The sequence below is a fragment of the Nyctereutes procyonoides genome, unplaced genomic scaffold, assembly GCF_905146905.1.
Source record: "Nyctereutes procyonoides isolate TBG_1078 unplaced genomic scaffold, NYPRO_anot_genome, whole genome shotgun sequence".
Classification (NCBI taxonomy): Eukaryota; Metazoa; Chordata; class Mammalia; order Carnivora; family Canidae; genus Nyctereutes; species Nyctereutes procyonoides.
This window is the reverse complement of record NW_026575035.1, coordinates 27597399-27669487: the sequence shown is the minus strand read 5'-3', so window position 1 is coordinate 27669487 and position 72089 is coordinate 27597399.

Here is a 72089-nt window from a genome sequence, read left to right as displayed (position 1 = left end):
CTTTATAACTGCCAAGGAAGATAGTTTGCTTGAAGAAAGAAGCAAACAAGCAAACTTCCCTAACACTCTTTACTAGAGTTGAGGACACCTCACCATAAAACTGGATCTTGTCAGGTATCACTGAGTGAGGAGAAATTGTAAACTCAAATTACTTAGGCTTGACCAGCTGAAGGTAAATATTCTCTTCAGCGGGTTTCTCATTTCTGCTAACAAGGGCTCTGTAAATCGTAAAATGTTGATTCTTTGATATTTCCCCAACTCATAATGAAAACTTATTCTGGGGTTGAATGGTCTCTTGATGATCTCTTTTGGATAACTCCTCCACACAAGGACAGATGTACATCCCCTCCCCTGGGATGCCTGAGGCCTAGTTGTGGCAGACTGTTGCATGTCGGACTGTTGCTGTCAAGTAACAACTGCTGTAGGAGATCCATCTTCCCACTTTGAAATAATGTGGCCAGATACTGAAATGTTTTAGGGGCATTTGCCAAAATAGATGCTTAGGGACAAAAGTGATAGGAACTCATAAAGCCCACTTAATTATCAAATTTAAATAGTCTTGAAGGTCTAGATTTAGACCTTTGCTTTTAATGTTCTGCTTTGTACATTTTTTTATCCATTCCAATATAATATACACCAAAGAGTAGAGTATTTTTTTATTTCTCTCTAAATATACTATGATAAGTCTTAGTTACTGTCTCTTACAACTATTTATTAACTGTTTTTTGGAAAGATTTAGGGAAGGATTGTAGCTGTTCAGAGGATGCTGACAAATTTTTTCCTCAAACCCACACACATAGAAATGAATTGGCGCAGACTAGGTTTAGGAGAGCGTGAGCAATGCTTTGTACTAGGAAATCCATGGAAAATTGGTTCAGCAGCTGGGTTCTCATCAGCTTTTGCCTTCACTTTCTTAGAGCTATTTCTTCATCTACAGAAGAGGGTGATAATAATGAAACTAACCTCATGTGGCTGTTGTTATTTATAAATGAAAACAGTCCTGAGAAAATACTCTATCTAGCATATATAATAAACTCTTAATAGACATGAACTATCATGATTGAGACTCTGAGGATGTTTCTTCATGTGTAACTTAAAATAACTACATCACAATATTATAATACTAAATGGAAGGAGTTTATGAATATCCAATGAAGTATATACTTCACCATATCTTTATCTCAATGTTAAGTGCATGTGCATCTGCGTGTTTATTTAATGCATAATGCTTGGCATGCAACAGTTGCTGCATGAAAAATCTTAGCCCCTTAACCCCCACACAAACATTTATCACAAAAAAGTTCATTATAAATTTGAATAATTTTTTACTGCCTATCACAGAAAGTAAAAAAAAAAAAATCTAAGAGTCTTTTTTTTTTTTTAAATCTAAGAGTCTTAAAAGGAATGGACAGAAATTGAATAAATCTCTCCCAGGCATATATATGTGACTGAATATAAAAGAATTCATTATAGAATGGTCAATCAAAATTGTCTTGATATTGAATTTTAAGGTATCAAGCTAGAATTAGGGGTATATTAAGAATTCCCAATGCAAGAGAGATAAACATGTGTGACAGACAATATTTCTCTTTTCCCATACAAAATTGTATCAGAGGTCTCTGAAAGATTGTTATCACTGGCAATAAGACTGGAATTATTTCCTTTCCATACAAAATCTAAGAATATTGGCCATGTCAGTTGGCTGTCTATAAATTTACAATGATACTTTGATTTCATTCAACACAGGAAAAACATGATTATATTGGGATGACTGTCATGTCCTAATCTCTTCAGTGCTCTGAATTACTTTGAACAATTTAGAAAGTTGTCTAACCAGCTGTACTCCTCAGTGGACTCCCTTCTGAATCATTGAGAAAGCCATCGTTTTGGAAAAGAAAGGTCTTCAACCTTCAGGAATGTAGAAGATACTTTGTGACAAGCCACTCTCTATACTTTGGACTGCTGCAGAGTACATATGATATTACAAAGTAAGCCAGAATTTCCTTCCAGTGCCCAAAAATATGTTATCCTTCCTGGCTGATGAAAATGCATGGTAATAGGAGCACAGACAGGTACTTGGTGCATCATAAAACATTCATGAATATTGAGTTAATTTTCCTTCATGGAGGCTATAGATCGAATATTTTGAGGTCCCATCCTGGTAATATAAATTAATGATTGAATTCACTTTTAATATTTTAAGAATGATATCAGAGCTCAAAATTTATTTTTCCAAATGTGATTTAAACATTTTGCCATACTTTTGTTCAAATATATGTATTTTTAAAATTTGTTTATTTTAGAGAGAGAGAGAGTAGGAGGGAGAGGCAAAGGAAGAAGGGGAGAGAATTTTAGGCCGACTCCACACTGAGCACAAAGCCCAACATAGGACTCAGTCTCACACCCCTGAGACCATGACCTGAGTCGAAAACCAAGAGTCAGACGCTTAACCAACTGTACCACCCAGGCACCTCTGTGCTTATTTCTTATGAGGTGAAGCGCATTCAATTTAAACTTGTTTATTTTGTATGAGGTAGAAAAGTGTCCTATGTAAACTGAAATTAGATGACAATACCTAATTTAAGGAATAATTTGCCATTTGCTCACCCACTCTTTATTTTCAAATGAATTAACACATTGTTACTTACTGAGAATCAAAACAAAATGAACATCAACAAAAACAATGAATTTACACATTCCTTGGGGGTAAAACAACAACAACAACAACAACTAATTGTCTTGTAGCCATGTTATTGTGGTAACCTGGCAATTAGAGCTAGATTTAAATGCATTTAATTTAGCAATGACTCACATCAATGACCATGACAAGCCAAGTAAAGGGTATTATTTTGCCATTATCCTATTTATTCTTCTGCTGCTTGCTTTGTGCTTTGTTTATATTTTTGTTTGTCTATATATCCAAAATCTTCTTTCAAGTGTCTTTCTTGTCCTGGATTGTACTGCTACCATTAATATGATATACTTTATGTAAGTTTTATGTCATGTAAATTACCTGCATTATATTGATATATGTACATTTATTAAATATTGTATTTGTTTGAGAGACAGAGCATGAGTGGGGGCGGGGAGGAGTAGAGGAAGAAGGAGAAGCAGGCAACCTGCTGAGCTGGAAGCCCAATGAAGGGTTTGATTCCAGCACCCCAGGATCATGACCTGAACCAAAGGCACATGCTTAACTGAGCCACCCAGGCACCCCCATATATTCATTCACATTTTATGTTAAATGTCTCTTTTATTCTATTTACAGAATTACTAAATTAATGTTTTTCATTAATAATAATTTTCCCCATAACAAAGTAGTCTAAGATTACACCTTTATTAGAAAAAAAAAACAGTGAAAAATATAACAAGGCTTATGCTGATGAAGCTGGAGTGCAACAGATATAAAAGATGAGTGTTTTGCTTTCTTTATTTAGTCTTTTGTTTCATTTCTTTTGAAAAAAAACTCATACTTGAACTTCCTCACAATTTCTTTAATAAATACTTAGTTTCTATAAGAATTATAGTGTTTGAAGCACTAGCATTGACTTGTTGCACTTGTCTTTTATAATGTATTTCCTATTTACATTTCTTTCCCTTTGATAACAAATGTTTTCTTATGTGATCACTTTAACAACCATAACTAAAGTATTGAAGAATTGGTATGCATATACTTTAGCTTAACATAATAACTTTTCTTTCGCACGATGGTGGTGTTACATCATGTAGGGGGCTACATTAAAAATAATTCAAAGTACCCAGTGCTTTGAGATTATTTATGCTGCTAGAATGATTTCTAATTCTAATTACAGATGGTAAAATTAAAGTTTGTAAGTAAATTTGAGTTTTTATGTGAGGATGTCCTTTCTAGATACTACTAAAAATTGGGTTGTAATTTTGCAAAGAATTCATCATATAATCACAGAATGCAAACACACAAAAGCAGATTTAATGGACATTATGGAACAAATCAGTTTTCACTTTTTTATATATGCAGAGAAAATAAGAGAGAATAAGTTTTTAAATATTCAAGATATCAGTTGGTTCATACATTGGAAAGATAAAATTCATATGCTACATGATCATGTACCTATCTATCTCTCCAAACTCACTTTTGTTTCTCATAACTCCTATGGCAAATTGTCAATCTCTTTATTTTGTAATTCTGCTGACCATTTTCCATCCTTGAACTTTTATTTAGTTTAGTTTTTCTTTTTCTGAGAATACTCCTCTCTGGACCATTCTCAATGGCTGGCTCTTTGTCATCTCTTCAGGCTCAGCCCCTTAGAAAGTCCTCCCCTGACTACCTGGTGTAAACAGAGCAGTATAAAATAATTTCACTCCAAGCAGGAAAAAAATGAGTGGGAAATATCAGAAAGGGAGACAGAACATGAAAGACTCCTAACTCTGGGAAATGAACTAGGGGTGGTGGATGGGAAAGTGGGCGGGGAGTGGGGGTGACTGGGCAACGGGCACTGAGGTGGGACTTGATGGGATGAGCACTGGGTGTTATTCTATATGTTAGCAAATTGAACACCAATAAAAAATAAATTTATAAAAAAATTCACTCCATGTCTGTCTCCTACTTTGTTCACTTCCTTCATGGCACTATTGGTTATTTGTTATTAGCATCTCCCTATCAAGAGAAAACCCAAGTAGGGCAACAATTCTTTGTAGAAATGATCACATTCCTCCTTTTGCTATATAATGGAGCACTTGCCACTGTGTCCCATCATATCAATGAAATGAATAACTCAAGAATCAGAATACAGATAACAGATAATGGCTGTTGAGACTATCCTTGCCCTAATTAAAGGTGAAATGAAAGAACTTCTTGATTTGGAGTAAGGATAGCTGTGTCTTATTAGGTGTAAAGAGCACTGTCTTATTGCTGTATAGAAATTCAAGGGATGCCTGGGTGGCTCAGAGGCTGAGCTTCTGCTTTCAGCTCAGGGTGTGATCCTGGAGTCCGAGGATCGAGTCCTGCATCGGGCTTCCTGCATGGAGCCTGCTTCTCCCTCTGCCTATGTCTCTGCCTCTCTCTGTGTGTGTCTCTCTCTGTCTCTCATGAATAAATAAATGAAATCTATAAAAAAAAAAAGAAAGAAATTCAAGTGTGTATACAGGTGCACTTGGAAGCCAAGGAGGTAAAAATGTGAAAGATATTCATTTATCACCTCTCAGCTCTAGATCTACCTGCCATTACCTAGTATATAATTATGGAGCTGGACCCCGTAAGAATTCCTCCTATAACACTGCTCAGGGTTAAGCTATTTTAGTAGTAAGTCTGCACTGAAGGGACAGTGGAGGGGAAGGGGTCTCTGCCAGGTTCTTGTGTGCTCCTCTTGGTGGCTCTCGGTGCACCTGATGGCCACTAGCACTTGACCCCTCCTCATGGGCAGTTTCTGCCAGAAACTGGAGAGGGTTTTCTCAGAAGTATCCATAGTGCAGCACCTCCTTGTGGGGAAACTCTCTCCATAATCCTCCAGGAGTCCTCACAGATGTTTTGAGATGTGGGTCTTCCCTGGGGGTGTCTTCCCTGGCATCCCAGGTAGCAAACTCCCCAACCAAACTTCCTGCCCCTCCTGTGGACACCAGCAGTACCTTCTCCAGTGAGGCCTGGATTTCATTCCTGTGGTCCTTCCTTCAGAGGTGTCCTCCTTAGAGTGTTCTGCCTCCATACATGGGTCATTACTGCTTCGTGTAGCAGCTACTTCATATTCCCTAGAATTGTCTTTACCTCTTATAGCCTATTTCCTTTATTCAAATCTCATATTTAATAATTCTTTTCATTCACTATACAGTATCTGCCTTCTGATTAGACTCTGAATGAAAAGGGAACATTGTCTAACGTGACTATATACTGGGTGCAAAACCTGGATAAAATTGTTTTGGGGAAGTTTATGAGTGTCATGAGCGTGCTATGAAGGCACACACATGAGTTGTGTCTTTCCACAATGGCAGCTTTATTCAATCAAAAAGCAAAGTTAATCACATTTATAAGGCATGTTCAGGATTCCAAACTCAATGACATTTCACCGTGTGATTAAACTTGGCTTCTTATATAGCCCACAGAGTGGGACATAAGACAAGTCACACAACAAATAAGATAACAGAAGGGTGTAGGAAGTTAATGAACCAAATGTGAAGTCGGTCTGTGGGCACACAGTTGAGATAAGACCTCAATCTGGTCCACATGGGCTCTTGGCATTTACTGCTTATTATGTTCAAGCAGTGACAGACCCCAGTTCTGTTCAGAGATCAATCAGGCAAAGCCTTTAGTGGCAGTTGCCTTTTTGAAGTGGTCAGACATAGAGAGGTCAGGTCGGAAGAGTCTGACAGTTTGCTGCCCAAATCCTCCCCTTTTTAAAGGGATTTAATTGGTCTTGGGCCCTTTTGGATCTCCTCTGGTTCTGCTTGTTATCAATCAGTTCTGAGTGTCAGCTGACAGTGGTCCTGGTGATATCTCCTAGCTGTAGTACCTTTAACAGCTTGACACAGGCCCCTGCTTGACATGAGAGACTCCATTTTGTTCTCCATAGGAGAATGGGCAAAAAACAAAAAAGTATAAGTGGGACAAAAAAGATGACCTTGTATATAGTAAAAGAGGTTTTAGAAGTTTAGAATCAGAATAAATATGTCTCTTTGGCTTTTATTAAAGGAGAGGATATCTTGAAATCAACTTTTGGTTTTAAGGCCTCAGCAAAATACCAAAGTATGACGACCTTTAGAAAAATGACCTTGGTATTTTGTCGCTCTTTTTTGCTGGAACACCTACTCATTGAATGACTTTGATATGCAAAACAGTTGCTATAAAGCCATTGTAATTCCAACTCATTAAAACTTATTCTTATTAAAATTTTAATTTTTTAAGATCAGTTCAAAATTTGGAGGGTTGTGAGATAATGATATGATCTCCCTCGCAGAAACAGACTGAAGTGTTGACATAAACAGATTCTGAATGACGGAAAAGAGAGGTCATTATACTGAACCCACAATACATGTTACTAAAGACCAAGTGACCCATGACTTCCTTAATTATGGCTTAATTGCAGTGATGTTTTCACATATTGACAAGGCAGAAAGGGACTTGATAAGGGATTTTTAGGGAACTGAAGACAATAATCAACTAGTCACCTTCATATGAATACAGTGGCAGTCTAATCATCTTCTTAAGTTAGCCTTAGAAGGCTGACTTCTAAGTTATCTTACTTGTTTGTACATCTTATTAATGTTGAAACTTACATTTAAATTACCGATATAAGATTTCTTACTATTATTTCAGTGTTGCAAACCCTATTGCACTATACTTCTATTCTCCAATTCATTAGAAAGTTTATTCCTGTCACCTAACCACAATTCTTCTTAGGTTCCTTGTCATATGAAAACACATATGAAATTTTATGAAAGCAAGATTTTACTATGAGCCTATTTGAAATTTAAGCTTTGAAGATAAAGATCATTTAGCTGTTATTTAATTGTATTAATATGAAACTTTTAAGAAAAACAGCTTGCAGTTCATATAGAATGAACCTTAGCATTTTAGAGACTGAAACTAAATTCAGCAAACATAAATAGGAAAACTTATTTATACCTTCAAATATACTTTATCTTTGCCCAAGCACCCACAATGTATTCTAAAATGAGACTATAAAAAAATATGATTTCCTCTCCTTGCAACTCTTAGGATTCTATCTCACTCCAAATGCAGTATTAAAATTCTTTTATGTTTCTAGCAGAGATTCCAAATATCAAAACCTGTAACTTTTAGCAATTGAGCTATCTTGTATAAACCTTTATTATACAATATTCCTTTCCTCTTTGGCAATTTAGTTTAATCTGAATTCATTGGGGGAAGTTTTCCTTTTCTTCCAAAATTGCTGCTCCCCAAATCCACTGCTTTATCTGATTATATTTAAACCAACCCCATACATTTCCAAGTCCCCTGCTGTCCTCAGCTGTGCATCACCTAACTGGAAACCATGATTTTCAGGTCACTAAGACTTCCCTAGGGACACACAGTAACTGTCATAAGTACCCAGCATCAAAATTTGGCAAAATTATGGAATTTTCCTAACTTTAGGTCTGGAATTTATTGCCATGGTCTGTACTGATAAAAATACCTTATGAATCCTAAAAAAAGATAGAGTCAAAAAATACAGAGTTAAGGCTCATATGGTTCACAAAACAACTTCTGTCAGCAGTCCCTTTCCTAACATTGAGAATAGTGTCATAAATCCCATGCTCTCACACCCCTAAGCGTCATGTACATGAAGAAACCTCCAATTTCCCAGCTGAAATGCAGCTCTTATGCCCTCATATGCAACTTCATATTGATGAAAATTGTATCAACATTTTATCAGTGTCCTTAGGATAATGTTCTGAAATTGCTGATAAAAAAATCCTTCCTTTTAAATATTTTTCATAGCATTAAATAAATAGTTTCAAAAGAATTTAAAGGCTCTCTTGTCTTCAATTAAGAGGCCCAGCCTTTGAGGAATGCTTTTGAACTGGTTGCTGTTATCTTAGAACTTCATTCCATATATTAACACTTGCCTCTGTGTTCCCAATAGATCCTCTCCTCTTAGGAATATTTTATTTACATTTTATAGATTTTATTTAATTTCTTTTCTCTATCTTTTGTCTCACTGCAACTAAGAGATTTTGTTCTCTTAATTCAAGGTGGAAACACTGATATATATGTTAACTTTTCTTTCCCTTCCTCTAGAAATAATCCATATTAACACATCACAGGAAAACTTTATCTGCTAGTTACCATGTGGAAAAGAAAACTTGTGATAGGTACTCTTCATTTCTTCAAACGGTATAAAATTAATTTATTTTTAAATTAACTCATTTATTAAAATGAGTTAGGCTTATTAATGTTTTGAAGATTTCCTCAGAAATATTGACCTAAAAGGTTGTGGGTTACAAAATTTAGAACTTGTTGGTTGTTAGAAGGAAATGATATCATTTTACTAAACCTTTTCCTGTATAGATGATCTCAAGGAAGTTGTCAATGGCTAAGGTGACATAGTTGTGTCGCAAGTTACCATTTAAACCTTTAAAATGGAGATTCTGCTTTATTATACTCTTCTCTTACATTTTGATCAAAATTCTTTAGCAATGTCCAATATCATCTTCTAAACTCTTTATTTAAAGCTTCTTATCAGTTTCCTGAAGGAAACTGGGGGCATTGGGGGTAGGGGTGTGTGTGCATGCGTTCATGTGTGTTTGATTCTGCTGATAGGTACTAATATGTTATCATTCTCATTATAAATTTACAGCAATTGATTTCAAACTGCATATCTATACTATTAAAATTATGTAGGATTCCATCAGGCTTAAACAATCTACCCGACTAAAACACTAGGAAACTATAGGTCTTAATCTAATTAACCTCATTTTTTTCTGGTACATACTAAAAGTTAGTTTTATTATCATTCAAAAAACTCAAAAGGATGACATGAATAATATATTTATATACATTTATCTAGTAACTAGTTATCTTGATGAGGTAATGTAGGAACTCAAAAGAGTAAATATTAAATAAGTTGAAACTCTAATTCTGAATATTATATTTAATTGCAAAGATCAAAGAAAATTATAAACATATGCTCAGTATTTATGCTTAGTCAAATGTCTTTATCTTCTGTTATTTTTGTAACTGAGTAGACAATTTTCAGATGATATAGCAACACACTAGATTTTTTTCCTCCTCCATTCCCAGAATGGAAAATTTTTCAGGAAAATATAAAATTCTTTCCTAGACAAATCTTGGCTTAAGACAAATTTAACAAACTTAACATCTGAAAAATATGGTATAAACTTCAATTTTGTTAATTCAGCTATCCTGTAAAAGTATGAATTACATTAATATTAGGATAATTTTTGTTTTTTTCCCCTCACTTCTTTAAAAAAGTCTTAGTTAATTTTTTTTTCAAATTTTTATTTAAATTCTAGTTAGTTAGCATATAGTGTGCAATGTTGATTTCAGGAGAATTTAGTGATTCATCAATTACATACAACACCCATTGCTCATCATAACAACTGTCCTCCTTAATACCCATCACCCATCTAGCCCATCTCCCACTCACCTCCCTCCATCAACACTGAGTTTGTTATCCATCATTAAGAGTCTCTGGGGATGCCTGGGTGGCTCAGAGTTTGAGTGCCTGCCCTCAGTTCAAGGAGTGATCCTGGAGTCCTGGGATCGAGTCCCGCATCAGGCTTCCTGCTTGGAGCCTGCTTCTCCCTCTACCTATGTCTCTGCCTCTCTCTCTCTCTGTCTCTGTCTCAATAAATAAAATCTTTTTAAAAAATTCTCTTATTGTTTGTTTCCTTCTCTCTTCCCACCATATATTCATCTGTTTTATTTCTTAATTTCACATATGTGTAAAATCATATGGTATTTAATTTTCTCTGACACAGTTTGCTTACCATACTACATCCTAGCTCCATCCACATCATTACAAATGGCAAGATATCATTATTTTGGATGGCTGAGTAATACTCCATTTCCACCCCACCTCTTTTTCTATTTATCAGTCATGGACATTTGGACTCTCCATAATTTAGCTACTGTTGATAATGCTGCTATGAACATCAAGGTGCATGCACCCTTTTGAAACTATTTTTGCACCCTTTGATAAATACCTAGTAGTGCAATGCTGGGTCAGAGTATACTTCTATTTTTCACTTTTTGAGGAACCTCCATACTATACTCCAGAGTGGCTGCACCAGTTTTCATTCCACCAAGGGTGGGAGAGCGTTCCCCTTTCTCCACATCCTCGCCAACACCTATTGTTTCTTGTGTTGTTAATTTCAGCCATTCTGATGGGTGAGGTGATATTTCATCGGGTTTTGATTTGCATTTCCCTGATGATGAATGATGTTGAACATCTTTTCATGTATCTCTTAGCCATTTTGATGTCTTCTTCAGAAAATTTCTCTTCATGTCTTGTGCTGGTTTCCCACCTGGATTGTTTTTTGAGTGTTGAGCTTGATAAACTCCTAATAGATTTTGGAAACTAACCTTTTACCAGACATTTCATTTGCAAATATCTTCTTTCATTCTATAGGCTGCCTTTTAGTTTTGTTGATTGTTTCCTTCACTGTGCAGAAGCTTTTTTTTTTTTAAAGATTTATTTATTTATTTATTTATTTATTTATGATAAATTTATTTATTTATGATAGACAGAGAGAGAGAGAGAGAGAGAGAGAGAGAGACACAGGAGGAGGGAGAAGCAGGCTCCATGCTGGGAGCCCCATGTGGGACTCGATCCCAGGACTCCAGAATCACACCCTGGGCCAAATGCGGGTGCTAAACTGCTGAGCCACCCAGGGATCCCCCAGAAGCTATTTATCTTGATGAAGTCCCAATAGTTCATTTTTGCTTTTGTTTTCCTTGCCTTATGAGACTTGTCTAGTAAGAAGTTGCTGGTGTGGATACTGACAGGTGATAAGGTTACAGCACTTACAAAGACAGACAAGGTTCTACCCTCACGGAGCAGACAGTTAACTGGGGAACAGGAACTGCATAAATATTAACTTAATAATTGTTAACAATATTGACTTAAGAACAAAAACTAAAATTATCTTAGTAAAAATGAGAGTGGTATATTGATAGTACAAATGTTTTAATATTCTACTTAAAAGTACACTGACCTAGAAAGACCTGGACATGGCATTCTGGGAATGCAACTTTATGATTTTTTTTTATCTGCAACATGTGAATTTTTTTAGAATCTTTGCAAGTCTTTCCCCAGATCACAGTTTATTTTTAAAAACAGCTTTATTTGTAAATATATATTTGGAAGATTAACTCTTTATTATTTCCTAATATCTTTCTTTTTCCCCAGCAACTTTCCTTGCTTCGATGTCTACTGTGTCTGAAAGTAATATGTTCCTCTTTCTGTCATTTACTGTTAGCATGGTTTATTTTCCATCTATTCACCTTTAATATGTGTATCTTTATATTTATAATGGGTTCTTGTAAGCAACACATAGTTGAGCTATGTTTTTTGATCCACTCTGACAATTTGTCTCTTAATTGGCACTTTTAGATGACTGATGTTCAAAGTGAGTATTGATATACTTGGACTAATATTTACCATATTTGTTATGGTTTTTCTAAATTTTGCCCTTATTCATTGTTCTTATTTCATCTTCCATTCTTTTTATGCCTTTTGTGATTTTAATTGAAAATCTTATATGATTCTATTTTCTCTCCCTTTTAGCATATCAGCAGTGATTGCCCCAGGGTTTGCAATATATATTTACAACTAATCTAAGTCACTTTGAAAAAACACTCACCACTTCATGGGTGGTATGAGTGCCTTATAACAAAATAATCCTAATTCTGTCCTTCTGTCCTTTTAATTACTGTTTCATTGCTGTCCTACTTTCACCTATGTATAAGCATCCATAAGTGTATATACAAAAACATACATAAGTCTATATACATATATATGATATAAGCATGCATAATTGAACATATTGTTTACATTATTTTAGGCAAAATCTAATCTGTTAGATCAATTAAGAATAAAGAAATATGAGTTTTTATTTTACTTACTCTTATTCCTTTTTTGATGTTCTTCTTCCATTTTTGATCTGAGTTTCTAATGTTATTATTTATCTTCTCTCTGAAGAACTTCCTTTAACATTTCTGGCAAAATAAGTCTACTGCCAACAAATTCCCTTAATATTTGTTTGTCTGAGAAAGTATTGCTCCTTCATTAATGAAGGATAATTTCTCAGGGTACAGAATTCTAGTGAGTTGTCTTTCCCTCTCAATATTTTAAATATTTCACTCCATTCTCCTCTTGTATGGTTTCTGAGAAGAAAGTGGATGTACTTTTTAACTATATTCCTCAATAGGTAATGTGTTTTTTCCCCTGTAACTTCTTTAGGATTCTTTTCTATTTTTGATTTCTTATAGTTTTTTTTTTCTTTCTTTATTTTTTTCTGGGTGGGGAGGGGAAGAGGGAGAGGGAGAGAATCCCAAGCAGGCTCCTACTCAGAGCAGAGCCCCACACAGGGCTAGATCTCACAACCCTAAGACCATGACCTGAGAGCTGAAATCAAAAGTCAGACACTTAACCAACTGACCCACTCAAGTGTTCCAGTTTTGTATAATTTTAAAATGATATGACTTCCTGAAATTTCTTTCTTTCTTTCTTTCTTTCTTTCTTTCTTTCTTTCTTTCTTTCTTTCTTTTTCTTTCTTTCTTTCTCTTTCTTCTTTTTTCTTTCTTTCTTCTTTCTTTCTTTCTTTCTTTCTTTCTTTCTTTCTTTCTTTCTTTCTTTCTTTCTTTCTTTCTTTTTTCTGTCTTCTTCCTTCCTTCCTTCCTTCCTTCCTTCCTTCCTTCCTTCCTTCCTTCCTTCTTTCTTTCTTTCCTTGGCATTCATTCTGCTTGGTGTTCTCTGAGCTTTCTGTAACTGTGGTTTGATGTCTGACAACAATTTGGGGGAAAGTCTCAATCATTAGTGCTTCTTTTTTTGTTTTCTATTTTTTTTCCTCTTCTCCTTTTACCATTCCCATAATTCATGTAGTCCAACATTTGTAGCTGTCCTTCAGTCCTTGGATGGTCTTTTCTACTTTATTCGGTCTTTGTTCTTTTTCATTTTCAGTTTTGAAAGTTTCTTTTAGGATACCCTCAAGGTCAAAGGTTCTTTTCTCAGCCATGTCCAGTCTACTAATAAGCTCACCAAAGGCACTCCATTTTTGTTACATTGCTTTGATTTCTCGCATTTCTTTGTGGTTGTTTCTTATGATTTTAATATCTCTGCTTACTTTGTGCATATATTGTTGCATGCCATCTACTTTATTCATTAGAGACCTTTCCATACTAATCATAGTTGTTTTAATTCCGTACTTTATAATTTCAGCATTCCTGCCATTTCTGGTGCTGATGCTTGCTTTGTCTCTTCAAATTGTGTTTTGTAAAAAATAAAAAAAATAAAAATAAAAAAAATTGTGTTTTGTGACTTTTGGTATGCCTTAGAATTTTTCTTGATAGCCAGATATGGTGTACTGGGTAAGAAGAACTGATGTAAATAGGCTTTAATAATGTGGTGAGGGTAGGGAGAGAGGAAATGTTCTATAGCCCTTGTGATTTTCTGTCTTTTAGTCATTGCCTTTGGTCTATGAACTTGACAATTTATTTATATTTTGTGAAAATTAATAAAGAAAAACCTTGGTAAAATGGAATAAAGGGATAGAGGGGAGACCAGAAAGGGGAACCATACCACCTATGACAATTACAGAATGGATTGTCAATTGCAGACCCCCAGAGAAGAATCTTCAACAGAGAAGAATAGTCAAGAACCATCATGAGGGACTCCAACAAGGATGGGTGTACATGGCTTCTTCCCCAGGAACTCAGCCAATGAGAAAACATCATCACATTGGGACCAGTGTGTCTCTGAGGCAGGTGGGAAACCTGCATCAGCAGAAGCCCACTTAGAGCCTGAAACTCCTGGGGCTCAGCTGGTATTGGTGTAGGTCAGGAATTTGGAGCTGGGGAGTCTGTCTGGAGCCTGATACTGTGGGAATTGTTATGATGCCAGGGCAAGCTGGGAGCTGAGTTCCCTGGAGCCAGTCTGGGAGGTCTGTGAAGGCCAGGTTGGTATTGATGTGGACCTGGTACTGGTGCTGTGGTGAATTCAGGTGTTTACTTCTCTTTCCTTTCCCATGTGGGGAGGATGTCTGATACACTCGGCTGTCCAATCTTGAGGAGGGGTGATGGGTAAGGTGAATTTTTTTTTCTTACTCTCTTGTATCTCTTTTTATTTCTCTGCTCTACTCAGATGTTACAGTCCCTCATCTGGAATATTTAGGTCTTATGAAGGTATTTTTGTATTGGATAATTGTTCACATTATTGTTTCTGGAAGGGGACAAGTACTTGGAATTTCTATGTGACATCTTACTGATGTCACTCATTTCATTTAAAATAAAGAGTGGGGATCCCTGGGTGGCGCAGCGGTTTAGCACCTGCCTTTGGCCCAGGGCGCGATCCTGGAGACCCGGGATCGAATCCCACGTCGGGCTCCCGGTGCATGGAGCCTGCTTCTCCCTCTGCCTGTGTCTCTGCCTCTCTCTCTCTCTCACTGTGTGCCTATCATAAATAAATTAAAAAAATAAAATAAAGAGTGGGGGCACCTGGGTGGCTCAGTCAGTTAGGCGTCTGTTCATTCTGTTCAGGTCATGATCTCAGGGTCATGAGATCAAGCCTTGCATCAGGCTCCTGGCTGAGCATGGAGCCTGTTTAAGATTCTCTCTTCCTCACCCTTTCCTCCTCCCCTATTTGCACACAGTCTTTCAAAAAAAAATAATAATAAGACTCCCTCTTACATGAGAATTGCCAGCTACTGAAGGAAAGGATCCTTTTACAAATAGGTTAGAAAGCAGTAAGAACCCTTGGAAATCATTCTAAAAATGAAAGGAAGAAATTATTTTCCATAAAGACTAAAATATTGGGAATAAAATAGTTTTTTATAATACTTTTTGGAGAAGTATAATAAATTCCAATGAACCAGCATATGAAGAAAGCATAAGAAAAAGGAACATAAATATTAGAAATATTAATAGCACTGTAAAATGAGAAACATAAGATGGGATATGTTCATCATGGTTTTATCAAATAAAACTATGGTATTATTTCCAATATATATAACCTGGTTTAGGAACTTATAAACTGTGACATTTTGAATTCCTTTTCAAAGATGCCTATAGTAATGAGCAGAGAGAAATAATACGTTCCTGAAATAACACATTGCAAGGGAAGGACTAAAAGGATTTAAAATTAAATACTAGGCTGAGAAGAATTAACTGAAGTGTATAATTCTTGGCTAAAAAACGTACTCTAGTAGAGGCCTTGTTTTATTTAAATTCAAGTATAAAGCAACTGGGGGCCTAGGCCCAAAATAGACCTCTGGTCGGTGGTAGATCAATAAACTGATTCTGCAATCTGCTTGGTAATATCCTGCTCCTGGTGAGTCTACATGTCCATCAGGTCTGGCCCTTAAGCCTGACCTTGATGTTCTGAGCTACTGGACCCTGCTTTGTCCTGGGACATTAGATCACTTACTTTTTCTGTTCACCCAAATTAATACTACCATATTTAAATTTTTAGATGAGTCTATCAAGCATATTTTTTTTAATGAGTTCTTGGCATTAACCTCTTTTAAACATCAAAAATGTTACTCAATTTATTAGAAGACTGGTCATCCACAAAGAATAGAAAACAAATTCTCTATTAGCAATTTTAGTAGAATGTTTTGTAAACCTCTTCAGTTTGGTGAAATTATTTAAAGGCTATGTAATTCTGGTTCTCTGACTGCTACAATATATATTTCCCAAAATGAAAATTTCTGTTTCATTATAAGGGTTCAAGATTATCAGATAGCAAAATATATTCCAGTCTTTTTTGTGTATGCTACTCCACCATAAGTCCAAACTTTGGACAGTCAGATTTAAAACGCATTTTAGAATCAGATAGAGGGTAATTATTTTATCACAAGGGATATCTGAACACACATTTTATATCTAAAGAATTCTAGATGATAGCTTCTAAACTGTGATTTTTGTAAGTATATTACTCATTAGTTTAAACCCATTGCTAGGGTTTATATTAAATTAAAATACAGACCACTCAGCAAAAAATAATTTCAAAATAATCAAAGACTACTGTTTCAACAATGTAAACATTTATTCTCAGAATATCTCTTTAAACCAATGCCTTTATATATTATTTCTTTCCGTTACACTGCCCTTTGACTTCATACTTTCTTGAATCTCTTCCCTTTACATTTTATTGAAATCGCTACACTGAGTAGTGTATATTTTTAGCCTGAGCCATCAGATCTTGACACTTTTCTCAATGCATGGCTTTGGATCCCTTGGTGCAAAGTCAAACAATCTTAGTCACCCATGCCCCAGATCCCAACAAAGGAGCTGAGGAAAGAAAAGTACTAAAGAGTCAGAAGAAGAAAGAGATATGTCAGCTAATGGGAATGGTAGAGAGGAAACTTGGAATGAGAGACTGACAAGAGGGCATGCCAGAAGAGGAAAGAGATTATGAGCAAGAGGGAGGAGGAAGAGAACCATTGTGCAGAAAGTATGGCGATAAACCTGGAGCTAAGGTGGTATGGACAGCAGTTAAAAATGGGAAGGAGGAGGATGGTAGACAAGAAGGAGCAGAAAAGTGACTCTTAAAAGATGATATAGCAAAAGAGAAAATTTTTAAATCAAATAGGCCTGTGTGAACCTTTAGCATGTCACTACTGATGTCATAGCCTAAGCCAGATCTCCTTCCACTGGGTGTTTATGCAAAGCAGATACCACCCTCTGTCATCTCCAAGGAGAATACTCAGAAAAGGATATTTCATTATGGAATTTCACATATTTCCACAAGCATCAGACGGATCCTTCCTCTGCTTTTTAGCTTGGATGTTGTTATAAAGAAATTAAAAGCTAAGCTCAATTTTATCTTATTAATGACTGACTATTGTTTTTGCCTTGGTGAGTAGTATTTTTTCTTTATTTCGAAAGTCATGTGTTACCAGGATGTGGTTATTGATTTAAAATTGCAAGTTTAAAATAAATAAATAAATAAATAAAATTGCAAGTTTGGAGTGCTTGGGTGGCTCAGCGGTTGAATGTCTGCCTTTGGCTCAGGTCATGATCCTGGAGTCCAGGGATGGAGTTTCGCATCAGGCTTCCCACAAGGATCCAGCGTCTGCCTATGTTTCTGTCTTTCCCTCTGTGTCTCTCATGAATAAATAAATAAAATCTTAAAAAATAAAATAATAAAATTGCAAGTTTAGGGGCACCTGGGTGGCTCAGTGGTTGAGCATCTGCCTTTGGCTCAGGTCATGATCCCTGGGTCCTGGGATCGAGTCCCAATTTGGGATCCCCACAGGAAATCTGCTTCTGTATCTATGTCTCTGCCTCTCTCTGCATCTTTCATGAAAAAATAAATAAAATTTTTAAAAATAAAAAAATAAAATTGCAAGTTTATTTCAAGAGAATTTTCTTGAATCACATATATAAATATTTTTCAGATTCATTTTTTTTTCTTCAGGAGTACAAATTCTATGCAACTTAAACAGCTTCCTTTAGTTATCACATTTTTGTTTTCAGCTGAATATAATTGAAGCCTTTGTTCTTTTCTGTGTTACTCTATTTAATTTTCTTCTTTTTTGGGGGGTTATCAGTATTGCAGAAAGGAAAAGAAAAATGAGGGCTAAGTAAAGCAATAGCTGATAATCTTTGTTACCTGGAGTTCACACCAACACACAAACACACACACTCACATTCTCATGTAAACATAGTAGGTAAGAGTGAAAGCGTTGAGAGGGTTTTAAAGATAATTATGTAGTAAGTTCCTAAACCTTTTTCCCTACACAAGCACACATGAACAGATGTACAGGGAGCAATTCCCTCCTAAAGAAACCCAGAACCTAGCTGAGCAAATTCTGCACATTGCATAAAGGAGAAAATACTGACATTGAAACAAAAACTAACTGTGATCCTCTCCAGAAACTAGGGAAGCCAGTGGGCACTTCTCTTGTCCATCCTCTCTAAGCCACTCTACATTGCCAGTATTTCCTTGCAAGGAGCCAGGACACATGTTCACACACCAGCTTTGTATCTGCCACACAGGGCTGGATTCCCTAGATCACTTGGCTCTGTGTGGAAACACAATGTACAAAAAAATAAATTTTGATACAGAAAACATGAAATGTGGTTGGAGAAGGTAAAAAAATTAGAGCTTTCAATGTGTTTGAAATTAAGCTTTTATCAGCTTAAAATAGACTGTTACCAATATAAGATGTTTTATACAATCCTAATGGAAACCACAAAGCAGAAAACTATAGTAGATCCACTCAAAAAAAGAGAGAAGGGACTCTAAACATACTACCACAGAAAATCATTAAATAACAAAGGAAAGGAACAAGAAATGAAAAGAAAAATGATTAAAAATAACCAAAAACCAATTAACAAAATGGCAATAGGAAGTTCAGATTTATCAAACATTACTTTACAAGTAATTGGAATAAATTCTCTAATCAAAAGACATAAGAGTGGTTGAATGAATTAAAAAATAAGACTCAGCTGTATTCTACCTACATGAGACTCATTTCAGCTTTAAGAACACATATAAACTGAAAATAATGGGATGGAAAAAGATAGTCCATATAAGTGGAAACCAAGAGAAAGTAGGAGTAGCTATATTTATATCAGCCAAAATAGGCCTTAAGTGAAAGACCATAGTAAGAGACAAAGAAGGTCATTATATAATGATAAAGTGATCAATTCATCAAGAGTATATAACATTTGTAAATATTTATGCTCTAAGCATGGGGCAACCAAATATATAAACAAATATAAAAAGAGAAATAGGCAGCAATACAATAATACTAAGATATTTCAATATCACACTTTCAACAATGGATAGATTAGGAAGACAGAAAATCCATAAGAAAATATTGGACATAATCTACATGCATGACCAAGTAAAGTTAATAGAAATTTATAGAACATTCCATCCAACAGCAGCAAAAAAGAAAAAAAAAAGTTCTTGTCAAGTACCTGTGAAATATTCTCCAGGATTGGGCATCCCTAACTGAGGGAGCAGTCCTCAGCTAATTTTAGCTAATTTTAGCAGTCCTCAGCAGTCCTTTTAGCTAATTTTTGCTTGCAATTAGCTTTAACCCAGGGGCTTAAGACTTAGCAGCTATTAGTTAGACTAAAGAAGAAAAAAATGTAGAGTACTAAAATAAAATCAGAAATGAAAGAGGCAGCATTGCACAAAAATACAAAGAATCATAAGAGATCCCTATGAATAATCACATAGCAAAAAATAGCACAACCTAAAAACAAATGGATAAATTCAGAAACATGCAACCTACAATGTTGAACATGAAGAAATAGAAAATCCCAACAGACTAATTACTAATAGGGGGGTTGAATAAGTAATTAAAAGCTTCCCAAGAAACAAAAGTCTCAAACCATCCATCTTCACTAGAAGATGATGGTAGAATTCATCTACCAAATATTTAATAAAACTTAATATCAGTCTTTCCCAATGTCTTACAGAAAAATAGAAGGAAGTGCTTCCAATAGAAGAAGAAGGAGAGGAGACTCATTTTATAAGGCTAACATTACCTTGATATTAAAAGCAGACAAGGACACAAGATAAGATTACTACCGGCCAATATCCCTGCTGAACATAGACTTAAACATTCTCAATAAAACATTAGCAAGCCAAATTCAATAATACATTAGGAAAATCATACACCATTATCAAGTAGAATTTATTACAGGGATACAAAAATGTTTCATCATCTGTAAATCAAACACTGTGATAAATTGCATTGACAAAATGGAGGATAACAGTCATATAATAATCTCAATAGATGCAGGAAAAAGCATTTGACAAAAATCAATATATTTTCATGATAAAAACTCTCAAAGGGAATTTTACATCGACATAAATCCGTATATGGCAACCCACAGCTAGCATCATATTCAATGAAAACTTGAATTTTTTTTTCTTTAAATCTTGAAAGATTGGGAAGAAGACAAGGATGTGCATTTCCTCTACTTTTATTCAACATAGTAGTTGCTGAAAGTCCTAGCCAGAAGAATTAGACAAGAAAAATAAATAAGTCATCCAATTGGAAAAGAAGAAGTAAAATTGTCTTTATCTGAAGATGACATGGTATTATAAAGAAAATCATAAAGACCACCCAAAACTTAGAACAAATCAGCAAAGTCAGTAAATTGCATACCACAAAATTAATATACAAAAATCAGTTGTACTGCAATACACTAACAATGCCCAATCAGAAAGAGAATTCAAGAAAACAATGCTATTTATGATTGCATCAAAAGTGAATAAAATACTTTGGAATATATTTAAGCAAGAAGGTGAAAGACCTATGCACGGAAAACTGTAAGACACTGATGAAAGACATTGAAGATGACATAAATAAATGGAAAGATATCCCATTCCTATGGACTGGAAGAATTAATATTGTTAAAGTGTCCATATTACCCAAAGTAATCTATAGATTCTGTGCAATCTCTATCAAAATTTCAATGGAATTTTTCACAGGTACAGAAAAAAATCTTAAAATTATTATAGAACCACAAAAGATCCTGGAGATCCAATGTGTGCTTGAGGATAAACAAAGTTGGAGGCATCATGTTTCTTGATTTGAAATTACATTACAAAGCTATGGTAATCAAAATAGTAGGTAATGGCATAAAGGGAAACAGATCAATGGAACAGAACAGAGAGCCAAGAAAACCATGAATATTACAATGAGAAAAGGATGGTCTGTTCTTAAATGGTGTTTGGATAACAAGAGAGCAACACGCAAAAAAAAAAAAAAAATCAACAGCAGCTAAATCTTTATCCTATACTATACACAGAAATCAACTCAAAGTGGATTAATGTCTTGAACATAAGACTTTAAACCATAAAACTCTTAGAATAATACAGGTTTTGACAATGATTGCTTGGGTTTGACACCAAAAGCAAATAAAATAAAATAAATAAAATAAAATAAAATAAAATAAAATAAAATAAAATAAAATAAAATAAAATAAAATAAAATAAAATAAAATACATTTTGGACTACATTAAACTAAAAAAAAAAAAAAAACCTCTGCACAGCAAAGGTAATCATTCACAAAATGAAAAGGCAACCTACTAAAATAGGAGAAAATATTTTCACATCTTATATCTGATAAGGAGTTAATATCCAAAATATATAAATGACTCATATAGCTCAACAGAAAAACAAACAATCCAATTAAAAACTGAGCAGAAGAACGGAATAGACATTTTTCCTAAGGAGACATAAAATAGACCAAGATATATGAAAGGGTATTTATTATTATTAAGCATCAAGGAAATACAAATCAAAATCACAAGAGGATATCACCTTACACCTGGTAAAATGACTATCATTAAAAAAGACATGTAATAGGTGTTGACAAGGATATAATGAAAAGGGAACACTTGTGCAGTTTTGGGGATTGTGAATGGCTACTATGAAACTACTACAGAGTTTTCTTAAGACATTAAAAGTAGAACTACCATATGATCCAGTAACCACTGCTGGGTATTTATCCAAGGAAAATGGAAACAGTCTTGAAGAGTTATCTGCACTGCCTTGTTTGTCATAGCATTCTTCGTAACAGCTAGATATGCAGATGAATGCATAAAGAAGTGGTAGACATATATACGTGGAATATTAGGCATAAAAAATAAGGTAATTATGCATTTGCGACAACATGGATAGACTGCAAGGACATTATGCTAAGTGTAATATGGTCAGATAAAGAAAGAAAAATACAATATGATATCACTACTACGTGGAATGGAATCTAAAAAAAAACAAACTGCTAGAAACACGAGGTAGAATGGTAGTTATCAGGGTTTCGGGGGTGAAGGGAAATGGGAAGATGCTGGTTCAGAGTACAAACTTCCAATTATAAAATGAGTATGTGCTGGTATCTAGATGTATAACATTGTGATTATGGTTAATAATACTGTAATATATACTTGAAAATTGCTAAGAGATTAGATCTTAAATACTTTCACCACAAAAATGCTAATTGTGTCATAATGAAAGTTTTAGCTCATGCTATGGTGATAATATTTGCAGTATATAATTTTGTCAATGCTTTGTACACCTTAAGTTTACACAATATTACATGTCAATTACAACTCACTAAAGCTGGAAAATATTTCTTTTAATTTTAAATGAAAGAAAAAATGTTTGTATAATGAAAATTTTGTAACCAGAAAAAATATCTTAAAAGCAAATGTTAAAAATAAAACAATAAAATAAGTAAAAAGACAGACAAGCTTTGAGCTGGATTGCCTGGGTACAATTGTGTAATATTGTTTCAGTTACTGAATTTCTCTCTACCTCCACTGACTCACCAATTGGGATTATTAATAGTTCTCAACTCAGTGTTAATTAAATTAATGAATGTAAACTGTTTAGCATAATGCTTGGTAAGTAGTAGGTGTACAACAAAGTCTGACAAGTTATTATTGTCAGCCAAGGCTTCCCTGTGATGTGTGAAGCCAAGGATATATCTTGATCATTGGAAGCAGAAACCTAGACATCGGGTAGAGCAGGGATGTGAGAATTTCTCAAGGAATCAGATAAAACTGCAAGCTGTCCCGCCTTGCTGCTCACTTTCCCACACCTTCCCAACACTATTCTTCCACAGTGTATCCAAGGAGGTAGATTTTTATCTTTCATGGAAAAAAGCTAGTCATTTTTTTTTTAAATCACATTTTGGAGGCAATTATGCAAAACATTATATTGGGCTTTTTGTGTGCAAGCCTCATTTAAAACTCCTCGGAGCCACTTGGGTGGCTCAGTCTGTTAAGCATCCCACTCTTGATCGGGGCTCAGGTCATGATCTCAGGGTGGTGAGATTGAGCCCCATTTCAGGCTCCCGACTTGGTGTGAAGTCTGCTTAAAATTCTCTCTTTCTCTCCCTTTTGCCCCTTCTCCACCCCTCACCTCTCTCCTCATTTGTATGCACGCTCTCTCTAAAAAACAAAACAAAAAAAAAAAAAAAAAGAAAAAAAGAAAAAGAAAAACAAGGAAACTTCATCAGAGCACTGTGAGATAGGCATTAGTCTCATTTTATAAATGAAAAAAATGTCCGAGCAACTTTAAGAAGCACCCATTCCCCCTTCCTCAGGTCAGGCAGCTAGTAAATGTCAATCCAGTTCTGTCTGGTTCCAAAGTCTTCTCTCCTTCCACTATGCCATGATATCTCCATATAAAATATGCAGAGAAATATTATCTTTTTATATCCCGCAAGGGGTAATGCCTGTTTTTGAGTGTACATTTAACTTTACTATTTTTAAATTTTTATTATTGAAGTATAGTTGACTACAATGTTGTTAGGAAAATGCCTTTTTTGATCATTGTGTGTGCTCAATAAATGTTTGTTAAACAAAATGATAACTTCCAGTAAAACATAAGAGTAGTGAAATAGAGAAATTTTCTCTTGCCTGCTGTAATTTTAAAAAATAGGAAAAATTGGTTTACATTTTTCAAAATGCTTTCATCTAAGTTATTTAAATTGACCTGTCAAAGTGGGGAAGGCCTGACAGATATGGTTATAGAGTTTCAATGTTCTAGATCCTATAATTTTAAAAGAATCATAGTAAAGTATTCAAGTTGCTAGTAATAAGTTAATATAAATAAATATAAATATATGTACATTTAGAGTGCAATTGTTTTCAATAAAGGTTTTTATTTGCATAAAAACTTACTTATATTTTTATTATATTTCTTATACTTTCCAGAATTTCCTTAGATTTCCAGAAAATGTTATGACTTTCCAAAACATGTATATATAATTTTATGGGCTTAATATAGTATCCCCAAATATTCTACTATATAAAAGTTGGATAAATTGGCATTATCAAACCAAAACTCCTATCTTGATTTCAGAAAGGATGAGATTAAAATAAACAGTGGAAATATGATTCATAATGTTATGCATCACATAAAAATACTAGGCAGAAGACAAGCCCTTAGAAGAAATATACATTGAATGCCTCCTTTCTGTTTATTATGAAAAAAAAGGGCTATTTTGAATTACAATTGCATGCATCAAAATAACTCTTAAGGAAATCTTGAGGTATCAAGTGCATCTATATTATTGATTTTTTACTTTAGGAAGATTACAAATTGCTAAAACATTGTATTCTGTATTTATGTATTTTCTGATTTAGCCTGATATTTTAAATGGTGCCCCTCATCAAGATGAAACATGTTGGGGGAACTAATTATTCATTGGGAGGGGTGGAATCCAACTGGAGATAATAAACTTAAATGATTTTCCAGAGAATAGGAGATATACCATAGGGATGGAAAAAAAGACCAAAATTATATCTAGGTTTTAATTTTTAACTTTCCAATTTTCAATATCTAAAAATCAGGTGCAGGAAGAATCATATACTTGCATATATTCTTTAAATGTCTATTTGCATGTAAATAATAATAATATGTTTTGTCAGCATAAGAAAAAAATTTAAATGAGGGGACAGATGAATTATAGTTTCTTTTATTGAAATAAAAAGACACGTGGTCACAAGACCATTAATTACTTAATAGCAAGATGTTAAATAAAGTCATGTCTTCATTAAGTGGCTTGAGTAGGTTCAAAGACATTCAGGTTCTCTGTCCTACTATTCCACTATCCTGGGAAGGTTGCCTTTCATTCTCTAGTTTGTTGCTTTCTTGCATCACGTTAGCTGTTAAAGTTGCAGGCCTCATTTCTCTGTAACCGTCATCAAAAGCAGGAAACAAATTCAAAAGAGACTGGTACTTTTTACACTTCTCCCTCCTTTAGCCCAGGGGAAAAGAAAAAGGCTACCTAGGAAGCTCTAGACATGCTTAATGTCTACAGTTAGTTGTTTATAGCTGCTTTGGAAACAGAATTCAGATTATTTGTCTTGATGGAAGGCAGTGAAGAAATCAGAACTATGTGATGGGTTTCTGATTTCCATCATATAGTGAATGGCTGTTGAGTAAACCATTCAATGCATTCAGTTCTATGACAAAAACTGAGCTCCACATCAGGCTCCCTGCTGAGCAAGGAATCTGTTTCTCCCCCTTCCTCTGCTCCTCCTCCCATTTGTGCTCTGTCTTGCTCACTCACTTTCTCTCTCTCTCAAATAAATAGTCTTAAAAAATATTTTAAAAAGGAAGAGAAAGAAGATTTAATTATCTGGAAGGGAGATATATTTTATAATATAGAAGAGATATATTTTATAATTCAGAAGTTACAAATATTTCTTAGGCAATTTCCACAACAAACAATTGTGTTTGATGCATTTTATAGTTAAGACCTGAGAAATATAGAAAAAAATATTTGAGAGCTCAAAAATTCCATATTCATAGTTGTAAGTTCTATTAAAAATTGCTATTAAAAACTGTAGCTATTGATCCAAACCCTAAGGGTTTTAGTCTTTTAAAATTATGCCTTGCTGTACTGCTCCTGTATGCACATTAATCTCCTTTGCTTTCATTTTAATAATCCCTCTTCTGTTTCACAGATTAATGAGGGTAATTCGTCCTTTCCCCCAAACTAGAATTAGCTCGGATCTAAAATCAATCTAGGATATAAATCTAGAATTGAAATCCAAATCTATAGTCTGGAATCTAAATATAAAATTGAAATTTCAATCTAGGATTAAAATTGTCGGCTAGATTTGCACATTATCTCAGTCATAAGAGCAACTAGACAACAGTTTTACCAGTTGCTTTGCCATCACTTAAAATTATGTCCAACTCATAGCCAGGGTGAGGGAATACTTACTGCCATCCATGACATTTCAGCTCAGTTGAATCTCAATTTTAGTGTCAAGCTTGTAACCACAATTACAACTATCAATTCTATTAGAAAATTCTATTTCAGATGCAAGTGAAAGAAATTCATCTTCAAACTAGCTCACACACACAAAAGGGCATTTATTAAACCATTAAATCAGGAGATTCAAGTTGTGAATTTTCATGAAGAGATAGATTTAGGGTTTCAAATGATAAAACCAGAAATCTGTGTCTCCATTGTATCTTCTCTCTTCACTACTTAGTCCTGGATTTATTATCAAAAAATCTATCATATGAGACAAAAAGAAGGCAATCATTCCTATAGGTTTATATTGCCTTCCAAACCCACAGAAGTCTTAGACATTCCCCTCAATTTCTTTCTTTTTTCTTTTTTTAAATTTTTTTAAATTATTTTTTCCCCTCAATTTCTAATTAGGTTTTCTAATGATTGTCAAAACAATTTTGGAATCTAGCACTATGGGATCATTTGGTTGGCAAGGGTTGGATCATACATATATAGCTGAGATAATGTGGAAATTGGGTTCTTTTCATGTAAACCCAATGGAAGCAGTTTTCAACAGTAAATATGTTTTCTGCTATCAAAAGAATGGAGGACTAAAACGGGATGAATTGATGATGATAACTGTTCTATTCATCTCACTTAAAAAGTGTTATGATAGATATATAGATTCTCAAGCAGTAATATATAAAAGTGTTTCAAAGATATTGATACGGTGTTGGGAATTCCTTGATTATTTGTTATTTTGCTATTTTGAGACACAAGGGCAAAGACACAAAGCAATAGTGTTTTTGAAAAATAGCTCCTGTCAGTGGCAGTTGTTTAAATTAATAAACTAACAAAATATTTCATAGAAATAGACTGGTCCATGCCACATAGAGTTATAGGCTTCACTTAAAGATACTGAATTCTAAAGACAGTAAAAGTGAAAGATTATCCATGAACTTTATATAAATGATAGAGCTTTCTGAAGGATGTGTGTGTGGGTATGCATGTGAAATGCTGATGCATCAGAGACTACAACAATATATCCCTGAATAATGCTTTTTCTATGTTAATTTCAAAATCAGATACAGCAAATGTTATATGGAAATCCATAGCATTCATTTAAAGTCATCTTAAGTTATAAGAACAAAAGTTGTACATATTATCTAGCAGGAGATTGATTTTCAGAAATACTTATAATCAAAGGTAAATCCATTCAAAAGTTCTGAAATAACACCTTTACCTAATCTCTCTGAAATCTTTTCCATATCATATTCAAGATAATTGAGAAGTTTTTTCAATAAAGCTCTTTTTTGCCATGTCAAATGTACTATCTTCCTACTCAAGATGGTTTATGATATACATATTTTTAGCACCTTTCTCTTTCAAAATTCTATTGGAATAAATGACTACATATAAAAATAAAAAGTTAATTTATTTCACCATTTTAAAACTAGGAATGCTACCTGCAGATCTGAGCAATGAAGAATTAATGGACCCAATAAAGCAGGTGGAAAAAAAAGGACATAAAAATAAGTTCACATTAAGTAAAGTCTGGAAATAATACATGAAGTAGCAGAGAGCATGAGAATGAGTTAGCTAGGCACAGTTGGTCAGCTAATAAATGAAGGAACAAATTGGAAAGTTTGTCAAGTCTTGTGGTAGGCATAAGGATAAAGAGTTTATCCTGGATTTTCCATATGGCCCAGTAAATTATGGGTTTTTCTAGTGATTGGGAAAGGCAGGAGAGTCAGAAGAGAGGTGATGACAAAACCATAGGTTGTATCGATATGATCATAAATTCAAGTAGCCTCTGGAGACTGGAAAGGGCAAAGAATATATTTTCCCTCAGTCTGCAAAAAGAATTTAGTTGTGCCTACACCTTGAGTAGTTTTACTTTCATAAAATCTATTTCAGACTTCTGACCTCCAGAAATGTAAAATAGCAATATATATATATATATATATATAGTAGTGCTTTAGGCCACTTAATTTGCAGTATTTTTTACAGCAGCAAAAGAAACTAATACAAATCTCAAAAAAAGGAATTTTTAATCTTTGAGTTTGAGTAACAAAAAACATGCTTGAAATTGAAGCTCTAATCACAAAGAGTTCTACATGTTTTAGTCTTGTTTGTTTTATTTTGGTTAAATAAGAGAAGCAGGATAGTGCCCTACTTATTTTGAGGAGCATATCTGAGACATTCCTCTCTTGACACCCTGAGCCAGCTGCAAATCCAATCCTCTTACTTCACCACCAAAGTTTAACAAAAACACCAAGGCCCTGCATGTACCACAAGAAAAGAATAATTTCTCCTTTGGATGCAGCAAATCAATCTTTAAAAAAAAGAGAAACACCAAATCCAAAGAAGATTTCATCTCAAAGAAAATGAATTAGCAAAGGAGATAAATGAAAAAAGATTAAATAAAATTTTCTCAATACCCAATTAAATTCATTACATGTGAGGATTTTTATATGTTCAGTTCCCTTTTTTCGGAATAATCTACCATATCTTGATGTAGCATTCTCATTCCTTTCATCTGAGTTTCAAATTTTACTTCTCAGAGAAGATTTCCTAAAGACACTAGTTCTGTTTTTTGTTCGTTTTAATTTTTGTTAAAGTTTTCCCTCTTGCTTTACTTTTCTCTTTAAAATTTATCACTCAGGGCAGCCTGGGTGGCTCAGCGGTTTAGCGCCACCTTGGGCCCAGGGTGTGATCCTCGAGACCCCGGATCGAGTCCCACGACGGGCTCCCTGCATGGAGCCTGCTTCTCCCTCTGCACCTCCCCCTCTCATAAATAAATAAAATTAAAAAAAAAAAAACTTATCACTCAGCTCAACAGCTTTCCAACTAGGAAAGAGAGGAATCTAATTTCTCTATTTGACAAAAGAACCTCTATAAACAGCATACCTAGTAGTTTTTAAAAAGTACATCATAAAAAAAAAAGTACATCATGAGGGCGGGGCAAGATGGCAGAGGAGTAGGGGCCTCAGCTCACCTGTCTCCACCAACTTACCTAGATAACTTTCAAATCATCCTGAAAACCTACAAATTCAACCTGAGCTTTAAAGAGAGAACAGCTGGAAAGCTACAGAGGGAAGAGTTTTCACTTCTAACAAGGTAGGAAGGCGGGAAAAAAAAATTAAAAAAGAATCAAGTGGGGGGAGGGGCCCCACAAGGAACCAGGCTAAGGCTGGGTGGCCTTGGGGACAGGACAGCCCAGCCCCAGAGAAGCGGGTACTCTAGAAATCCACACCGGATTCTTCCCGGAGGGAAAGGTGTTCAGCAGGGCACTCAGGCAGAACCGCAGGAGGGGCAGTGGAGCCTCCAGTTTCCTGGAGTCACTAACAGAGGAGGTGCGGGGGGTAGGGGGGTGGGGATGTGGAGCACACCACAGACAGTGGGCCCATCTCCGCAAACGGCTAGAGTGCGCCCGGCAGGGCCTCTGGAGCAGCCCAGGGCGCCAGGGGACACAGCCCAGGATCCTGCGGTCCCCCCGGGACAGGCGGAGGTCGGGAGGGCACAGGACAGTGAGGATGCTCCTGCCACCAGGCGCTCCCGAGCTGTGCAGATCAGCAGCCTCTGCCCCGGGAGCATCCAGGCCAGTGCAGCCTGGGAAATTACGGTAGTTACTGTAGGAGCTGACTCCAGGGCTGGGGACCTGGCCTCTGCCAGTGTTATTTTTCCTCCTGGTGTCACTCTGTGCCTGAGACAGAGTGGGGCCACCAGGGAACAGAGGCCTCACAGGATAAACAGCTCCCACTGAGCCTAGTACCCCGGGGGAGGGGGCAGCTCCCCCAGGTGCACACACCTGAGAATGAGCACAGCAAGCCCCTTCCCCAGGAGACCAGCTGGAAGGACAGGGAAGAGCAAGTTCTCGACCAAACAGCGACGGAAAGCTCCTTGGGAAGTCAAGGGATTTATAGTATATAGAACCAGAGGGTGCCCCTCGTTTTTCTTTTTTTTTTTTTTTTCAGTACAAGGCAGTTTTATATCAGACTGTAAATTTCCTATTTTTTTCTCTTTTCCCACCGTAACTACAATATTTTACCACCTCTTCATTTTTAAGATTCTTCCTTTTTGACTTTCATATTTCTACAATTACAGGTTCTAGATATATTTTCCACTTCTAGATTCCCTTCAACATACTCAACTTAATTTTGGGAGATATACAAGATATATTTGTTTTGTGTTTTTTGTTTTCTCTGCCTCATTTTGTTCTACAACGGTGGAAGTTGATATCGCCTAAAACATGACCAGCATGCACACAGAAACAAGTGATATACCGTGCTGGTTCATTCAGTGAGGTTCCTCATTCCCATTCTGCCCCCCTCTTTTATCTATGTTTTGGTGGTCAATGTTGGGGCCCTCTACAAGTATTTCTGCTTTATATAAATTTGGGACTGAGCATCTTTTAACATACAGAATTTAATATACTCAGAAACAAGAGGATCACCCTCTACAGCCCCTCAGGTAGACTACGTTCTCCCTCTACTACAACTTCACCAGCACTGTGTCCCAGTCCTCCCCCCACCTTTTTTCTTCTCCTTTTTTTTTTCTTTTTTCTTTTTTTCTCTTCTTTAGGATTCCTGGCCTTTTATTTTTTACTACTTGGATTTAAAATTGTTTTTTCAATTTAGTGGTCCTTTTGTTTTATTTTGTTCTGATCTTTGTTTTCAATTTCTGGTCTCTGACATTGGCAAAATCATCTAAAGTGAAATATACTTAGGTCGTGGTTGATATTCTTGACGCAGCCCACTCATACGGCCACTCTGCACTGAGCAAAACGACTAGAAGGAAGAACTCTCCACAAAAGAAAGAATCAGAAACAACACTCTCTCCCACAGTGTTACAGAATTTGGATTGCAATTTGATGTCAGAAAGCCAATTCAGAAGCACAGTTATAAAGCTACTGGTGTCTCTGGAAAAAAAGCAAAAGGAATCGAGAGACTTCATGACTGCAGAATTTAGATCGAATCAGGCCGAAATTAAAAATCAATTAAATCAGATGCAATCCAAACTGAAGATCCTAATGACAAAGGTTAATGAGGTAGAAGAAAGAGTGAGTGACATAGAAGACAAGTTGATGGCAAGGAAGGAAGCTGAGGGAAAAAAATAGAAAAAAACAATTAAAAGACCATGAAGAAAGGTTAAGGGAAATAAATGACAGCCTCAGAAGGAAAAATCTACGTTTAATTGGGGTTCCAGAGGGTGACAAGAGGCACAGGGCCAGAAAACATATTCGAACAAAACATAGCTGAGAACTTCCCTAATTTGGTGAGGCAAACAGGCATTCAGATCCAGGAGATAGAGAGGTCTCCCCTAACATCAGTGAAAAACATTCAGCACCTCGACATTTAATAGTGAAACTTGCACATTCCAAATATAAAAAGAAAATCCTTAAAGCAGCAAGAGACAAGAGACCCCTAACTTATATGGGGAAAAGTATTAGATTAACAGCAGACCTCTCCACAGAGACCTGGCAGGCCAGAAAGGGCTGGCAGGATATATTCAGGGTCCTAAATGAGAAGAACATGCAACCAAGAATACTTTGTCCAGCAAGGCCCTCATTCAGAATAGGAAAGATAAAGAGCTTCCAAGATAGGCAGAAAGAGCTTCCAAGATAGGTCACCAAACAAGCTCTGCAAGAAATATTAAGGAAAACCCTGTAAAAGAAAGAGGATGCCCAAAGAAACAATCCACAAAAACAGGGACTGAGTAGATATTATGATGACACTACATTCATATCTTTCAATAGTAACTCTGAACATGAATGGGCTAAATGATCCCATCAAAAGATGCAGGGATTCAGACTGGATAAAAAAGGAAGACCCATCTATTTGCTGTCCACAAGAGACTCATTTTATTTTATTTTTTTACAAAGATTTTATTTATTTATTCATGAAAGACACAGAGAGAGACAGAGACACAGGCAGAGGGAGAAGCAGGCTCCATACCAGGAGCCCGATGCGGGACTCGATCCTGGGTCTCCAGGATCGCACCCTGGGCCAAAAGCAGGCGCTAAACCGCTGAGCCAACCAGGGATTCCTGAGACTCATTTTAGACCTAAGGACACCCACAGCCTGAAAATGAAAGGTTGGAGAACCATTTACCATTCAAATGGTCCTCAAAAGAAAGCAGGGGTAGCCATCCTCATATCAGATAAATTAAGGTGTATCCCAAAGAGATGAAGAAGGAAACTATATCATACTTAAAGGATCTATTATCCAACAAGAAGACCTAACAATCATGACTATTTATGCCCCTAATGTGGGAGCTGCCAAGTATATCAATCAATTAATAACCAAAGTTAAGACATACTTAGATGATAATACACTTATATTGGGAGACTTGAACATGGCGCTTTCTGCAAATGACAGGGCTTCTAAGCACAACATCTCCAAAGAAGCAAGAGCTTTAAGTGATACACTGGACCAGATGGAGTTCACAGATATTTACAGAACTTTACATCCAAACGCAATGAATACACATTCTTCTCAGGTGCACATGGAACTTTCTCCAGAATGGACCACATACTGGGTCACAAATCAGGTCTCAACTGATACCAAAAGATTGGAATTTTCCCTGCATATTCTCAGACCATAATGCTTTGAAACTTGAACTCAATCACAAGAAGAAATTTGGAAGAAATTCAAACACGTGGAGGGTAAAGACCATCCTGCTAAAAGATGAAAGGGTAAACCAGGAAATTAGAGAAGAATTAAAAAGGATGCACGGAAACTATAAGAATGAATATACAATCATTCAAAAGATTTGGGATACAGCAAAAGCAGCCCTGAGAGGGAAATACATCGCAATACAAGCATCCCTCAAAAAAAAAAAAAAAAAAAAAAAAAACTGGAAAAAACTCAAATACACAAGCTAACCTTGCACCTAAAGGAACTGGAGAAAGAACAGCAAATAAAACCTACACCCAGCAGAAGAGAGTTAATAAAGATTCGAGCAGAACTCAATGAAATAGAGACCAGAAGAACTGTAGAACAGATCAACAAAACCAGGAGTTGCTTCTTTGAAAATTAATAAGATAGATAAGACATTAGCCAGCCTTATTAAAAACAAAAGAGAAAATACTCAAATTAATAAAATCATGAATGAAAAAGGAAAGATCACAACCAATATCAAGGAAATACAAATGATTTTAAAAATATATTAATAGCAGCTATATGCCAATAAATTAGGCAATCTAGAAGAAATGGACGCATTTCTGGAAAACCACAAACTACCAAAACTGGAACAGGAAGAAATAGAAAACCTGAACAGGCCAATAACCAGGGAGGAAATTGAAGCATTCATTAAAATCTCCCAAGACACAAGAGTTCAGGGCCGGATGGCTTCCCAGGGGAATTCTGTCAAATGTTTAAAGAAGAAACCATACCTATTCTACTAAAGCTGTTTGGAAAGATAGAAAGAGATGGAGTACTTCCAAATTCGTTCTATGAGGCCAGCATCACCTTAATTCCAAAACCAGACAAAGACACCACCAAAAAGGAGAATTATAGGCCAATATCCCTGATGAACACAGATGCAAAAATTCTCAAGAAGTTACTAGCCAATAGGATCCAACACCATCAAGTGGGATTTATTCCCAGGATGCAAGGCTGGTTCAACACTCATAAAACAATCAACGTGATAGAGCATATCAACAAGAGAAAACACAAGAGCCATATGATCCTCTCAATAGATGCAGAGAAATCGTTTGACAGAATACAGCATCCATTCCTGATCAAAGCCCTTCAGAGTGTAGGAATACAGGGAACATTCCTCAACATCTTAAAAGCCATCTACGAAAAGCCCACAGAAAATATCATTCCCAGTGGAGAAACACTGGGAGCCTTTCTCCTAAGCTCAGGAACATGACAGGGATGTCCACTCTCCCCGCTGCTATTCAACATTGTATTGGAAGTGCTAGCCTCAGCAATCAGGCAACAAAAAGAAATAAAAGGCATTCAAATTGGCAAAGAAGAAGTCAAACTCTCCCTCTTCGTAGATGACATGATACTCTACATAGAAAACCCAAAAGACTCCACCCCAATATTGCTAGAACTCATACAGAGATTTGGCAGTGTGGCAGGATACAAAATCAATGCCCAGAAATCAGTGGCATTTCTATACACTAACAATGAGACTGAAGAAGGAGAAATTAAGGAGTCAATCCCATTTACAATTGCACCCCAAAGCATAAGATACCTAGGAATAAACCTACCCAAGAGGTAAAGGATCTATACCCTAAAAACTACAGAACACTTCTGAAAGAAATTGAGGAAGACACAAAGAGATGGAAAAATATTCCATGCTCATGGATTGGAAGAATTAATATTGTGAAAAAAAAAAAAACAAACTATATAAACTAGCCATGGCTACCCAGGAAATTTACACATTTAATGCAATCCTGATCAAAATACCATGGACTTTCTTCAGACAGAAGAAGTCATCTTAAGATTTGTGTGGAATCAGAAAAGATCCCAGGGGAATATTGAAAAAGAAAACCAGAGCCGGGGGCATCACAATACCGGATTTCAAGGTGCACTACAAAGCTGTGGTCATCAACACTGTGTGGTACTGGCACAGAAACAGACACATAGATCAATGGAACGAATAGAGAACCCAGAAATGGGCCTTCAGCTCTATGTTTAACTAATATTCGACAAAGCAGGAAAGACTATCCATTGGAAAAGGACAGTCTTTTTAATAAATGGTGCTGGGAAAATTGGACAGCCACATGCAGAAGAATGAAACTAGATCATTCTCTTACACCAGACACAAAGATAAACTCAAAATGGATGAAAGATCTAAATGTGAGACAAGAATCCATTAAAATCCTAGAGCAGAACACAGGCAACACCCTTTTTGAACTTGACCACAGCAACTTCTTGCAAGATACATCTATGAAGGCAAGGGAAACAAAAGCAAAAATGAACTACTGGGGCTTAATCAAGATAAAAAGCTTCTGCCCAGTAAAAGAAACATCAACAAAACTAAAAGACAACCTACAGAATGGGAGAAGATATTTGCAAATGATATATCAGATAAAGGGCTCCTATCCAAGATCTATAAAGAACTTATTAAACGCAACAGCAAAGAAACAAACAATCCAATCATGAAATGGGCAAAAGACATGAAGAGAAATCTCACAGAGGAAGACATAGACGTGGGCAACAAGCACATGAGAAAATGCTCCACATCACTGGCCATCAGGGAAATACAAATCAAAACCTCAATGAGATACCACCTCACACCAGTCAGAATGGTGAAAATTAACAAGATAAGAAGCAAATGTTGGAGAGGATGTAGAGAATGGGGGAACCTTCTTACACTGTTGGTGGGAATGTGAACTGGTGCAGCCACTCTGGAAAACTGTGTGGAGGTTCCTCAAAGAGTCAAAATTAGATCTGCCTTAGGACCCAGCAATTGCACTGTTGGGGATTTACCCCAAAGATACAGATGCAATGAAACGCCGGGACACCTGCACCCCGATGTTTCTAGCAGCCATGTCCACAATAGCCAAACTGTGGAAGGAGCCTCGGTGTCCAATGAAAGTTGAATGGATAGAGAAGATGTGGTTTATGTATACAATGGAATATTCCTCAGCCATTAGAAATGACAAATACCCACCATTTGCTTCAATATGGATAGAACTGGAGGTTATTATGCCTAGTGAAGTAAGCCAATTGGAGAAAGACAAACATTATGTGATCTCATTCATTTGGGGAATATAAAAAAATAGTGAAATAGAATAAAGGGGAAAAGGAGAGAAAATGAGTGGGAAATATCAGTGAGTGTGACAGAACATGAGAGACTCCTAACTCTGGGAAACGAACAAGGGGTTGTGGAAAGGGAGGTGGGCTGTGGAGTGGTGTGACTGGGTGACGGGCACTGAGGGGCCACTTGACGGGATGAGCACTGGGTGTTTTGCTATATGTTGGTAAATCGAACTCCAATAAAAATATACAAAAAAAATAAAATAAAAAATAAAAAAGTACGGCATACTTAATGGTGAAAATAAGATAATTCTGTCTGAGATAGGGGACCTGGCAAGTATGTTCCCTCTTACCACTCCTATTCAGCGTTGTAATGTAACTCCAAGATAATTCAATAAGACAAGAATATGAAATAGGCTTGGAGATTGTGAAAAAAGATATACAATTTAATCTGTTCATATGATATCATGCCTATGTAGAAAATCCCAAACATTTAAAAAACTCTTGAAATTTCTAAGCAGGATTGCCAGATTCAAGGTTAATATACAAAGTTAATCAATCAATTTCATATACACCAGCAAAGAGCAATTGGAATTTTAAAACTAACCCCATACACAATTTATATTAGTGCCCCCCAAAAATGCTTATATGTAAATCTAATAACATGTGTTCAATATATATATGATAAAACTAAAAATTTGATGAAAGAACTCCAGGATGATCTAATAAGAAAGATATTCTACTTTTAAATCAGAAGTATCAATATTTTAAAGATACCAGTTACTCTCAACTTTAAAGATTCAATGCAATCCCAATTAAAATTTCACAAAATTACTCTGTGGATATCGACAAACTAATTCTAAAGTTTATATGGAAAGACAGAATGCCCAGACTAACCAATGTAATAATTTGAATAGAATTATAGCCACTACTTGGCAAGGTGTTCAATATTTGTTTAAAAACATATCTTTAGTGAAGAGAAATGAGTACAGCCCTATACAAATATTTTGTTTTGTAGTTTATATATTTTGGGTTGAAGTTGAAAAAATGAAATTAATATTTTAGGCCTACGTTGAGTGAGAACATTCCTGTCATGCCCTGACCCCCTCTCTAACTGTGGTCTTAATAAGGGTTAATTGCATGAGCTTTGTTGCATGAAACAAAGAAATGCGAAGATGGAAAACAAAAGATGATATGAGAATTGAAGGTAAAAGACAAACTGTCAATTTATGATCTCAAATATGGAGAAGTTCTCCTTTTCTAGGGGAAACAACAAACTTTTCTAATTTTGCATTTTGTTGTAATTTATTAATTGCTTCTCTTACATGCTGCTCAAACCCTGTTAAATCTTCTCAATAATTTAATCACAGAAAAACTACATAATTTTATAATTTGCTATACTATTTGGAAATATATATTTCTCTCAAAGACCAGTATTTCACATGAGCATTTTCATAAATCAGGTACAATTATAATGACATAATTGCTAATCATGATCTTTTACTCATATTTTTGTTCCCTAACTCTGCTTCTTCCGGGCACTTGACATTTTGCTTTATTATACCATTGGTTCAGTGAGCATTAACACAACAGCTTGGATAACATCAATTGACAGGCTATGTCTGTATTGAAAAAGATATATTACCTACAGCATATACACAAGAATATAATGTACAATAACATATTTTTGTTTGAATTTAAGATTGTAGAAATCTGAAGAGACTTAGGAGTTCACAACAATATTTGAATCTATAGGTTTGAAGTTTTAGTGTACCATTTCTTCGTGATAATTTCACTAATCATACCAACTAAAGTTAAGAATATGTGACAGAAAAAGAACATATTTCAAGGAAAAGCAATGCAATAATGAGTGTAAGTAATATCTACAGAGAAATTATTTTGGACCAGATACTATTCTACATGATCCGCAAACTAACGTCCACAGCAAAACCATATTTTGCAAGTTAGAAAACAAAACAAAATCACAAGGTCAAGAACATTTCAGAAAGTTCCTAAATGTTACAAAGCTAATAAACGGATAAACCAAGATTGAAATGAGGCAACCTGACTTTATGTTAATCACTCTTATTACACCATTCTTGTATGTTACTAAATACAATAAATGATGGCTGTGATGATTTGGAGTAAAAAAAAAAAGAAGTAATATTAAAACCAAATATACAATAAGCATTAGAATATTATCTTTATATAAGAAAATATGGTCTAACATGCTAGTATTTGAATTTTGAGGTTATGCTGATGTGGTTTCAAGCCCAGACAACAGAGAATACCTACAGGTTAACATTAACTGTGTCTTGATGGTAGTTTATTGTACTATATGGATGGAGCCCAAGGTATTTTAAGACTTGTAGTAAAATTCGATCTAACAAGACTTTGGCTAAGATGTCATCTACAATATCTTATAAATGTGAAAAATTATTTCCAGGGAAGGGTTATTTTAAAAGAAAATTAAAACAATAGAGCTCTTCAAGTAGATTATGCAGGCAATCCTAACCAAGAGTTGCATTTACGAAAATATTTTCCTTATTTCTGAAATGTGTAGAATGAAATGAAGTGAAGCAAAAAGATTAGCATCTTAATCAGGGCTTTCTGGAGAAACAGACCATTATGAGACAGATGTACATATGTATGAAAGATTTATGGCAAGGAATTGGCTCACATGGGGCTTGCAAGTTGGAAATTCATAGGTCAGGTTGGAAACTCAGGCAGGATTAATAGTGCAGTCATGACATAGAATATCTTCTTCTCCGAGAGACTTCAGTGTTTGCTTTCAAGACCTTTCAACGGATTGGAGAAGGTGCACCACATTATGGAGGATAATCTCTTTTATTTAATGTCTATTGATTATGGATATTAACAACATCTACAACATATCTCCAAGGCAGCAGCTGGATTAGTGTTTGATTAAACAACTGGATACCAGAGTCTAGCCAAGTTAACACATAAAACCAATCATAACAAGTTCTAAATTTACAACCACAGATTCTGGATTAGTGATTGATGTGTGGTAGAAATAAAATAATGAATGTCTATTATGATCTTAAAAGATGGTCTTAAAATGAATGTCTATTATGGTAGAGCAATAAAAAAAAACAATTTACTAAAGAACAAAATGAGAACTAATCTGAGATTTGAGCAATGGATGGAGGGAGGAATAGAAAAGAATTAACTCCTGGGTGGTTCAGCCAGTTAAGTGTCTGACTCTTGATCTCAGCTCAGGTCTTGATGTCAAGGCCCTGAATTCAAGCCCTGTGTTGGGCTCCATGCTGGGCATGGAACCTATTAAAAAAATTTTCCTGAAAAAAAAAAAGACTGGAAACAGAAGACTTGAAACAGAAGACTGGAATAGAAATTATATGTAGTCATTTAGAAAGAAATTTTATGCTTAAGCATCCGAATAATGTGAGTTGCTCATAAGTAAAAGCATAGCTCGTCAAATATTTGGTGATGCAGATTTTTCTTACATCAGAAGTATTTTTTTTTGATATTTATTGCCTTTCTAATTTGCATTCCCTCTGTTAGGATAACTACAATAAATTCATAACTATACACAAAATTATAAGTTTGATAGTTATGTATGAGATTGAAAAAATATAGATACTTTTGATGTAGAAAACAAAGAATTCAAGGATTTCATTTTTGTTAGGAAAAATCTACTCATTAATGATAGAATGTCTAGTGATTTTCATTTCCTAGTGGAAAGATCTAGTGGAAAGAAGTTAGTATTAGCAGCATGTAAAAATTGTTTATGATATAAGAATGAAATTAAACTCTCAAGAAATATATAAGGAAAGGAACCTAGAATGAAACTTCTTCATTATCAACCTCAATTTGTTATTTACTACCTTTGTGACCTTGGGAAATATCAGCCAACAATTTTGTACTCTTTCCTCATTTGCAGATTCGGGATAACAGTGTCTAATTCATACCGCAGTATGGAGATATAATGAATTCATGCTTAAAGTACTTTAAAAGTCTCTGTCATCATCTGTATACTAATATTACTATTCCTATAAGAGGATCGGTAGTTATTACTCATGTGGAATTACTATGTAATTGATAGCTCACATGTTAAAACAAAGTAGAGAACAAGGAAACATGGCAACTAGGCAACAATTCATCTACTTTCAGTCTCTATATTCTGGACTTTTCAAATATATGGACCACACCATCTTTGTGATTTGCTTTTTTTACTTATCATTATATCTTCAAGATGCATCCACTATGTAGCATGTATCAGTATTTATCCTTTTTCAATGGCTGAAAAATATTTCAATATATGAATATATCATATTCTATTTACCTATTCATCAGCCTATGAACATTTGGGTTGTTTTTCCTTTTTGACTATTATGAATGCTGCTGCTATAAGTATTCATGTACAAGTTTTTAAATGAGCATGTGCATTCAATTCTCTTGGGTACATATATAGGAACAAAACTTCTAGGTCATAACTCTTATTTTTAACAATTTGAAGAAATAAAATTATTTTTCAAAGTAGCTGCATCATTTAAATAAATCTTACCATTAGGTAATTGCTTCCCATTATTCCACAAATTCATCAATATTTGTTACTGACCATATTTTGTATTTTATCTATTTTACTTGGTGCAAATTGTATCTCTTTTTGGTATGAAATACACTTCAGTTGCTCATCTGACATTTATATAGCTTATTTCAAGAAGTGTCTATTCAAACCCATTGTTTTTATTTAGGATTGTTCTTTTTTAAAGATTTTTTAAATTTATTCATGAGAGACACATAGGGAGAGGCAGAAATATAGACAGAGAGAGAAGCAGGCTCCTCACAAGGAGCCCTATGTGGGACTCGATCCCAGGACCTGGGATCACACCCTGAGCCAAACGCAGACAGACACTGAACCTCTGAGCCACTCAGGTGCCCTAGGATTTTATTCTTTTATCATTAAGTTGTAAGAGATCTTTATACATCCTAGATCAAACTTGCTACTATATATGGTTTATAAATATTTTCTCCTATTCTTTAGCTTGTCTTTTCATTTTTTTGATGATATACTTTAAAGTACAGACACACACAAATTTAATGCTGTCCAAATTATCTATTTTTTTTCTTTTTGCCTGTGCTTTTAGTATTATGCCTAAGATTCATCACCAAATTCAAGGTCAGAAAGATTTATCTGTACATTTTCTTCTAGTAGTTTAATAGTTTTAGCTCTTACATTTAGGTCCATGAAAAAATGGATCTAAATAAAATAATATAAAATCTGTAAATCAGTTAAGTAAAACCTAAGTTAAGTTTTGTATTTGGTGAGAGAAAGGTATACAACTTCATTACTTATGTGTCGATATCTAATATTCTCAGTACATTTGTTGAGAAGACTCATATTTCCCATTGACTTATTATGGCGTCTTTGTCAAGTCAATTGACCATAAGTATAAGATTCATTTCTAGAATCTCAATTCTGTTCCAATGAACTATTTGCCTATACTTACATTATTACAACACTGGCTCAATTACTGTATTATTGTAGTAATTTTTAAAATCATGAAGTATTAGTTCAAAATTTGTTCCTTTTCAAGACTGTATCGAGTATTCTGGTTCCCTTACATCTCCACATGAATGTCAGGATGAGCTTGTCAAATTTCTGAAAATGAAAAATTATCTGATATTTCTCTAGGGGGATCCCTGGGTGGCGCAGCGGTTTGGTGCCTGTCTTTGGCCCAGGGCACGATCCTGGAGACCCGGGATCGAATCCCACGTCGGGCTCCCGGTGCATGGAGCCTGCTTCTCCCTCAGCCTGTGTCTCTGCCTCTCTCTCTCTCTGTGTGACTATCATAAATAAATAAAAATTTTTAAAAAATGAGATTTCTCTAGGGACTGAAATGAATCTCTAGATCAATGAGGGAATTACTGGAATTTTAAGTAATAAAGTTTTCTGATTCATGAACATGGAATTTCTTTTTATATACTTATCTCTTTGATTTCTCCCAGCAAAGTCCTATAGTTTTCAGTATACAAGTATTGCAATTATCTGTTAAAAACATTTTAAGTGGGGATCCCTGGGTGGCTCAGGGGTTTAGCGCCTGCCTTTGGCCCAGGGCGCGATCCTGGAGTCCTGGGATCAAGTCCCACGTTGGGCTCCCAGCATGGAGCCTGCTTCTCCCTCTGCCTGTGTCTCTGCCTCTCTCTCTCTCTCTCTCTGTCTACCATAAATAAATAAGTAAATCTTAAAAAAAAACATTTTAAGTGTTTTATTCTTTTTAATGCTCTTGTAAATAGTACGTTTTCATTTTTCCATAATTGAGATACTTAATGCTAATGTGTAGAAATACAATTGATTTGTGTGTATTAATCTTTTAGCTTGAAAAGTTAATGAACTCATTTCTTAATTGGTTCTGTGTGTGTGCGTGTGCTGTGTGTGTGTGTGTGTGTGTGTGTGAATTCATTAGAATTTCCTTTATAGATGAGTGGTCACTGGCAAATAGAATTAATTCTTCCCCTAAAGTAGATATCTTTTACTACTTTTTCTTGAATATTGCTACAAGGCATCTTTATCACCAGAGATAGAGTATTTAGGTCCAAGAAGGCAAATCTTATTTCTTCACTTTTTCAATACCCCAAGCTTAAACTTCTCTGTTTTGTCAGTTTTTCATAAATATATTGTTTCCTTTTCTTAGAAGACATACAATCTTCCTACTTTGGTCACTTATTTATTTTTATGGGCCCCCTGCATGTACAAAATTAAAATTATTTCTTTCCTGTTTATCTGTCTCATGCCAGTTTAATTATTAGACTAGCCAAAGCACATAGAAGGCAAGAAGGGATCTATAGTGCTATGCCTTGGTTGCGGGAGACAGCTTTCCCCGTGAGGCTTCCCACATACAGCCTTTGTAATTGCTTGTCATTAGGCCTGAGAGCTGCAGGATCACGTATAGGTTTTTAACCAGGAGCCCAACTCTTCACCACTAATGTCCCCTCATTCTTTCCTGATTTTATTCATTTGGATTTTCTCTCTTCTTCTCTTGTCCGGTCTATTGTCAATATTGTTGATTTTTCAAATAATCAACTTTTGATATTTTGAGTTTTTCATTGTTTTACTGTTCTCTATTTCATTTATTTCAGATTTAATATTTGCTATTTTCTTTCTTTAGCTAGCTTTGTGTTTAGCATACTCTTCTTTATGCACATTCCCAAGGTGGAAAGTAAGGTTATTGATTTGAAATTTCTCCTTTTTTATTACAGATATTTAAAGTTATAAAGGCACACTTAATGTCACCCCACATTTCTGAAGCTTTGCTCATTTTTCTTCATTCTTTTTCTTCTCTGTCCTTCAGGTTGCATAATCTCTATTGATCTCTTTAAACTTGCTGGTTCTTGGGATCCCTGGGTGGCGCAGCGGTTTAGTGCCTGCCTTTGGCCCAGGGCACGATCCTGGAGACCCAGAATTGAATCCCACGTCGGGCTCCCTGCATGGAGCCTGCTTCTCCCTCTGCCTGTGTCTCTGCCTCTCTCTCTCTCTGTGACTATCATGAATAAATAAATAAAATCTTTTTTTAAAAAAAGATTAAACTTGCTGGTTCTTTCCAGCTCCAATCTATGAGTCCCTCTAGTGAACTTTTATTTTATTTATTTTACTTCTCCAGAATTCTCTTTGGTTCCTTCCCCCACCCCCCCCACACACAATTTCTTTCTCTTTACCATTTTTTCCTTTTTCTTTATCTTTTGATGAAATATTGTCACTATAACTCATCAAGAAGTTCTTTGAACATAATTATAGTAGCTACCTGCAGTCTGATAAATCTGATATCTAGTCCCTCTAGAGCACAGGCAATTTCTGCTGTCTTTTTTTTTTTTTTGTATAAGACTCACACTTTTTTTCTTTTTGCATGACTAATAATTTTTATGTGTAACTGAGAATTTTAAATAATAATTCTCAGCTCTGAATGTTAACCCAGCCCCACAATAATAGCTACAACAATACCAACAATATGACACTTGCCATTGTTGCTTTTGTCAGTGCTGGTTGTTTATTTAGTGACCTTATTGAAAAGTAAGTCTATATTCTATTGTGTGCGTCCACTGAGTCTTTGTTCAGTTATTTTTAAAGTCAGTGAATGATTGATTAGGAATTCCTTGAATAGCTGGAATCAATCAGTCTCCAAGTCCTTATGGAGGCAATCTGTATGCACAAGGGGTATGGCTCAATGCTCATGCAGGTGCTCTACAACACTAACATCACTTCCTTCTTATGCAGAGCCTCAAGCCCAGTTAGATGTGAGAGTTAAGAGCTTTCTTAGGTCTTTCTTGAATATATGCCCAATCCTGTACAGATATGTATCCTGTATATGTGTGTAGTCTTCCTGATTCCAGGTAATACAGTTGATATTTTCAAAACTCCTTATGAATATCTAATTTTCCATTTTTTCTTTTTAAGAATTTTGGTCAGCTTCCTGGTTGCCTAAACTGTAATTTCTGCTTCAAGCAATGCAATTAATTTTTTTTGACAAGTGTCCTCAGGGAAAAGACTGCACTGAGTGAGCTCTGAATCAGATCAAATAACACATGCCCTGCAAGCGGGGGCTTCCAGGAACTTGTGGGACAAGTTGAATAATAAGAAATCTCAGGAAGTGATACTTTGGGGAGTGCTATATTTATCTATCTGCTCAATTTACTCCTAGGCTATGGATTTTCACTATGATTGCAGGCCTGTTGGATTTCCAGACTACTGGGGAGCTGGGGAGAAAGGAACAACAATAAGGCAGGTTAAAATGCCACAAAGCTGACTGTTCTTACTGAGTTGCAATCATTTTTCTTGAATAAACACTCTTCAGATTGTTGTGACTTTTGTACAATTTCTGAGTTCTAAAAAAGTTGATCTCAGCAATTTTTACAGTATTATTTGCCTTCATGAAGGAGAGGATTATTGGAGGTCCTTACTTTGCTCTTTCTGCTGAAGTTTCTTTGTGCCTTATTTTTAAATTCTCTAAACAGTAGAAGAGATGTCTGAGTCAGCAATAAGTGCTAATAATACACACCTACACTGGCAGAGTTGAATATATGTCCATTACAAATACATTACAAATATTTTTGACTCAATGTGGATAAAGAATGAAGACAACAGTGTACATGCCCAGAGTCTTTCTTGGTGGCACATGAAGACAACAGCAGCATCCATGGAAGCCACTTCAGGAAGTCTGTCATCTGTGATGCTACTGACAGCAGAGCTCTGGGGTGGGTTTGCTGCCTTTAGAAATAGCTGGAGATAAGTCCCTTTGAACTAATGTTTCAGTCAGATTATGAGTTTAAGATGAAAAAATGAAAAAAACTAAAACAGCAACCAATGGATGAGTTTGAAAATCATAGATTTATTTTCAAGCACGCACAGTGCATAATGAAATGATCATCACACACTGGTCTTTCCACAAACACTCCACACATAAAATTATTGCAATCAACAATGTTATTGTTCAATTGGGAAGGATAACAATGTATTATTAGAACAAAATCTCAAAGCAGAAAGAAAATGTCTATGATTATGTTATCTGGTTTCAACCTAAGTTATTTTGGTCCATTTGCCTTTTCTTTTCAAAGAATTTTGCTTTACAAGAATTTTTGCATCCATGTTCATCAGGGATATTGGTCTGTAATTCTCCTTTTTGGTGGGGTCTTTGTCTGGTTTTGGAATTAAGGTGATGCTGGCCTCATAGAATGAGTTTGGAAGTACTCCATCTCTTTCTATCTTTCCAAACAGCTTTAGTAGAATAGGTATGATTTCTTCTTTAAACGTTTGATAGAATTCCCCTGGGAAGCCATCTGGCCCTGGACTCTTGTGTCTTGGGAGGTTTTTGATGACTGCTTCAATTTCCTCCCTGGTTATTGGCCTGTTCAGGTTTTCTATTTCTTCCTGCTCCAGTTTTGGTAGTTTGTGGCTTTCCAGGAATGCGTCCATTTCTTCTAGATTGCCTAATTTATTGGCGTAGAGCTGTTCATAATATGTTTTTAAAATCGTTTGTATTTCCTTGGTGTTGGTAGTGATCTCTCCTTTCTCATTCGTGATTTTATTAATTTGAGTCTTCTCTCTCTTCTTTTTAATAAGGTTGGCTAATGGTTTATCTATCTTATTAATTCTTTCAAAGAACCAACTCCTGGTTCTGTTGATCTGTTCCACAGTTCTTCTGGTTTCGATTTCGTTGAGTTCTGCTAGAATTTTACCAAAATACTTTTCAAATAATGACAAATTCCTTTTCTTTGTAATAGTTTGTCAGTCCTCAGGGAATGGAGAGCATCTAGCTCAGGGTTGAAAAAATTTATCATGACATTCATTCTTAAAACTCCATTCATTTCAAACAGCAGAAAAAAAAATTAAACTCTCCTCAGGAAATAGTAGTTAAAGACCTATTTTCAAAATAATAAAGAAATTGATTATTCATAACATAGCAATTGTCTTGTCTATGCATATGGTTTCTAATACATTTTTCTTTTTAAAAATATTTTATTGAGGTCTAATTGATATATAACACTATATTGATTTTTTTACAATAAATTTATTTTTTATTGATGTTCAATTTACCAACATACAGAATAACACCCAGTGCTCATCCTGTCAAGTGCCCCCCTCAGTGCCCGTCACCCATTCGCCCCCACCCCCCGCCCTCCTCCCCCTCCACCACCCCTAGTTCATTTCCCAGAGTTAGGAGTCTTTATGTTCTGTCTCCCTTTCTGATATTTCCCACACATTTCTTCTCCCTTCCCTTATATTCCCTTTATTGGTTTCAAGTGTGCAACATAATGATTTGCTATTTGTATATATTGTGAAATAACCAACAAACTAAATCTAGTTACATCCATCAGCATACAAAGTTAACTTTTAGGATTTACACTCTAGACAATTTCCAAATATGCTCTACAATTTTATTGACAGTATTCACCATGTTATACATTATGTCTCTAGGATTTATTTTTTTCTGTACCTTTTTCCCATTCTCCAATCCTCCCCCCATTTAGCAACCACTATTCTGTTCTCTGTATGTATGATTGTGGTTTGGTTTACTCATTTGTTTTGTTTTTTAGATTTCACATTTAAATGAAATCGTATTGTATTTGTCTTTGATTTATTTCACTTAACATAATAGCCTCCAGGTACATCGATGTTGTTGCACATGGCAGGATGTTGTTCTTTCTTAGAGTGGGGCAAAAAACCATTTGCTTCGACGAGGATGGAACTGGAGGGTATTATGCTGAGTGAAATAAGTCAATCAGAGAAGGACAAACATTATATGGTCTCATTCATTTGGGGAATATAAAAAAATAGTGACAGGGAATAAAGGGGAAAGGAGAAAAAATGAGTGGGAAATATCAGAAAGGGAGACGGAACATGAGAGACTCCTAACTCTGGGAAATGAACTAGGAGTGGGGGAAGAGGAGGTGGGGGGGGTGACTGGGTGACGGGCACTGAGGGGGACACTTGATGGAATGAGCACTGGGTGGTATTCTATATGTTGGCACATTGAACACCAATAAAAAATAAATTTACAAAAAACAACAAAAAAAGAAAGAGTGGGGAAAAAAAAAACATTCAGTCTGGGGTACTTACCTTTGGAACGTAGCCAAAGGAACTCATGTTCTGAGAAAGCTCAGACTATAAGGAATAGCTAAATACAAGTGTCTGAGAATGCTCTAGCGAACATCTCAGCTGCCAACCAGAATAACCACCCAATATATAAGTGACTAAATATTCAACTGGTTCCAGTCTCTTGACAGACTCTCAGCTGAGGATGCAGATATTGGTGAAAGGAAACAAATAATCCCTGTTGTGCCAAATTCCTGACCCCAGGATCTGTAACAATAAGTGATTGTTTTACACCAATATTTTGGCAATTCATTTTGTAGCCATAGTACCTAGAACAATGATTAATGTAATTTACAAAGACTCACAAACACGAGAAAATGATGAATTTGAAAACCTAAATTATTTTTGTTAATATTAATATTGGTACACAGTCATAATAATACTATTATAAATATTTTGACATAAATATTTTGTGGAATTTTTAATTTTATTGATTGCTACAATCTATTTAGGTTTTAGTATTTTTATCTGTCATAATGTCTCACCTACCTGTGTCTAGATGCTTATTTTTTATTATTCTTATCTTTCTCAATTAAAAGTTCTATGAGGGCTGGGAAGATATCCCTTATTTTGATCACCTTTGTATTTTCACAGTGCATGGAAAATCGTATAATTTCAGTAAATATTTACTGGGTGGAAAAAGGAATATCTTTTTAACATATCATTTCTATATGGCATTCAGTTATTTTTTTCCTATCTAAAGCTGTATACCTTAAATTTGGATAATTGTCTTCACCAAATTTTGTATTCCTTCATTCTACAACTAATATCAGTCATGAATCTCTCATTCTGAGAAAACTGGTTGTTTTTTTTTCTGCAATATTTCTTATATTTCTGTTTTTGTTAGAATGAATTACTTGATTTGTTTAAGATTGAAGAAAACTATGCTCTACTCTTCAGTCAAGTATTCTCAGGTGTGAAACAACTTCTGCTTTATTCTTGGGCCTGATAGAGGCCAGATGCTTGAAGATGGGCACTTACGATGGTTGCCATGCAACCTTAGCTGTCCATATAAATTGCATGTTTTCCAACTCACTAAGCAGTTCATCATTAAGTAAAGGTTATGACCAAGATTGAGCAGAAGTCATTTTCATAAATAAATGATTCTTATTCCTCTGGACACCCATTCCAGGGACATGTTTCCTTCTTACAACCTGTATCAAATATTTTTGTGAGCCATGAACTAAGAAATACTACATTTTCTTGTGTTTTTCGGATTGTTTACCACAATATTCTGGCACCACTCAATAGCAGACAGCTGTAGGACTAGAGTCTCATTCAGGTATCATACTGAAGGACAGTGATGAGGAGAAATTGTACTCCCAACCTAATACAGTGTGTAGAATTTTGAACAGTGCAACGGATCATTCTTTTTACCTAAAGAGAGATAGCCATATGGATCCATACTAATTCACGAACAATGAATAAACGTCTGGCTCAGTGATCAGGGACTTTTAGGCCGTATAATTAGAAAATTGGTGAAAAACGGATCTTGGGAAAAGGTACAAATGAACCTTTCCAAATGGGCACAGAGGGTGAAAATATTTGTGATTTATGTAAATGCTTATTAAAGAGCACTGTCAGTATAAAATGTCTTGATGGTCAGGTAGACAAGATGAAATGTTAACTGGATACCAGGCACCTACTTCTCTCAGCTGCTCTTAAACTTGCCTAATGGTCTTATTAGAGAATATTGTGCCCGGCAACAGAGATGGGAGTTACAAATAGGCACAGCAGTATAGACTTCCATTCACAAAGGCCAATCTGATCACCACTACTGATTATTGCTTAGCTTACCAAGAGCAAGACTGCAGCCCTTCAATGGCACTGTTATCTAAGGAGATAATCCAGTCATTTGGCAGGTTGATTACATTGGACACTTTCCATCATGAAAAGAACGGGGCTTTTGGCCGGGGGGCTAGATGGTGAACAGGCATTCACATACTAGATGTGACTGCTTTCTTTCCCTAATAAGTGTTTCTGCCAAAACCCTCTTCTGTGAATTTACCTAATACCTTATTCAGTGTTATGATAATTCATACTAGATTTATTCCGAACATCGACTGATTTTATACCAAATGAAATGCAGCATGAACACATACTGATGGAATACACTGGTTTTACCATCTTCTTTATTACTGTGGCACAGCTAATCCAGTAGAATGGGGGGATGTCTTTTGTTTTATTCTTTAACATATATTGAGCTCTTTAATATAATTTATTTTTAGGTAAATTATTGTAAGTTTGCAGAAAAATTGAGAAGGTAGTACAGAGATCCCCCATATATTCCACACTCAATTTCCCTCAGTATTAACATCTTCTATTAATATGGTGCATTTGTTATAGTTAATGAACTGATATTAATATGTTATTATTAACTAAAATCCATACTTTATTAAGATTTCCTTATTTTTAATTCATTTAATTATTCATTAGACCTTTTAGAAAGGTATTTAATTAATTAATACTATTTTGAAGTATTAATGACACTTGTTGGGTGGTAACTCTGGGAAACTGAGTCAGTACTTCCCATAGCCAGGATTTACAGGGAGCTGACAACAGTACATTCATTTAATATGCAAAATTCAATGTGTGACCTTAGAAATTTCTATCCTGGTACTACAATAGCCACAAGAAATCAAGGATATGGTTCTTGACTTCAAGAAACTTGCTTTTTTATTTATACAGATGAAAAAAATATTGATGAAAATACTAGAAAAATTAATCAGTCATCTGTCAATGTGGTAAAATGTGGTAAAAAAATCATGAACCAGTTAGGCTTACATTCAGTTACTTCTCTTTTATAAATAGATGTATATGCAATAAAAATATAATGATTTTAATGAGCTCTGCTGCATACAACTGGGATATTAAGAAAGGGAAAGAGACCAAGAAATGAAATGCAAGGCAGTAAGTGTTGTAATTCAATGACAAACTACAGGACTTTAACTCCTTAATAACTGCTTTGAGGGTTTTGATATTAAAAACAGAAATGGTAATGCAAGGGTAGAAAAACTATGTGAAAATAAATGAAGACAGGCAATGAGTTCCCATGTAAGTGGCATTATATAAATAAAAAGGTTCAGCTTGCCTAGGTTAACTTTTCTATGCTTGCTTCACTTCTGTCTTATTAAGGGACATAAAATATGTCATTGTTTTCTCCCTACAATACAATTTCTCAGAATAGAGAACGTTAGTGGAAGTGACCTTCCTCCAGCCTCCATTCTGCATCCTTTCAGCTGGCCTAACTCCCTCTGGAAACCAGAGACTGTAATTCCCAAGCTGTGTCCCAAGGGCCTTCTCTTTTCATGCCTTGATTTACTGCATGAGATGGACAGATGAAACTTGTTACACTCTGACACTCTTGCTATAGTAAAATGCGTAAGTTTTATACTCATGTTATTAAAGACAGAAGTGGTTTCACTGCAAATTTGATGATATTTTCCTTTGCTCTAAGAAATGTTTATCTCATATGTTTTGGGAGATAGTATATGTTTTAATTTAAAGGTATTTTTAAAAATGAAATAAAAATCACACGAGCAAATTCAATAATTTTTAACCAATTAAAATTACATTTTCCTTCATTAGACATAGATGTCATAAAACTTTTTACTTTGTATTATTAAAAATACTAGAACAGAAATGTTATCTAAATGAAAGTAATGAACTATTATTTCAATAACTCTTCTGAAAATAATGCTTTTAAAATTTTGATGGATACCACCTTAATCTTTGTAGAGATGTAACACTATAATTTTATTTCATTACCTTTTATATTTGGGGCTGAGATTTTTTTTAAAGATTTATTTATTTATTCATGATAGACAGAGAGAGAGAGAGAGAGAGAGAGAGAGAGAGAGAGGCAGAGACACAGGCAGAGGGAGAAGCAGGCTCCCTGCCCGGAGCCCGATGCAGGACTCTATCCCGGGACTCCAGGATTGCACCCTGGGCCAAAGGCAGGCACCAAACCGCTGAGCCACCCAGGGATCCCCAAGGGCTGAGATTTTTAAGGAAAAAAAAATAACATTCATACGATTTCTCAATAGAAAAATTTAAGAGTGCTTGGAAAGAACTAAAAAAAATTTGCTCAGGTGTTTAATCTTAGAAATGATCTCTATGGCAAATAGATCATGGAGCAACTAACCTTAATGTTTTAACATTTATCTTGAGAAAAAGGAAAAAAATGAATTGAAAATAGTTTTAAAATCATTTTTTAAAGATTTTATTTTATTCATGAGATACAGAGAAAGAAAGGCAGAGACACAGAGGGTGAAGCAGGCTCCTCACAGGGAGCCCAATGGGGGTGGGACTCAACCCCAGGACCCCGGGATCACACCCTGAGCAAAGGCGGGCTCTCAACCACTGAGTCACTCAGGTGTCCCATTTTAAAATCATTTGAACTCAATGATAAGACCAAAGTGACTGAAAATAAAAATAAAACTACTAGGGTCAAAGGATAAGAAAAATCAATATCAATTTGGATATTTTGGAAATATGGGTTTATTTCCTGTGTGTAGTTATATCATTTATAATATGAACTTGATTTGAAATAATCTCTATGTGTATACTTTTACCCCAAATGCTTTATAAATCAAATAAAATGTCACAAATTTGAGGGGTTTCAATACTTAAGCTCAAATATGCTGATTGTAAATCACAGGATGGCTAAAACATCTTCCTAAGAAGCTCCTAAGAGAATGAAATAAGCAAGCATGGTGAGATGTCATGGAATAAGTAAATTAATTTGATAAAACTAGAACTAGGATATTTGAAGATCTGAGATATGTGCTCTGGATTAAAACAGAAGATCTTAAGTGCATGTTTACGATGAATTCTCAGGTATAATTCAAATTCTAGACTAAAGACTTTTTAAATTTAAATTGTATTTTTTCAACTTTATTATGTTAGTTGTTTAAAATATAGCTTCTAGAATAATAATTCTACTATATAATTATGTAATTCCAAATAATTTTCTATTTATTTATTTATTTATTTATTTATTTATTTATTTATTTATTTATTTATAAATTTATTTTTTATTGGTGTTCAATTTACCAACATACAGAATAACACCCAGTGCTCATCCCGTCAAGCGACCCCCTCAGTGCCCGTCAACCATTCACCCCCAACCCCCGCCCTCCTCCCCTTCCACCACCCCTAGTTGGTTTCTGAGTTAGGGGTCTTTATGCTCTGTCTCCCTTTCTGATATTTCCCACACATTTCTTCTCCCTTCCCTTCTATTCCCTTTCACTATTATTTATATTCCCCAAATAAATGAGAACATATAATGTTTGTCCTTCTCCGATTGACTTACTTCACTCAGCAAAATACCTTCCAGTTCCATCCACGTTGAAGCAAATGGTGGGTATTTGTCGTTTCTAATGGCTGAGGAATATTCCATTGTATACATAAACCACATCTTCTCTATCCATTCATCTTTCGATGGACACCGAGGCTCCTTCCACAGTTTGGCTATTGTGGGCATGGCTGCTAGAAACATTGGGGTGCAGGGGTCCCGGCGTTTCATTGCATCTGTATCTTTGGGGTAAATCCCCAACAGTGCAATTGCTGGGTCCTAAGGCAGATCTAATTTTGACTCTTTGAGGAACCTCCACACAGTTTTCCAGAGTGGCTGCACCAGTTCACATTCCCACCAACAGTGTAAGAAGGTTCCCCCTTTCTCCACATCCTCTCCAACATTTGCTTCTTATCTTGTTAATTTTCACCATTCTGACTGGTGTGAGGTGGTATCTCATTGAGGTTTTGATTTGTATTTCCCTGATGGCCAGTAATGTGGAGCATTTTCTCATGTGCTTGTTGCCCACGTCTATGTCTTCCTCTATGAAATTTCTGTTCATGTGTTTTGCCCATTTCATGATTGGATTGTTTGTTTCTTTGCTGTTACGTTTAATAAGTTCTTTATAGATCTTGGATAAGAGCCCTTTATCTGATATATCATTTGCAAATATCTTCTCCCATTCTGTAGGTTGTCTTTTAGTTTTGTTGATGTTTCTTTTACTGGGCAGAAGCTTTTTATCTTGATTAAGCCCCAATAGTTCATTTTTGCTTCTGTTTCCCTCGCCTTCATAGATGTATCTTGCAAGAAGTTGCTGTGGTCAAGTTCAAAAAGGGTGTTGCCTGTGTTCTGCTCTAGGATTTTAGGGATTCTTGTCTCACATTTAGATCTTTCATCCATTTTGAGTTTATCTTTGTGTCTGGTGTAAGAGAATGATCTAGTTTCATTCTTCTGCATGTGGATGTCCAATTTTCCCAGCACCATTTATTAAAAAGACTGTCCTTTTCCAATGGATAGTCTTTCCTGCTTTGTCGAATATTAGTTAAACATAGAGCTGAAGGCCCATTTCTGGGTTCTCTATTCTGTTCCATTGATCTATGTGTCTGTTTCTGTGCCAGTACCACACTGTCTTGATGACCACAGCTTTGTAGTACAACCTGAAATCTGGCATTGTGATGCCCCCAGCTATGGTTTTCTTTTTTCAAATTCCCCTGGCTATTCGGGGTCTTTTCAGATTCCACACAAATCTTAAAATAATTTGTTCCAACTCTCTGAAGAAAGTCCATGGTATTTTGATAAGGATTGCATTAAACGTGTAAATTGCCCTGGGTAACATTGACATTGTCACAATATTAATTATGCCAATCCAGGAGCATGGGATATTTTTCCATCTCTTTGTGTCTTCCTCAATTTCTTTCAGAAGTGTTCTATAGTTTTTAGGGTATAGATCCTTGACCTCTTTGGTTAGGTTTATTCCTAGGTATCTGATGCTTTTGGGTGCAATTGTAAATGGGATTGACCCCTTAATTTCTCTTTCTTCTGTCTCATTGTTAGTGTATAGAAATGCCACTGATTTCTGGGCATTGATTTTGTATCCTGCCACCCTACCAAATTGCTGTATGAGTTCTAGCAATCTTGGGGTGGAGGCTTTTGGGTTTTCTACATAGATTGTCATGTCATCGGCAAAGAGGGAGAGTTTGACTTCTTCTTTGCCAATTCGAATGCCTTTAATGTCTTTTTGTTGTCTGATTGCTGAGGCTAGGACTTCCAGTACTATGTTGAATAGCAGTGGTGAGAGTGGACATCCCTGTCTTGTTCCTGATCTTAGGGGAAAGGCTCCCAGTGTTTTCCCATTGAGAATGATATTTGCTGTGGGCTTTTCGTAGATGGCTTTTAAGATGTCGAGGAAAGTTCCCTCTATCCCTACACTCTGAAGAGTTTTGATCAGGAATGGATGCTGTATTTTGTCAAATGCTTTCTCTGCATCTAATGAGAAGATTATATGGTTCTTGTTTTTTCTCTTGCTGATATGACAAATCACATTGGTTGTTTTACGAGTGTTGAACCAGCCTTGTGTCCCGGGGATAAATCCTACTTGGTCATGGTGAATAATTTTTGTAATGTACTGTTGGATCCTATTGGCTAGTTCCAAATAATTTTCTTATGGAGCACGAGTAAAACAAAAATGAAAAAAAAAGAAAGTCGAAAAATGATTCTAGCATCAGGGCAGGAGATGTACAAGTAAGACTGGAGCAGTTTGTAGGGTCAGAAATTAGGGAAGTGATCAAAACCCAAAACTACAGGATATGCCAAAGGGACACAAGGGCCAACTGAAAGCACTCCCAATAGCTTAAGCTGGAATAATTAATTAAAGAACAAGAAAAGCAAACAATACAGTAATAGATTATAACCATACTGCTACAGACTGAACTGTGTTTCTGTAAAAGGTATATGTTGAAGTTCTAATGCCCAGTGTGACAGTTTTTAAAGATGGGGCCCTTGGGAAATAATAAAGTTTAGATGGGGTCCCAAAGAAAGAATTAGTGCTCTCCTAGAAGAGTTTATTTGTCCTCCATCTCTCTCTGCCAGGTGAAGACACAGAGAGAAGTTGCACTGTATTAAGTCAGTAAGAGAGTCCTCACCAGGGAACTGAATCTTTCTAGACCATGATCTTGGACTTCCTAGCAGCTGTGACTGTAAGAAACATATTTTTGCTGTTAAACCACTCAGTGTATGGTATTTTGATAGAAATAACTGGTTAAATGAATGACAAAATAGGAGAGAAGTGACAAAACGCTCTGCAGAATTCCAAATATTTTATGTAGATTCTCCCCTCAAGAAGGGGCAGCATAATTCCCATAAGCACAGGCTGCACTTGTGACTTCATCCAGAGTATGAAAAGATAGTCTGAAAAGGAGATAAGAGTAACCAAGGCATGGAAACCTAGCAAATATCCATCAACATATGGTCAAGAGTAACAACAACCATGATAAATCATTTTGAGAGATGTACTCTTAACATGATATGATGGAAATGACTGTTTACCTTTTAGTACTTAACATAAAAGATATATCCCAGTTTGAATGTGAGAAAAACACCACAAACAGGAGTATTTCTACAAAATACATGACGAGGACTTCTCAAAACTCTTAAGGTCATCAAAAACTAGGAAAGTCTGAGAAGTGTCACAGCCAAGAGGCACCTAAGGAGGCATGATGACTATGAGTAGTGTAGGGCCCTGGATGCAATCCTGGAACAGAAACAGGATATTAGGTCGAAACTAAGGAAGTGTGAAAAATTCTAGAGTTTAGGAAATGGTTGTGCACCCACATCAGTTTCTTAGTTTTGAAAAATTGGGGAAACTGAATAGGAGTAAAATGGAAATTCTACAGACTTTTTAACTTTTGCACAAAAGGCAAGTCTATATAAAATAAATATAAGCTATTCTAAGATAAAAATATTTTTTAACAAAAAGCAAGTTGGAGATAAAGCAAAATTCCTATTGTCAGCATTGCCAGTCCTCTTGTACATGAACATCGGGATTTAATAAAAATGTATTAAATTTCAGTTATGAAAAAAATAAGGGATCCCTGGGTGGCGCAGCGGTTTGGCGCCTGCCTTTGGCCCAGGGCGCGATCCTGGAGACCCGGGATCGAATCCCACGTCGGGCTCCCGGTGCATGGAACCTGCTTCTCCCTCTGCCTGTGTCTCTGCCTCTCTCTCTCTGTAACTATCATAAATAAATTAAAAAAAAATTTAAAAAAATAAATTTCAGTTATGTAAGTATTTTATAATGATTTTGTTATTAGTTAAATATTTAGTGAGTATCCCAATTATTTTATAATAAAGATTTAGTCTTGAATTTTTCATTTTCACCTTTTTTCTCTTCATTATAATTTTTACTGTTTTCCCCCTGAAATATTTTGTTCATAGTACGCTTTCCTGTTTATTCAGTAACTTAAAATATACTTCTGTGGTCATCACGCACTTGCTATCTCCCCAATAATAATAAGTTGTTATCTGGACTTCTTATTTTAGAAATCCCTGTATTGCTATGGTTGGAATATGCAAAGGGGTGATAAATGGCAATTACCTATATCCTTCCTACCTGAGTCTATTTCTTGTTTCATACCTATAATGGCATCTCTCTGTTTATATTTGTATTAACATTCTTATTTTCAATCAGTCTGTCTATATTTCACATCATAATGGGGAGTGTAAACTACAGAACATTAGTTAGCTACCAACTCAACCTTTAATCACCTTTGTGTTGCTTCTACAATGTTTTCTTGTAGTCCTCTGTGGCATAGTGACAGAAAAACACACCTATTCCTCAGTTAGGTTCTTTCCCTCCACATGAATGAATCCTGTATTAGAAGAACACTCTGGCCTTTATCTAGTCTGTCAAGCATTCCTGGCCATAGAAATATTGGTGAATTATCTGACTGGTATGATAGAAGCATCAATATGCACAACACAATCCCTTTCTACTTTCTGTTTGAATACGTCTGTCTCTAGGAAGTGAATAAACAAAGGAAATAGGAAGAAGGAAATGAAGGGGGATGGAAGAAAAGAGACAGAAAGAGAAAATATCTGTTCCTTCACATTATAGGCTTTCCTGGCAGACACTTCCTCTGAGGGACATGTATGCAACACTGTCTTTAATTAGGTAAGTAGATGTTTATCTATAGTTATTTCATTAATAAAGATGTTGCTTTAATTTCTGCTTGCTCAATTTCCTGTGTCACAATTGATTCTGTATCTGTCTATAGAATTATTTATTGAGTTTTCTGGAATCTACAATGCTCACTGTTATGGTCTTACTTGTCTTCTGTAATCTCCTTACCCTAATAGCAGCAAGTACTAAGAATAGTCATTTAAAAAATATATATTTTGGGGGATGCCTGGGTGGCTCAGTGGTTGATTGTCTGCCTTTGTTTCAGGGTGTGATCCTGGGGTCCCAGGATCAAGTCCCACATCGGGCTTCCTGCATAGAGCCTACTTCTCTCTCTCTGCCTATGTCTCTGACTCTCTCTCTCTCTCTGTGTCTCTCATGAATAAATAAATAAAATCCTTAAAAAAATTTTATGGCAAGCCATTGAACATTAAACCACTAAGGACTCAGTAATTTAAATTAGCACATTGATCTAGTTCATCTTTATTATTCCCTTTTCACATATGAAAATTTAATGTGGAGGCCCAGGCTCCAGCAGGTCTAAGAAGCTTAGCCACTGAACAACATAGGCCTTAACAGTAGCTCTTTCCTAATGATTTCCAAATCTGTTCTATCTCTGCTGCCTATGCTCCTGTCCTTATTTTGTTTTAATCTCTTGTTTGGACCATTAATTTCATTTGACCTCATTTTTTTTTTAATTTTATGGGCTTCTATAATTTTTTCTTTACAAACTTTCATTGTTTCACTCTGAAAACCAACACTAGTGTAATTTCCTGAACAAGGTACTCAGGTTGTTTATAATTGGACACCACCTATATGAATACCTTTCAATATTTATTAACTGAATGTCTGAAAATATATTAGCACATTGAGGTTTATAGCTTTTATTCAGTCATAATTCATGTTTTCTGGGACTACAATAGTATTGCCCAAAGTCAACGTTTTTTTTTTTTTTTTTGCAAGATTTTATTTATTTATGTTAAACAGCGAGAGCATGAAGGGGGGCAGGAGGAGGAGTAGAAGGAGGAGGACAAACCCGCTCTGCACTGAGCATGGAGCCCAATCTCGGGCTTTATCTCGTGATCCTGAGATCATGACCTGATCTGAAACCAAGAGTCAGGTGCTTAACTGACTGAACTACCCAGGCACCACTGCCCAAAGTAAATTTGAAAATAAAATTTACTTTTATGTTTTCTTTAAAAAAATAACTGTACCTTTAGTTGAAATGATTTTAAAATTGAATTAGATTAAAAATCAGTATTTTCTCAGCAATAGAAAAAGTTTATGGAAGGTGAACACTAAAAATAAATAAATACAAGCATAATATATTATCAGATACTCCAGGTGATTTGAAGATATGTAAACCAAGGAAAGGGGATGGGGACATGGGATGGTGCATTTTAGAGTGTCACAAAAAATGCTTCTGAGAAGGTGCAATGAGGGAGAGAAATGTGCAAATATCTGGGGAAACTGTTCAGTGCAGGTCAAATAGCAATGCAAAGGGCCTGAGATGGGATGATCCTGCTATTGGAAAAAGAGTAAAGAGGCCAGTATGCCTTGAGGGAGGAGTGAGGGGCAAAGGGGGATTTTTGAGGTCAGGGAAATGACTAAGGCTAAATCATTTAGAGTGATAACCTAAGCATGGAGCTTAACTTATACTCAAAATGAACTTACACTTGCAAAGGAAACCAAGGAGAAACCTATCACACATCTCTTCTCTTTACCTATTTTGTTCTTTGTCCATGTCTTCCTTCTTTTTGGATAAATCGCATAATCTTCATGATTTCATTTTCATTATTTTTTTTAAGAAATAGAGAGAGAGCATGTTGGAGGTGGGGGAAGGGCAGAGGCAGAGAAAGAGAGAGAATTGTAAACAGGCTCCATACCCAATGGCTCAATGTCAGCCTCAGTCTCACAACCCTGACATCATGATCTGAGCCAAAATCAAGAGTCAGATGCTTAACTAAATGAGTTACACAGGTACTCCTCATTTTCAAGATTTTAATTTATGTCATTTCATTGACTTATTAGCTATAAATCTTTAATGGCTATAATTATTGCTTTATAATATATATCTAATTTATCACAGTCTGATTTTAAATGATATACCATTTGACATATAGTATAAGAACCTATAGCAGTATGCTACCACTTTTCTGTTTTTTTCCTTTCCATTTTTTGCTCTGGTATTCATGTCTTTATGTTAATTATTTTACACCTAAGTATAGAATGAATTTCACAGGACATTGTTACTATTTGGCTTATTTTTAAAAGAAATTTAAGGGACTCCTGGGTGGTGCCCTTAGTTGAGCATCCAATTCTTGGTTTCAGCTCAGGTCAAGGTCTCAAGGTCTTGAGATCAAGCTGCACATCAGCTCTTCACTCAGCACAAAGTCTGCTTCAGATTCTCTCTCCCTCTCTCTCTACCCTTCCAGTTTATGAATGCATAGATGCTTGCTCTCTCTCTCAAATAATAGATAGATAGATGATAGATAGATAGATAGATAGATAGATAGATAGATAGAGTAAATCTCTTTTAAAAAGACATTTAAATAAGTTTTAAGTGTCTATTATATTCTTTCCTTTCATGGCTGAATAATATTTCATTGTATGTGTACACTACATTTTGTTTATCCATCAGTTAATAGATATAGGAGTTATTTCCACTTTTTAACTATTATGAATAATTTTACTATAAACACTTGTGTGCAAGTTTTTGTGGACATATATTTTTATTTCTCCAGGGTATATTTATATGCCTGAGAATAGAATTGTTGAGTCATATGGGAGTCCTGTGTTTTGCTATTTGAGAAATTGGCAGACTACAACATTTCACATTCCTACTCACAAAGTTTCTCCCTTGACCAGACTCTAGCCAGGCTCCTCTGAACCCTCTTCTGAACTAGACCTCAACCTTTGTCTATAGATATTTGAACAAACACTAATGTAGTTCCTAACCGCTCAAGTTTGCCTTGCTTGTTGATCCCAGCCTCCATTAAAGTGCCTGAGAAAACTGTGGCTGCCAAAAGAATTTACTTTGCTCCAGGCAGCACCTGAAGGGTCCCTGCTTTCCACAGAGTGAGAGGGTAGGATCCTCAGTTTAATAAGAGCCGCTTAGCAAATCTGTATGGTTTTCACATGAAACAACCTCCCCCACCTCTGTCATGCTTTTCGTAATTTTTTTACTTTCCCAAATTCTACTCAAACCATGCTATTCCCCCCAACTTTCCTTCCATTCAGTCACTTCTATACAAATCAGTTGAATTGAGCTCATCCTGAACCTTTTCCCTATCTCAATAGTATATTAATTAGTATTTAATTAATAATTACTATTTAATTAGGAATTAATTAGTATATTAATCAGCATATTAATAATCTGTCCTTAATATTTTAACTAGTGTCTTAGACAATTTGGGTTGTCATACAAAATACCATGGAGTATGTGGCTTAAACAATAGACATTCACTTCTCATGGTTCTGGAAGCTAGAAAGTCCAAGATCCAGGTACCCACATATTCTGTGTCTGATAAAGACTTTAGTCTGTAGGTGGCCGTCTTCTTGTTGTATGCTCACACAGCAAATAGAGAGGGCTCTGATCTCTTCCTTTTATGGCAAGGGTATTAATCCTGTCATGGGGGTGCTATCCTATAAGGACCTAAATCTGACTACCTCCGAAAGCCTCCATCTTCAAATACCATTACATTGGGTTAAGACTCACCAGAAGAGTCTGAGAACACTAGTGTCTCACTTTGCTCCTCTTTAATACTCCCAGCAGTGTTAAAGTATATGAAGATTCTGATTTTTCTACCTTCTCACCAATACTTGTTATTATTTGAATTCTTGACTCTAAATTTGTTTCTTTTTGTTGCTGAGTATAATATTGCAATGTAGGACATTATGGTTGTTTCTAGTTTGGGACTATTATAAATAAAGCTATGAAAATTCATATAAAGATTTTTCTATGTACATGTATTTATTTTCCTAGGATAAATGCCCTAGAGTATAATTACTGGGTCGTATAACAATTGCATGTGTAGTTTTTTAAAAGGCACTGCCCAACTATTTCTGGAGTGGCTGTACAATTTTATATTCCCATCGCAAACATATAAGTGATTAATTTTGGCTACATGTTATACTTTTGTAAAAGATTAATTGATCGATTATTTATTTGAGAGAAAGAGAGATGGAGCTGGGGAAGGGCAGAGAGAGAGAGAGGGAGAGAAGCAGACTCTCTGCTGATCAGAGCCTGATGGGAGGCTTGATCTCATAACCCTCATCATGACCTGAGACTAAATCAAGAGTCAACTGACTGAGCCACCCAGATGCCCCTTCTCTGCATTTTATTTTATTTTTTTCCCTTCTCTGCATTTTAAAAAGCATTTTGTATTGTCACTATTTTTCATTTTATCTCTTCTAATAGTGTGAAAAGACATCTACTTTTTTTTCATAAATAGAACTGAAATTGAGAAAAGTTTATTGTATTTATCCATATATTCACTCTTTCCATTGTTCTTTCTTCCTTCTTAATATTTCAGGATTCTTTATTTTATAATTAATTTTCCCTTTGGAGAGCTTCCTCTACGTCATTCTTACAACATAGTTTGTTTTTTTTTTCTTTTAAAAGTTTATTTATTTATTCATAAAAGACACACAGAGAGAGGCAGAGACATAGGCAGAGGGAGAAGCAGGCTCCCTGCAGAGAGCCCAACTTGGGACTCAATTCCAGGACTCCAGGATCATGACCTGAACCTAAGACAGATGCTCAACCACTGAGCCACCCACCCAGCTGCCCCTACGGGATAGGTTTTATCATGACAAATTCTCTTAGTGTCAGTTCACCTCACACTATTATCTTGATTATCTTGATTTCCCCATCATTCCTGGAGGGTATTCTCACTGGGTACAAATTCTGTGTTGACAGGTCTTTTGGATCATGTCAGACTCATTTTTGGCCTTTGTAATTATTGATGAGAATTCACTAATATTTGAATTGTTTTTCCTATTAATGGAGTTGTGCTTTCAAGTTTTTCTGTATCCAGCATTAAGAAGTGCATAATATTTCTTGGTATATGTTTCTTTGGGTATATTTGTATTTTGTTTAGCTGCCCGAATTTATGGACAGCTTTTGCCAACTTGCAAATTGTTCAGCCATTATTTTCTATAATGTTTGTTCAGTTCTCACTTTCTCACTTTCTTTTTTTGGAATTTTGATGATGCAAATATTAGATCTTTTGTAATAGTTCAATAGGACCCCACAGTTGTGTTCTTTTTAAAAAAATTTTTTTCAGTCTATTTTCTCTCTGATAATTCTAGAATTCTATCTTCAAATTCAGTGATACTCTTCTCTGTCCTTCCCATTTTTCTGTTGAGTCTATTCATTGAGGGTTTTTCTAAATTTATTATAATGTTTTTTTAGTTATAAAATTTTCGTTTGGTTGTCTTTTTACCTTCCATTACTTCACTGTGACTTCCTATTTCTTTGCTAGGATTATTTTCCCATTTGTTTCAAGCATGTTCATAATTGCTCACTGAAACTTTTTTTGATAGCTGATTTCAAATCATGGTCTAGAAATTTCATCATCTGTATATCATCTTTGTGTCAACATATGTTAATTATCTTTTCTTATTCAAACTGAAATTTTTTGCTGGTTTCTGATACGACAAGTGGTTTTGATGAGTACCTGGGCATTTGGGGTACTATGTTATGAGACTTTAGATCTTATTTAAACCCATTATATTTGATTTTGTCTGACACTTCTGTGATGGAGAAGGTGAGTGTTGCCTTGTTGATTTCAGGAGAAGGTAGAAGTCAGGCTCCCCCATAGGTCTTTGTTGATACTCATGGGTAAACTTTTATATGACGGTCCAAGATAAAAATTCAAGTTTTCTGGCATGCTTTCGCTGATGTTATCCTTTGCTAAAAGTATCTCTTGATACTTGTAGTCATGTGGCCTCCACTGGCACTATGGTGGAGAGAGTGTGACTTCACACCTGGGTTGAGGTATAAGTCCTGGCTTTCCACTGGGCCTTCTTTGACATTACCCTGCAGGGACAAGAAAGAGTTTCTCACACTATCAGATTGGAGTGAAAGTCCACATGACCCATGTAGTCTCCGTTGAAGCTGTGAGGCTGGAATCTTATTATTACCCAGCAGGAATGAAAGTCCTGGGTCCATATTAAGGCTTTCTTAATACCACATCAACAAGGGGGCTTGAGACATTTATACTTTCTAAAAAGTTTACATAATTGCTACCTATAAAATGAATTTTATTAAAATTCAGGGACTAAATGCTAGCTATTTCTTCCCTTAGAGCAAACTATGCCCAGCAGATAAAGTCTAGCTCATGGTTTGTTTTGTGCAGCCCATAATATAAAAATAATTTTTACAGTTTACGAGATAGTTTTTCTAAAAAAGAATATATAACAACAGAGGTCTTTGTTACCTGAAAAGCTTAAAATATTTATGCCTCACCTTTTATAGGACAAATTTATAAGCCTCTGCTTTACAGCAAAAGAAAACATGCAAGAAAGTAAAACAAACATACTATAGCTTAGCTACACAAAGTATCATGAAAGTATGATTCCTGGTTTCTAGTTTTACTACATCTCAGTAGCATGTGAGAAACATAAGCCAAAGGTACACCAAGTAATCTCATTTTATTGATTCCATTTGCCCGAGGGAAGTAGGCACAAAAAAAAATCTATATAAATGTCAAGACTTGGGAGTACTCTAAATTTCTATTTAGAGTAAATCCAATTTGTTTTTTTCAACATTTCCCTCCTCATTAGCACAACTATTATTATAGGTACCTTGCAATTTTACTCCTTCCAGTTTCTCCAGACCCTTGTCTCCATAACCACTCTAGGAAAACCCAGACCTATACACCAATTTTCCTTCATTCAGCCCTAGCAAGCCAAGAATAACTAAAGTCAGAGATTTGTAGTTTGTCAAAGGAATTAATACAAAATGTTGTTAATGAAGTACCTGGAAGAATAGGCAACTGTTTACACAGGTGCTCTGAAAATCCAACTGCCGAAGTGGTCATTACATTATACATTGTGCCTTAATTTATAGGAGAAAACAGAAAAATTATACTTTGATTTGTTATCTTCCCCTCCTTCTTTACCATTTTCTCATTGTTCTCCTCAAACCCTTTTGTTATTTTCAAATGTATTTGCCAATAAGCTACCTCAGGTCTACTATATGCAATTATATATTCTTATGATTAGTATTGCCTCCAGGAGAAAGGATTGTGGATGTGGAGATGTAGTCAGGAACCAGCAATCATAGAAGGCCATTGATACACTTGGCAGTTGAGAAGATAACTTGATGATAGGATCTGGAGTATATTTCAAAGTTAAAAAGGCCTGGATCTAAAATCTAAAATCCACCTCAACTTCCTAGTGGTATTATGTTGTATTGGTCAAGTGGCCTTGTCTCAGTTTCCAGTGGTTCACAACTCCTATCTAAGTATACCAAATTGGCTGATGCTTCCACTTGAGGTCAAACAGACCTGGGTTTGAAACCAGCCATGTTAATTACAAGCTGGGTCTTTTAAGAAAGTTATAAGTAACTAAGGTCTCTTTGTCTTAGTTTATTATTTTGTAAAATAGTAAATCTTTAATCAGGCCTGACATATATAAACACTCAATATATTTTAATTAACAACACAATCACTGTTAATACACATCACAAGGCTTCTCTTAAGTATGACTTCAATGATTGCAAAAATAACATGATTTTATAAGTTGAAGGTTCAGAAAAGACAAGAAAAGTTTTAGAAGGAGTGCCTGGGAGGCTTAGTTCATTAAATGTCCAACTCTTGATTTCAGCTCAGGTCATGATCTCAAAGTCATAAGATCAAGCCCTGCTTTGGGTTTTGGGATGGCATGGAGCCTACTTAAGATTCTCTCTCCCTCTCCACCTCCCCATTCCCCGTGCCCGTCCATCCTTGCTTGTTCATGTGCACATGTGTATACTCTCTCTCACTCTCTCTCTCTCAAAAACAAAAGTTTTAGAAAAGACAAAAGTAAGGAAATTCAATTTATACACAAAATTGTAGCTGAACAACCGACATTACAAAATTAATTGCCATAAAATAAATCTATTGCAGTTTAGTAAACTAAACTGAAAGGTAACCCAGATTATATCTGTATGAAGGGAATTGGCATGAAATCAATGTGAATATAATAAAAAATACTGCCATGATTAGAATTATGCTATGCCTTTACTTTCATCTGAATTAATTTTTTATCTTTCTGAGAATAACCTATAATTTTGCTAAAGTATTAAGAAATTATGAGAATAATTATAAAAAATATCTTCCATATTGATGTAACTGCCATGAAGAGATTTTATGTCAGTGAATAAATAAGCCTATAATAGTTCACAAAAAAATAGGAGTGATTGCTTTGCAAATATATAGCCACTTTTTTAATGTATTCAAATATTCCCTCTTCTAGTGATTGTTTGCTTATTTCACTTGACTAGAAAACTTGATGGAATAAAGAATACTTCAAACCTACAAGTCAATTGAAATAATGCAAAGAAAATACCATTATGCACAGTAATTGAAATAATGGGATTTCTATAAATCCCTATTAACACACAATAGCTGTAATCAATATTAGTTCCTTAAATCTATTTGCCTTGAATTATGTGTTTATAGGTAAAATCATGTATGCTTCAAAGAAATCATTATACTATAAATTGCAATATACACATACACTTATACACATAAACTGCAGTGTGTGTGTATATATATAGTATATAAATTTTTAATTTTTTTGCTATGAGCTTTATTCATTTATGAGAAGCTGTAGAAGTCAGTGTAACATTTAAAATCTAAAGTGATGCTTTACCATAGTTATTTTTATTTTATTATCTTAAGAATTTTTTAAATCAAGCAAAATGTATGAATTTTATTAATGTTTTTATTCTGAAAGATGACTAACTTTAAAAAAGCACTCAATAATCTTGTAAGATTATTCAAGTTATTCAATTGTATCTTTGAAATTATATATTAGAAGATTCTATTTTCAAATTTTTAATTGTGGTAAGCTATACTTAACATAAAATTTGACATAGTAGTAATTTTTAAGTGTATGGTTCAGTAGTGTTAAGTACATTCATGTTTATACACCCAATCTCTAGAACTTTTTATCTTTATGGCTTAAACTCTGTACCCATTAAACAACTTCCCTTTCCCCCCTCTTCTAGCCCCAACCACTATTTTACTTTACCTATCTATAAATCTGACTGTTCCAGGGAACTTATGTATGTAGTATCACATCGTATTTGTGTTTTTGTGACTAATTTATTTCACCTAGCATAATGTCATCAAGGTTCATCTATGTCACAGCATGTGACAGAATTTACACCTGCCTTTAGGCTGAAAAATACTCCATTTTATGTTTATAACACATTTTATCTAATCATCTATCAATGTACAATGCCATGTTGCTTGTACCTTTGGCTGCTTCCACCTTTGGTTATTATGAATGATGCTGTGTAAACATGGAGTGCAAGTATGTGTTAGAGATCCAGACTGCAATATTTGTGGATATATACCCATGAGTCAAATGGCTGGGTCATATGGTGATTCTGTTTTTCATCTTTTGTGGAATGTCCCACTGTTTTCAATAACATCTGTACCATTTTTCATTCCTACCAATAATAGTACATAAGCATTTTAATTTCTCCATTTCATCTCCAAAATTTGTTACTTTCTGTTTTTTTTTTGATGATAGCCACACTAAAGTGTGTGAAGTACTATCTCACTGTGGTTTTGATTCGCACTTCCCTGATAATTAACAACTTTTATTTTCATATACTTATCAACCAATTTATGCTTTTTTTGAGAAATAGCCATTCAAGTTCTTTTTTTTAAAGACATATTTATTCAGCATCATGATCAGACTATTACATTTAGCAATCAACAACATGGGTGCAAAAGAAAAAAATCTACATTAAAACCCTTTGTGGGAATGCTTTACACTTTCCACAGAACAGAAACTAAAATAACCTGTTGCACAATTAGTCACAAATACAGTCCTCAAGTTTTTTTTTTCCCATACACATGAGTATTGTCTAAAACATGTCTTTTTTTTAAAGATTTTATTTATTTATTCATGAGATGGGGGGGTGCAGAGACACAGGCGGAGGGGGAAGCAGGCTCTATGCAGGGAGCCCGACAGGGGACTCGATCCCAGGTCTCCAGGATCAGGCCCTGGGCTGAAGGCAGCACTAAAGTGCTGAGCCACCCAGGCTGCCCTAAAACATGTCTTCTTTGTAGCAGCTGCACCCTGCCACCATTGTGCTTGGCTGAGTTCACAAATCTGTTGTAACCTGTACTTCCCTGTCACTCCTCTGGCTCTCCTCTCCTGCTAAACTTTGTTTCCTGGCAGTAATTAAAACCTTCTGCCACTGCCATAGCTGCTGCTGTTGCTGGAACCACCATGGCCACCTTGGTTTCGTGGTTTGGCAAAATATTGGCCTCCACCACCATAGGGGCCAGAGTTTCTGCCTCCAAAATTTCCTCCTTTCATGGGTCCAAAATTTGAGGATTGATTGTTGTAATTGCCAAAATCATTATAGCTTACGCCACCTCCAAAGCTGCTTCCATCATTGCCAAATCCGTTATAGCCATCCCCATTGCCACCATATCCACCACCACTTCGACTGCCACCAAAGCCACCTCAACCACTGAGGTGACCAGTGGTTGTCATGATCAAAGTTGTCATTCCCACCAAAACCACCTCCATGACCACCACCAAAGTTTCCAGAACCACTTCGGCCTCTTTGGCTGGATGAAGCTCTAGCCATCTCTTGCTTCGATAGGGCTTTCCTTACTTCACAGTTGTGGCCATTCACAGTGTGGTATTTTTGAATGACAATCTTGTCTACAGAGTCATGGTCATCAAATGTCACAAAAGCAAAACCTCTCTTTTTGCCACTGCCTTGGTCAGTCATGATCTCAATCACTTCAAATTTCCCATACTGTTCAAAATAATCTCATAGATGATGTTCTTCATGTTCTTCAGTGTCTTCTTTAATGCCACCAACAAAAATCTTTTTCACAGTTAAGTAGGCAGCAGGTCTTTGAGAATCTTCTCTTGAGACAACCCTTTTTGGTTCCAGAACTCTTCCATTCACCTTGTATGGCCTTGCATTCATGGCTGCATCTACTTCCTCCACAGTGGCATACATGACAAACCCAAAGCCTCTGGAGCGCTTGGTGTTGAGGGTCTCTCATTACCACACAGCCCGTAAGCATCCCCCATTGCTCAAAATGGCTCCTCAGACTCTCATCGGTTGGTTCAAAGCTCAAACCTCTAATGAAGAGCTTCCACAGCTGCTCAGGCTCTTTGGGCGACTCTGACTTAGACATGACAGTGGTGGGAGGGGAGACTTTAATGATGCTTACCCGGTGGCATCCAGGGGCAGAAAAGCGCCATTCAAGTTCTTTGTTTTTAATTGGGTTACTTACTTTTTGTTGTTGTAGTTGAAATATGCTTCTTTTTATATTCTGTATATGAATGATTTACAAATTCTTACTCCAATTCCATTAACTGCTTTATCACTCTGTTGACTGTTCTTTGATGCACAGACATTTCTAATTTTAATATAGTCCAATTTATCTATTCTTTTGTTGCCTCTACTTTTGGTGTCAAGTTCAAGAAATTCTGCAAGTCCAATGTCACAAAGTTTTTTTACTTTTGTTTTCTGCTAAAAGTTTTATACTTTTAGCTTTTGTGTTGAGGTGGTTTACTCATTTTGAGTTAAATTTTGTATATGGGGCAAGGTGAAGGTCCACCCTCATTCCATTACATAAGAATATTCAGTTTTCACAATGTTTATTTGGTGAAAATGCTATTCTCTCCTCATTGAATGGTTTTGCGTCCTTGTAAAAAAGTACTTAACGATGTATGTGAAACCTTATTTCTGGCTATGGATTCTATTCTAGTCTATGTGTTTCTCTTTTAAGCAAGTATCACACTGTTTTGATTATTGTAGTTTTGTAATAAATTTTGAAATAAGAAAATATGAAACCTTTAAATTTGCTTTTGGTTTTTCAAGATTGCTTAAGCTATTTAGAGGCACTTGAGATTTCATATGTTTTAGGATGAAATTTTCTTGTCCTGCAAAAACAGCCTGAGATTTTGATAAGGATTGCATTGAATCTATAAGTCACTTTGCATAGTATTTATGTTTTAATGATATAAAGTCTACTAATTCATCTACACAAGATGTCTTTGTGTCTTTTTAAATTTCTTTCAAAAACTTTTTGCAATTTTGCCTGTACAAGTCTTTTGCCTCTTCGGTTAAGCTTATTCCTAATTATCTTATTCCTTTTTATGCTATTATAAATTAAATTGTTTCTTGGGGCACCTGGGTGGCTCAGTGGTTGAGCATCTGCTCTTGTCTCAGGTCGTGATCCCAGGGTCCTGGGATTGAGTCCTGCATCAGGATCCCCACAGGGAGCCTGCTTCTCCCTCTGCCTATGTCTCTGCCTCTATGTGTGTGTGTGTCTCTCATGAATAAATAAATAAAATCTTCTTGGTTAATTGAATGTTCTTATTATAAAAGGGTATTGAATGTTGCCAAATCTTTCTTTTGCATCAATTGAGATAATTATGTTGTTTTTCTTCTTTATTATGTTAATATGGTATATTATATTTACTAACTTTTATATGTTCTTTTTGTCCCTTACTTCCTTGCTTGTTGACCTCTTTTCTGTTTAGTGGATATTTTTGTAGTGACACGTTTTGATTCTTTCTTCATTTCCTTTCTTTGTATATTTTATGGATGTTTCTTTGTGTTTACAGGGAGGACTCCATAAATCTTACCAATGTTGTAACACTATTTTGATCTGATAACAATTTAGCTTCAATCTCTTATAAAACCTACTTCACATATCCCCCACAATTTTTTGTTATTAATGTCACAAAATATGTTTTTATATATTGCATACCACTTAAAATAAATGTACAGTTATTTTATATTTTTCTTTTAAATTTTATAAAAGAATTAAAAGAGAAAAATTAAACCAAAAATAAGTAATCTTTTTTACATATAGCTACTTTTATCTGAGAGTTTCTTATTTTCTAATTGCTCCAAGTTACCCTTGGTTACCTTTTCATTTTAATTTTAAGAATTCCTTTAGCATTTCTGGTAGAGCAGGTATAGTAATAATGAACTTTGGGTTTTGTTTGAGAATGTCCTAACTTCTTCCACATTTTTGAGGAACAGTTTTGCCAGATACAGAATACATAGTTGACTTTTTTTTCTTTCTTTCAGTCCTTGAAGATCTCATCCTTTCTATACCTATCAATGGCTGACTTCTAAGGTTTATGCTAAGAAATCCACTAATCATGTTTATAAGGGTTTCCGTATAAATCACAAACTATATTTCTATTTCTGCTCAAGGTTTTCTCTTCATATCGACTCTTGACAGTTTGATTATAATGTGTCTCAGTGTAGGTCTCTTTTGGTTTCCCAATTTAGAGATCATTAAGATTCTTATATTTCTATATCCATTTTTTCCTCAAATTTGTAACTTTTGTATTCTTTAAATCTGTCATATTTCTTTAGATAAGCTTGCTGTAACTTTTTCTATCTTTTCTCCTTCTGGTTCTCTCATAATATATACACTTGTCTGCTTGATTTCATATCATAACTCCCTTTGACTCTGTTCACTTTTCTTCATTTTCGTTTTGTTCCCAGACTCAATAATTTCAAATGATCTGTCATTAAGGTCACTAGTTTTTAATTTTGTCTGTTCAAGTCTGCTGTAAGAACTCTCTAATGGATTTTTCAATTCATTTGTATTTTTTTAGCTCCAGAATTTTTATTTGGTTCATTTTTATAATTTCTACATCTTTTTATATTCTTACTTTGCTTATGAATTGTTTTCCTGATTTTGTTCATTATATGTCTCTCTGTACTCATTAAGCTATTCAAGACAGATGTTTTAAAAGTCTTTGTCAAGTAATACATAGATCTGTAGTTTTTAGACTCACTTTCTAGGGACTTACTTTGTTCTTTTAAATAACCCATGTTCCTTTTATTCTTGTGTGCCTTGTTATCTTTGTTGAAAATTGGAAATTTAAAAATTAACCACTTCTCCCAGTCTCCCAAAGGGCTGCAGTCCTTCTGAAGCTTTCTTTAATCATGGCCTTCACCACTGCTTTCAGCAGCCTCTTACCTAATTTCCTTCTATCCATGCTAACTGTTCTCCTTAGCTTTCCAAGTAAGCATAAACCAGTTCCTTGGCAGCCGCTTGCCCCCCAGTTAAGTCAAAATATTGCAAGTGTCACTTTTTTCCTTCTATTTTAAAGAGGAACTAGAATAGCATATTCCCCACTGCACC